A 72,089-nucleotide genomic window follows, 5' to 3' on the forward strand; every position below is an offset into this window, starting at 1 on the left:
AATGTATAATGAGGAAATGTTATGCCTGTGTTATCGGTTCCCTTGTTTGTTCAGATGAAAAACTTAACTTGTCTTTGTGTTTGTGACGGCTGGTAGGGGTAGCCTAGGGCAGGGTATTATCACGATTTGAGAATACAGTAATTCATAAACGGATGTTTATGATCTAGTTGAAATCCTGAGAAAAAGATTCATGAAACTATTGTGAGATGCCAAAATTGCCAGTTTATTGAAAGGGGCTAAATAATTTCTATAGATGTCTCTAAAGAATGTCCAGGAAATACAAATATACAGAGTTTGTGTTGGTCAAGGGTTGTTCCGAATCACTAATTGTCCTCTATTTTGGAATTAAGTAAAAGACCAATTCTATTATCCCGTTATATAAAACAGTATCTTGATCCCAGCAGAATGATCAGTGAAACATGACACAATAGCGTTACCCCGGTTGTCTCGAATTCCGTTATCCCGTTATATAAAACAGTATCTTGATCCCAGCAGAATGATCAGTGAAACATGACACAATAGCGTTACCCCGGTTGTCTCGAATTCCGTTATCCCGTTATATAAAACAGTATCTTGATCACAGCAGAATGATCAGTGAAACATGACACAATAGCGTTACCCCGGTTGTCTCGAATTCTGTTATCCCGTTATATAAAACAGTACCTTGATCCCAGCAGAATGATCAGTGAAACATGACACAATAGCGTTACCCCGGTTGTCTCGAATTCCGTTATCCCGTTATATAAAACAGTATCTTGATCACAGCAGAATGATCAGTGAAACATGACACAATAGCGTTACCCCGGTTGTCTCGAATTCTGTTATCTCGATATATATTGAAAACGATGTCGTGTTCCGGTAGAATGTTTTGTGAAACAGTGGCACACTGTCGACAGAGTTGGGTTTCACTGTTCTTTTCACTGAAGAGTGCCCTATGAGTGAGTGAGTTGAGTTTTACCCCGCTTTTAAAGGTACCTTATGTGCTATAAACCGAATAATAACAGACAGGTAGGTCTTCTGAAAATAGAAATCTAAGAACCTTACATAATATTCATGAATACACATTTATGCATCATATTTTGTTAACACATTAATATTCAACAGTGCGATCATTAATAGTTAATAATCAATATGTTTAAATATTCAGTACATTTCATAAATGATTCCAACACTGAATGTCAATTTTTAATGTTTATCAAAATGGATTTGGAGGAATACACGACTGGTAGCTTGTGATATTAAAAATTGACTGTCAGTGTTGGAATCATTTCTAAGATGTACTGAATGTATAATTCTATACATATTCAGAGTTGAACTAGACATTGCCCCTCTGAAACCACAGGTGCGAATGCCGGTGAACAATCAAACAACCGTCCATCACTAGAGAGACTACATGTCAGATGCTGACAATAGAGTACTTGTTCATGCTGCAACCAAGTACACAATGTACACAAGCGACCGAGAAACGTGCTTTCACTGCCCATAATCACCACACATATGCGAGCAATAGAAATGCAGATCATTCAGACATCGATCACGGCAACACACAAACAGCCAGATGAAATCGACATGAAATGAACACTTGATTGACGTGTTCGCCGGTGAATATAGAAAGGGCGTTTTTTCGTAACGTTTATTATCACGATGTTAAATTTAGAGTGAATTCGGAGCAAATGTTGATAGTCCCCACCCCTACCCTCAGATTTACACAATTCTAATGTAATGGTTATTTAATCATCGGTTGAAACCGTACTCGGAGGTATGCATTTTTGATAGACTTGCGCAACCAAACATGCTTGAGATTTCATTCAGACGTTGAATGCTGACATGTGTTTGTTTGCAATTGATCCAGGTCGTCCTAAAATGGAGCTCGTCTCTAAATTGCCTTGACCTTTGACCCGTCATTGAATCAGTTGTATGGGGGATTTCGACGATTTCAAAACGTGGACGTGTGCACAAATATCAAATAACACAGCTCGTAGGAAGTTAAGAATTACGTGGGGCGGTGGGGTGGCATTGAGGTTAAAGGGTTCGCATCCCGAAGGCATTACGGGTACACCGCCTCCGTGGTGTAGTGGTTAGAGCGTCCGCCCGGAGAGCGGAAGGTCACGGGTTCGATCCCCGACCGCGTCATACCAAAACACGTTAAAATATGGTACTTGTTGGTCCCTGCCTGTTGCTCGGCATTAATGGGTACAACAAGGACTGGTCGGCTCGGAGTCAGCATAATGTGTCTGAATGGGGTATTCATGCTTCACTGCGGCATGGTATCTCAGTGGGCTAGCACTATAAGTCTGGGCTAGTACAAGCAGGCGCACATACACATACACACGCATGCACGTCGTCATATGAGCGAAATATTCTCAAGCACAACGTTAAACCCAATTTCACCTCACTTCACCTCACATGGGTACAATGTGTGAAGCCCATTTCTGGTATTCCCCGCCGTGATATTGCTGGAATATTGCTAAAAGCGGCGTAACATCATACTCACTCACTCACCCACTATGAATTACGTGAGAGCAACGAACATTGGTTTAGTGCTGACAGACCACGGATCATATTTGAATAAAACAAACTAAGGGGCGCAACTCTGGAATGCCCTGAAATCAAATTAATGAGTATTCGATGTCCGGGAATGTTTTCAGAACAGACGGCGAAAATCTGAAATCACATGCTGTTAATCGATATTGTCAAACACCAACGTTGTCGGCCATTTTCTGAATCTGTCACGACGTGGGATGATAAAGATGAATTTTCATGGGGAATTCAGGGGTTGCAGTGCTAAGAGAGCTTCGAAAATCTAGGCCCTGTCTTATAAGGTAACAAACAATGTCGAATAATATATTTGTATTTAGATTCGGTTGGATTTTAAAGTTTTTATTTTTATTTATATTATTTTGTTTTATTTTCTTGAAGAACGTTCCCAAGAGCAAGTACAAGTTCCCAAGAGCCAGTTGTTCTACAAACGCTATTCGTACAATACTGAAATAACGTTATAATAGCGATGTTGATAATACAGCTACGGAAATAGGCCTGGGTGGGTGCCGTTGTACAAAGCAATCTTAGCGCTAAGGTAACTCCCATACCTTAACATAGACTTAAGGTAGTCTTAGCGCTAAGGTAACTCCCATACCTTAACATAGACTTAATGTAGTCTTAGCGCTAAGGTTGTTTTGAACAACGGCACCCCGGTGTTTTAACACGATCTTTTCATTACTATCACTGTGATGCATATTTTCTATGACATTATCCAACAGTTAATGACTTGTGGTTATTGATTTGGATACTCGTATGCCAGGTAATCCAAGAACATATATTAGTAAAAAATATCGACAGACATCAATGGGAACTGAAATCAAGGAAACGGTGGAGATTTACACCACCAGGTGGCGCCTTATCATATGACGTAGAAAGCTTTTACATTAGCGCGTGACCACAAGCGATCAGACGTCTCGTGACACGTGCTGTTTATCTGAAGTGACCATAGTCCATTATGTGACGTAATATTGTCCATCCTCAGCTCCCGTCTTTATGGTGGAGAATCTGGGGCAATGGAAGCCATTAATGACGATAACAGGTGCGACGTACCATAAGAGTATTGACACGTGTATATGTATGAATATGTATGAATATGTATGAATATGCATGACTATTATGCATATGTATGATTGTGAGTGCGTCCTTTGTGAATATTGTGAGTGTTTTACGTGAGTGAGTGAATAGGTGAGTTTTATTGGTTCTGTGTAATATTAATGTTGGAGGAATAGGAGGGGTGTGGGCTGACGGGGATGGGGGTGGGGTGATGGGAGTTGGGGTGAGGAGTCAACAGCAGAGTCTGGGCCAGACAGTCAGTGCTTGGCTTAACAATCTTGAGCATTGATCTATAACTACAACGCATTGAAGTTTGTTTTCAGGTTTTGAGTGAGTGAGTTTTATTTTTTCGCCGTTTTTAGCAATACTCCAGCAATATGACGGCGGGGAACACCAGAAACGGACTTCACACATTGTACCCATGGGGGAATCGAACCCGGGTCTTCGAACCCTTTAACCACAAGGCTACCCCGCCGCCCCTTTAAGGATTTTGAAAAAAATCTCCATGTACACGATACTATTGCGATAACGAATATATGGTGTACTTCTTTATAATATTTCTACATCCGTCAAATTACAGGTGTGGGGGGAAGACAGGGTAGCTCAATGGTCAAAGCGTTCTTTTGTCTCAACGTAAGTCCGAGTTCGATTCCCATTGGAAACATTGTGTGAAAGTTAATTCTTCGTGATGTTGTTGGTACAGAACGTCAAACACACTCACTCACTCATTGAGGAAGTTAAGAATCATTTATATATTTTCAGTGTTATGAATTTGATTGTCTACATCGGTATCGATATTACTGGCTGATATTTCACCTTGCCGCCAATACATCGATCGTACGATCAATCGGCCCTGTGTGATGAGCACGGGTGATGTTAAATGTAGACATCAGTACGAGTCGATAACAATAATACAATCCCAAATTCGATATAGAAAAAAGCCCTTGGTGAGGATGTTTTTAATGATTTGTTACCGACAACAGCTGAAATATGTGATATTAAATATACCAGGAAGCGATCATATGTTTTACTCAATGTCATTTTAAATCATTAAGTCAGTTTTATCCACGGAACTACATTGTAACTTATATCAACTGTGGTGTGGTACACTATGTATCTACCATAACATACAGGTTTATCGACCTAATGCAGGCTAAAAGGCGAATACAGCCAATACATTTTAAAACTGATCATATATATTAGTATGCTGCCTACTGTGAATACCTCCTTCCGAAACCAGTTTTTAATAATACAAAAAAAATATAAAAAAATAAACTAGCCATGTTTTACACGAACAGCTTCAATCACACCGTTTATACTGAACAATTCAAACATAGATGATCACAGAAACAGGATGACAATCGAGGGAACATTTTACTATCGTCATGTACTGGACTAGTTCAAAACACTATTGGATACTATTGTACATTTAAAATAGGCGCGATAGTGCATTATTATTGCACTACTTTGTCCTTTACGCTAACATGTGTCTGACAAAGCCTTAGAAAGTACCTGATTCAGCAATTTGCTGGGAAGCTTATAAAAAGTATTGGTTAACTGTTTAATATATATAATTGATATACATATTTTATTTTGTATACACATGTTTAAATTGATTTCACGTGCGTCATGCAAGAGAGATAGTTCATAAAAAAAAAATTCAAGTTATTGTGGCCTTCGAAACATCTAGGGTGTAGCTGAAATTGATCGTAATTATTTATATCAACTCGACACCTTCCGCCAACACCTGGGGTCGCCACAACAATAAAGACAGTCTTAATAATACTCGTTGAACAGTGACCAAGCTTCCAAAATAGGCCTAAGCTGAGTATCCAAGGTGAAAAGTGATCTACACACAACTGCTGGTTCGCCATGTAGCTGGAATATTGCTGAGTGCGGCGATCAACAACAAAACAAAACAACTGCTGGTCTCCTTGTAACGTGATATGTAATGTGAGTTTGACGTAGACAAGAGCACGACCCTTTTAAACTAATGTTTAGTCTCTGAATATACATAATTTTGATTGAAACAAATAATCACATTTAAGTTAAAAAGAAGCCCCAGTGAGATGGGAGATTCTGAACCTAAACCTGAGGGAATCTAGACTTGCTTCATTTAGGGCTTTAGCATTTTAGAGAGGGCAAGGCAGTAGGGTAAATAACGTCGTTCAAGGAATTTATTATTTGATTATATTACGGTCTTTGGTGAGACAGACTAAACCCTTTTGAATAAAAAAAGTTTCTTGACCTTTCTCTAACTTTCATGGGGGGTGGGGTAGTCTAGTGGTTAAAGCGTTGGCTCGTCACGGCGAAGACCCGGGTTCGATTCCCCACATGGGTACAGTATGTGAAGCCCATGTTCTGGTGTCCCCCGCCGTGATATTGCTGGAATATTGCTAAAAGCGACGTAATACCAAACTCAGTCAGTCTCTAACTTACTGTGTAGGACAACACTGGAATGTTCCGGAAGGCCTAAAGATGTGCATACGAATCTTGTCTCCCGGTCCAACTAGAGTAACCGTCACACCTGAACCTACTGAATCTTAACAGAAACAATGAAATACAAAAACAACACTGATGTACAATGTCTACAAACACTGCCGACTAGCAATTTACATATACTGATGTACGCAGCCAAAAAACAACATATTTCGAAACCTATAAATTTTCCATAATCATATTCCGTTCATATAACGCATGAAGATTTTGCCTGTTAAAAATAGTGCGTTCACACGCATCTCCTCCTCAACCTTTCTCCGGAAAGTGGTGCCATCTTCACCGTGTATGCTCCGGAGTACGCTCATATGCTTTTTTGTCAGACAGCTGGTGGCATTATGCGGGACAAAGAATCCCGCTGGCTTCCCAGGAACATCGGGAGACATTCATCATATCCCACGCATGTGTTTTCTTCAGCATCAACTCTTACACCGCCGCCGTGTATTAGCATAAGAAACAGCGAATACAGCATATTCAAATCTTTCTGGTTACCCCAAAAGCCCACCATGACTTGTCAGGGCCCAGACGAAGCGAGAGTTTAAAAAATGTCCGTTTTGGGGAGTTAGACTATTTAATGTTCATCCTTTTGCGTGTGGGAATATGGTTGTATGTGTGTCACGGTCAAAGATATGACAGAATACACGCGCCAAGACATATTTGGCGCCGCGCCGGTGATGACATAACTCCCCCAGTATTGGCATATATTGCCGCCTCCCGCGCATGTCGCTGACGCGAATGTGAAACACAATCTCTGCGTAGGCGAAATCAACAAGAGCGGTTCCTTGGCCGAAAATCAAGGTATTGCCAATAATTCATAATGCCAAAGTGATAGAGATGCTACGACTGCGCAATAAAATGTCTGTTTAGTATTTCTCGTGATCGCCACAGGTCGGGGCAGTCATGTCGGTCGTTTTTACACTGTTTACCTATCCTTGTCAGTGTGAATCTATCTATTTACGTATCCATCCATTTATCCGTTAATTCCCCCATCCGCAATCGACCCATCATCTGTCCATCCATCCATTCAGCCATCCATCAATCCATCGATCCATTTATCTATGTATCAACGTCCAGCAAGCGGTGGGTTAGGCAAGTTGCTAAAGCGTTTGTTCGTCAGACCGAAGACCGGTGTTCGATTCTCCAACCGGGCGCAATCCGTTCATGCTGTCTCCCATCTGCATGCGGCTGTGGTACTGCTGAAGGCGGTTTAAATCCGGACTCACTCTCTCGGAACGTCACCGACGGAACATACCACACTCCGTCTTCGTTGTCGACGTCGACCGACGTATTTGACGTAGTGTCCTTGACGTTGCAAGGCATGTAGTATTTCCAGGGCAGTTGTGTTTAGTTGTCATAATCTTCACTAAATATGGGTACTGCTGGACTCGCTCCCGACTTTGTGTCATCATTGTGTTTACTTATCTGTGAATAATTGGTTTCTAAATGTCTGAATCAGACAATCCAGTGATCAGCAAGATGAACTTCGATGAAATACACAATGCCATTTTAGAAAGTGGTCAAATGTAACATATGTTATATTTGGGATTACACTTTCTTAGTAAAGTACAGATTCTAATACTGTTTGGGTTGAGTCCCATACGGGATTCGAACCCACACCCTCAGAGTCAGGCAACTAATCGCCAGCACACAAAGTCAGACGCCTAGACCGCTCAGCCACCGCGGCTTCGACCTACGCAACTGAGATGGTTGGTTTGTTGTTTAACGCCGCTCTCAGTCATATTTCAGCTATATGGCGGCGGTCTGTAAATAATCAAGTCTGGACCAGACAATCCAGTGATCAACAACATGAGCATCTATCTACGTATTTGAGATACGATGACATGTTACAACCAAGTCAGCGAGCCTGACCACCCGGTCCCGTTAGTCGCCTATTACGACGAGCATGGGTTACTGAAGAGCAATTCTAAAAGGGATTATGAGGGATTATGTAGACTGATATACAAGTGATGGCAGGGCAGTATTGACAACAGTGTGTGCTGCAGTCTAACTGGTGAAAAACGTTGAATGCGATTGTATGCAGAACATCTTCCGGACCTTTTGCTGCTTATATCTTGATAGGTATCCTTTTTCTGAATCCGACATTTGGAAAATACCCTGTAGCATTGGCGAAATTGATATCACACGAACTACATAAAAATAATATGCATTTCGTGTTTGTTGACATTCTGCCAGCTTCCACACAAATATATGACGTCATCAATTGTACCTTTGTAAAACAATCCCCGCGTGATACTAAAGGAATTTCCGGGCAACAGATACATACTAACACCCACAAACCTGTGCTACAACGTTCAATATATGTGTAGACAATTCTCGATCCTTCCATTCATTTCCAGAAGCTAACTTAAAAACAAAATACAAAAACTGCACCTTCCGTTTCGTTCACCCAGACAGACCTAGAGTCGTTACTTCTGAATATATCAGAGAATGTTTCCGAAATCAGCTCCAAACTCCTGCGCAGCTTTCTTCATGGAAACTCCCCCTGACAATGCACGTTTGTTAGTTGCAATAGTTTCTATCCACTGATATTTGATATAAAAGAACACTGTGAATTAAATATCTACAAACTACAGAAAAATATAACAAGACCGAGCCTGTAACATTGCGTACCGAAATAACCCCATTGAACTGCAACCAATGTTTTCTGCCACGCTTTATCGGAACCGTTTTTCATATTACACGAGAGTATTTTTTTGTTCAGCCTTTCCAAATGAAGGAGTAGTGATTTACTTTTAATGTTGATGTCTATTACGGCGGTATCGTTGATGGGTCTTCGTCCGTGGGCGTTGTTACGTAAACACTCCACATTCACCGCTTGCCTATCTTGTTTAATTCATATTGTTGAAACAGACATTCAATAAGCTGCCCATGACCATAATACTATTGCCCCATGAAAAATTACATGTTATCATTGCAGGCCGGTTTGGTGATGTGGTTATAATTTGGAATAAAATCTGTTTCACACAACAGCTGAACGTTTTGATAATACGATGTATAGTTTGAAAAGAAATATATTTCCAACTTTAATTGCCAGTAGTTACATTTATATGTGTTCGGTACTGGTGGTGAAATGTGTTTGGACTTGAGAGAGTTAAGATATTAGCGGATGTGACATATTGTATGATTTACCTTAAACAATTGCTTCCTTACCAAAAACGACGTCTCAAACGTCCTGAAAATAATACAAGCCAATTACCTTTCAGAATGTTAGACCTACATTGTATGAAGGATACACAGGAACAATAAACAAGTAAACAAGAATTTCAAACATTGCAGGATAATAGAGCAATTTGCGTCACAAAGTGGAGGCTTGGAATCAGTTTGTTTATCTTCCGCTTTTGTAACTGGTAAAGAAATTAGGCGAAGTCATCATTTATAAGTCTTTGACAAGTGGCATGCGTTGGGTAATGAACGTTTGTCCGAGTAAGTACCAGTTCCTGGCATGTGTTGCCATGTCTCTTCATAAAGTCGAAACGGTTTAATGAGTTGTAAATATGAAGATGATTTATATTGATTTTGTTTGAAGACTGTTTGCCGATTCCCCTCCGAAAACCACTTTGTGTCATGTGACGGGTATTGGTGAGTGATGTATTGCCTTAAGTACGTACTTATAGAAATTATTTCTAAAGAGTCTTAATGTTTGAAAGCTTTTTTCTTATGGCGTCACATCTGTGGAGTTACCTGTTAAAAGCGTTCATTGTAAATTTTGGAAACAAAAATTTATTTCGCTCAGCAGAGTTGCGTCCCTTCCATGAACCAGAAACCGATGATTGAAGGTTTTATCCCTAGATTCTGTGTTTTGTCTGCAACATTTGTAATAACTTGTATCATTTTAGGTCTTCCTCCCACATCAAGCTGTTACGCCGTGACGTAAACGAAATACTAAGAAAATTGGACCTTAACCCGAATCACTCACTCACTATTCGCCAGTGGGTAACCGTCATAGGCGACCATTGGTACCATCACTGTTTAACCGTGGTTCACAAACAGATGATTATGACTTAGTCAGTATCGTGCAAGCATTTTGCCTTAAAGAGAGATTTGTTGATAATTATGGTAAATTGATGTTTTCGGTCGCTTTTATTCGCTTCTTAAAATCGACGCATGCAGAGTTCCTTCCCGTATCTGTTAGGATCCGCTGTTCGTGTGAACAGCGATCCGATCCAAATATGAACCTCAGATCATTAGAACTTTACCAGTGGCATATATATTGCCGTTGGTGGCACACTTGAGACACTGTCTGTTTTCTTCCAGCATACAGTATGGCTCCATCACGTGTCTACGTCATATCTTAAGACGTGAAAAGATTATGCTCTGTGTAACCCTGCCTTAGAAGGCCAGAACAAAAACAGACTTGTACAAGCACACACACACGCATGCGCGCACGCACGCACGCACGCACACACACACACGCACACGTACACACATCCTCCCCGTAAAAGCCCATTGCTGGTGTCCCTGCCGTGATATTGCTAGAATATTGCTAAAGCGGCGTAAAACCATACTCACTCACTCTTTTAAAGTAATCAGTGATGCAGCTAGTCTCTGAAATTGAATTTTACAGAAACAAAGTTCCTAGTAAAAATAAATATAATGAAAAGGCGTCCTGGGACTTTCTTCATTTTCCTGAAGCTGTGGAAATCTAGACTTGCCACATTTTCTAGACTTGCGTGGGCTTTCTGGGATATATTTGCTTCAGGGTCTGTATGACAGACTACACTGTAGATAGAGATGCAGGTAGTGTAACTATTGATGTGTCGCAATTGTCAAAGGCACGCTGACATTACACACAGATAACAAGTGAGAATATCAATCATATGCATCGCGATCAATAGGTTCTATTGTATTCAAATGTACGACATACTGGTATAGTGGCAGTATACCACCATTCATGTTCAGTCAAGCAAGTCCTGTTCATAAATTCATTCACATTAAAGCAGAATGGCCTCAGATGACAACTCAGCAATATACATTTAAATGTCAGACCGCCATCGCGTTGCAGCAAGTCAAGAAAACCCTTTTGGAGGTGTTTGTTACAATTCGATAGGGGCGGTGGGGTAGCCTAGTGGTTTAGGCGTTCGCTCGTCGAGCCGAAGACCCGGGTTCGATTCCCCACATGGGCACAATGTGTGAATCCTATTTATGGTGTCCTCGCCGTGATATTTCTGGAATATTTCACTGTTGTTACCCATACAGTCCTACTTCCCACCAACTGGCAGACAAAGCAATGTCTGAAATGTCAGATAAGAGTTTACAAGATCGATAATCGCCCACAAGAACCTCTAACTGGTCTTTCGGCTGTTCAATGTGATTTTCCCAAAACAAACCCGCTGGTACTCTGAGTGGTAGTTCCTGAGCAGGACACTCGATGTCATGTATGTTTTGAAGATTTGATTTCTCTCATCATCATCGTCGTCGTCGTCGTCATCTCCATCAGGATTGTGTTGCCTTAAATCCTCATCATAGTCATCATCATCATCGTCGTCGTCGTCGCCATCTCCATCAGGATTATGTTGCCTTAAATCCTCATCATAGTCATCATCATCATCGTCGTCGTCATCGTCATCTCCATCAGGATTATGTTGCCTTAAATCCTCATCATAGTCATCATCATCATCGTCGTCGTCGTCATCTCCATCAGGATTATGTTGCCTTAAATCCTCATCATAGTCATCATCATCATCGTCGTCGTCGTCGTCATCTCCATCAGGATTATGTTGCCTTAAATCCTCATCATAGTCATCATCATCATCATCGTCGTCGTCGTCGTCGTCATCTCCATCAGGATTATGTTGCCTTAAATCCTCATCATAGTCATCATAGTCATCATCATCATCGTCGTCGTCATCTCCATCAGGATTATGTTGCCTTAAATCCTCATCATAGTCATCATCATCATCGTCGTCGTCATCTCCATCAGGATTATGTTGCCTTAAATCCTCATCATAGTCATCATCATCATCGTCGTCGTCGTCATCATGTCCATCAAGATTATATTGCATTAAATCCTCATCATAGTCGTCGTCATCATCATCATCATCGTCATCATCATCGTCTTCGTCATCTCCATCAAGTTTACATTACATTGAATCCTCATCATAGTCGTCGTCGTCATCATCATCATCATCATCAGGGACGTTATCATGATATTCTCTACTTGGGGAATCGAACCCAAAAACAACTAGGCTACCCCGCCGCCCGTGTGATATTTGGATATGTGCATAGTGATAGTAATTCCCATATGATTATTACTATTATCGTCGAATATCATCTTTATTATCATTACAGTTTGTGCTACGAGTGAGTGAGTGGGTGAGTGAATGAATGAGTGATCCAGTGTGGTCTTACGCCGCTTTTAGCAATATCCCAGCCGGGTCTTCGGTGTGACGAGCGAACGCTTTAACCACTAGGCCACCCCACCCATCGCCCCTGTGTGGTACGAAGTGAAAGCAGGCTGTACTATGTTCAACTTCCCTGACGTGAATTGTCGTGGTCTTAGTGTTTCAAGAAGCATAACAAACCATTTGATTGTTTCTTCATTGCCATTGTATTGTTTGTAACTGTGTGAGGTCGGGGTTCGGGCGTAGATACTATCAATACAAACATCAACGACATGCAGGGACGGTTGATTTACATCTGCGAAAATATGTGCCACTGTCATTGACTACTCCCACGTAGAGGCTACAGACAGAAGGATTGACACAGAAGGATTTACACAGGATACACGTTTATTTACACAAGCCAACACATCGACCCAACCATCGCCTTCTTGTATCATTTCTCTCTCCTGAATCTATAGCAGTTCTGTCAATGGACGATCCTGATGGTTGTATTCCAAACAAAGCCCCTCCTTACCAGAGTCCGCGTGTTATATATTTCTGGATATCCTACTTTGAACCCCGGCGTTGGTAAAGTTCAGCAAACTGTGTTGTGAATACACCCTTAAACACCCCTTTGCTCGTCTTGTAAATAAATGATCGTCTTCATCGCAGAGTGACTTGTAGCAAATGTTCCCATCAAAATGCCTCGTGCATATCTTGAGATCATACGATAGCTAATCAGTCTTCTCAACGTGCTTCTGGTCTCATCAAAATCTCCTTATAGATAATAACTGAGGGTAGTGCATACGGTGACCACCAGGGGGCGGTGGCGATGACAAATCAGCGTAAGACTGGGGTTATCTCGTCTGACACAAATGGCTATGTTCGCAACGTGGCGCACTGTGGCCATTGCAGGAAATTAGTCGGTTTTCGGGATGTCGTTAAAACTAATTTATGGCATTAGATTTATCGTCTGATTGAAAGCAAATTAGAACGTTTTCACTCTTTAGCATCACCGATACTGTAGTTTATCGGACCAATTATGTCGTTGTTTCTGATGCCTAACGTCCGATCATGGAGATTAAGACATACACCTTGGCAGGAGCCTAGATTTGCATATTGAGGACATGAAGTTAAACGGAACTCGATAAACTGATATCGTCCGTAATATTTCAAGTTCCAAGGATTTAGTAAATGGTCAAACCCTGTGATGAAAGCAAAGATCCAGATTCGATTCGACACATGGGTACCATATATGAACTCAATATTTGATATTCCTTGCTGTGTAATACATTTAAGTACCTTTATAAGGAACATGCTTATATCGCACTGAGGACCATAACCATTTGATTGGTCCCGACTGTATATGTTAGTCCGAAATGGGTATAACGACCTTCGGTTATATCGAACTAAAATGAGTAGTCCCGCTGAGTTCGTTATAACCGTAGATTATTGTATTGACGAAAACGTCATTGAACACCATTTCCCATGACCTGTAATGTATGAACCACACTCCACATTTTATAGACAATCAGAAAATATGGAGGCAATGCCCATAACACCTCCATAACCCGTGAAGATCCGGGTTAGAATTGGTCTTCAGCAACCCATGCTTGTCATAAGAGGCGATCTCGACTAATAGGATCGGGTGGTCAGGCTTGCTGACTTGGCTGACACATGTCATCGTATCCCAATTGCGTAGATCGATGCTCATGCTGTTGATTGTCTGGTCCACACTCGATTATTTACAGACCGCCACCATACAGCTGGAATATTGCTGAGTGCGGTGTAAAACTAAACTCACTCACGTATCCACTCTGGTTTGTGTACAGCTTTAGGTTTCTTAATTTGGCTCACAAGTAACGATGTTTTCCTTCCTTCCACGCACATTTAAATAACGGTGAACCATAGCTAGCGGTGCGTCTTTCGTGCAGTGACCTAGCTGTGAATGCCGAGTTGAACTGAGCTGCAAAAACGTCCTTCCCCCTTCTCATTATCTATTCTTCTTAAATATGAATATCATCCGAGTCATCATTTCGTCACTGGTACTACTTTTCTTGGCGGAACGAAACGTTGTGATCTAACATCGGCGAAGATGTTGAATATCGTTTTCACGCCCATCAAAACATTCGCAGAGAACTTTCGTTGTTTTTAGTTATAAATAGAATCCATTTTCAATCTGGTCAGCATTTTGTAAATCTGCCAAATCTTCAATGCCAAAGCCTAAAATGCCTAGTGTTATTTCTACATCACCTTGGCATATGGAATCCAAATACATATGAGAAGAATATCCTATCACAAACACCCACCACAAGATGAAACCCGCATGTAAAACATCCTATGTCTGTCGTTTTTGTTCAAGTTCCCTTCTTTAAGGAAAGAATTTTTCAAACCAGCATCAAGGTAAAGCAGATCTTGTATTCTTTACTTCCAGGAGTGAGATGAATGTTGGTACTCCAAACATTATTTCTGCTATCGTTTACTTTGAACAGGAACGTCAAACACTGTTGGATGATGAGAGGGTGGTGAAGTCGGTGGGGTGGGGTTCCTGAGACGGTGTCGGGTGGATGATTTGTTTGTCGTTCAACGCCGTACTCAGCAATATTCCAGCTTATATGACGGCGGTCTGTAACTAAGTCTGGACCTGACAATCCAGTGATTGACAGCATGGGCACCGATTTTTGCAATACGATGACATGTGTCGACCAAGTCAGCGAGCCTGACCGCCCGATCCCGTTAGTCGCCTATTACGACAAGCATGGGTCGCTGAAGATCATTTCTAACCCGGATGTTCACGGGTTGAGGGATTATGCTGACTAATATGCATGTGATATTAGGTGTGAGTGAGTTTAGTTTTACGCCGCTTTAGCAATATTCCAGGAATATCATGGTGGGCGACACCAGAAATGGCCTTTACACATTGTACCCACTTGGGGAATCGAACCCTCAAACACCTAGGCTACCCCACCACCCGTGTGATATTTGGATATGTGTATATTTCTTGTGACATACCTACAGCATCTATGGTGTAGAAGGTGTACATCAATCGTCAGTAAATTGTCGAAACGGGTTCTCAAGCCGAATATGCTAAAGATATAAATGAACGTTTGTTTTCTGGTTTCCATTGATCACAACCCGACGTACTACTGTTTGAATCACTATGAAAGAACGGTGATGCCAATTGTGCCTGAAAAGATGAGCGTATCTTTCCAACGGTGTCACACATCACAAACACTTGCCAAGGCAAATCAATTGTTTACTTCAAAATCACAGGAACATATATGGTACAAGTCAAAACTGGAATTGCGCCATTCACTCGTACATCACACAAGTCCAGAAATGGCTTAACAGTGGAACCTCTGTTATTCGAGTACAATTAATATAATAACAGTTGAAATGGCTCCGCTCCTAGTTCTTCACGTCAAGAGATTGTTGAGAGCATAATGGTAGACAAACACATATCTTAAGATGTTTGGGAAAGGAGTTCCTAACCGAAGTATGAAGGAAATGAAAGAATAAAACATGACCAGAGGGTACCCGTCAGTTTGTGGAAGAATTTGACCTGACCAGAGGGTACCCGTCAGTTTGTGGAAGAATTTGACCTGACCAGAGGATACCCGTCAGTCTGTGGAAGAATTTGACCTGACAAGAGGATACCCGTCAGTTTGTGAAAAGCATTTAACATAAGCAGATGATACCCGTCAGTTTGTTGAATAATCTGACCTGATCAGAGGGTACCCGTCAGTTTGTGGAAGTATTTGACCTGACCAGACGATAGCAGTCAGTTTCCGAAAATCATTTAACATGACCAGAGGGTACTCGTCAGTTTGTGGAAGCATATGACACGAATAGAGGGTACCCGTCAGTTTGTGGAAGCATATAACATGAATAGAGGATACCCGTCAGTTTGTGGACGCATATAACGTGACCGAAAGGTACCCGTCAGTTTGTGGAAGTTTTTGATATGACCAGAGGGTACTCGTCAGTTTGTGAAAAGCTCTTAACATGGCCAGAGGGTACCCGTCAGTTTGTGGAAGCATATGACATGAATAGAGGATACCCGTCAGTTTGTTGAAATATTTGACATGAAAGGAGGCTACCCGTCAGTTTGTGGAAGAACATAACATGAAAGGAGGCTACCCGTCAGTTTGTGGAAGAACATAACATGAAAGGAGGATACCCGTCAGTTTGTGGAAGAACATAACATGAAAGGAGGATACCCGTCAGTTTGTGGAAGAACATAACATGAAAGGAGGATACCCGCCAGTTTGTGGAAGAACATAACATGAAAGGAGGATACCCGCCAGTTTGTGGAAGAACATAACATGAAAGGAGGATACCCGTCAGTTTGTGGAAGAACATAACATGAAAGGAGGATACCCGCAAGTTGGAGGAAGCATATAACGTGACCGAAAGGTACCTGTCAGTTTGCATGATAAATTGACCTGGCTAGAGGGTACCCGTCAGTTTGTGGAAGCATTTGACATGATCAGGGGTTACCCGTCAGTTTGTTTTATTTGACATCACTGCGATGACTATCCGATCAGCTGGAAAGGTTATGGCCCGCAATGCCGTGGAAGTTATCATGAGAAAAGACCAGACCACAAAAGGAGGATTTTATTCTGCACTTCTGAGGTAATTGCAGGGTGAATTTGACACAGGAAGCTGACAAAAAGAGTGCTCTTCCATCAGGACAGAGCCTCAGTGCTCAAATCAGTCACTGCCATGGGTATAATCCACGAGTGAGTCTTTGAACTCATTCAGCATCCAACTTATTCTCCTAATCCGTCTTAGTCAAACGTCAGTCTATTTTGAACAACCAAGAAAAGAACTTCTAATTTGAAAACAAATTCTTCAACCACGTTAAGGATAACGTGGATTAAGAAGGTCTCCAAAACAATTACTGGGACTGCCACTTGATCGAACCAAGAGCCCCTTTCGGAATATATTACTCTCTGTGTCCAGAGACACTGCTTATTGTCATCATAATATGTCGACATTCTGGTTGTGTCGAACTATTGAAAAATCGGTGTTTTTCACATCTATTTGAAGACACAAAATGTCTGCGAAACTGAGGTACATTTGTACGGTTTAATAATGCTCTTACGTACGTGTTTTTGTCTTTTTAAGACATACGTATACCCGATTAACAACCCCTCATAACCCAGCCGTTCACTGTTTACATGCATCTTGATAAAAAACACCAACTACCCCAACCACGGAGTACGCATGGAGTCTGTGTTCAGTTTGGAATTGTAATCAAACACATGAGGTTTAAGAGATTTTTTCGTTTAAGAAACCATTTTTTCAGCTCAAAGTCAAAACCAATAACCCGTCACAATGCTATTTTTTCCCTCGAATTCCTTGAATACAGGCATTAAACGGATTATCACCTTCCCAGAAACTCTGGTAGATAGTGAAATTCTTCTCAGTGCCAGTGAGGCACTCGCCGCGATATTGTTTTCTGGGCGCCTTTTGAAATATGGTGTTTGTTTTGGAAAACCGCATCCTAATGGAAAACAATGTGACGGTGACCGGGAACAAAGCTTTAATTTTCGTTTTCGCTTTTTAGTTTGTTGTGCTTCACATAAGTTGCACGTGTAGGAAGAGAAAGCATTTGCCTTTGTTTGTGAATCCGGCAGGGAAAGGTATGCTGGTTTAATGAGTCTCTTGTGAAAACGGACCTCGCGTGTACAACGTACAGTTCTACCAAGCCATGAAGGAAGGTAGGACAGTGCAGCGGGTTTCTCATCTCAACTTCGCACATTCCCAGTCCGATTTCGCGCTCCGAATCTTACAACCAGCGTACCGTGAGAAAAAACGCATATATTTTATTGGAGCCGATAACCATGTCTACCATTGATGTTTTCGCCAGAAATGCTACACTAACATTTCTTTGAAATGATTTGTTTTGTTAAATCATATTGATATGTAAATGAGCCAGTTCAAAAATATTACCATTCAGTACCCATTAACTACTGGCATCTTTCTTTAAGTGACCACCTTTGTCATCTTATAACTGTTTTGTTTCACATGTACTTATATAGCTGTCTGGGGCGTTGGGGTAGCCTTGTGGTTACATCGTCCGCTCGTCAGGCTGAAGACCCGGGTTCGATTACACACATGTGTACAATGTGTGAGGCCAATTTCTGGTGTCCCCCCGCCGTGATATTGCTGGAATATTGCTAAAAGCGGCTTAAAACTAAACTCAGTCAGTATATAGCTATCTAATTTCTAGTTTTCTTCACCTGATGAATGAGTAAGAATATATTCCGAAACGTCGTGTTCACCATATGACAGAACGTGACATCCATACATTGGCAACCTTTACATGCTCATGGTATGGTCGGAATTGTAGAATGGATTCTGCTTTCATGATTATGGATTTTTAGAACCTTTGTTGCAAAACGGTCCCGGGTTCGAGTCTACCTAGTCTCTGTAACATGTCCTGGATCGTATATCGTCATCCGCTTCTCAACTCCACCAAACATCCCATTCGCAGCTTTAGCTGGTTGGTTGGTTTAACGCCGCACTCAGTTCTATTCCAGCTATAAGGAAGCAGTCTGTAAATAATCGAGTCTGGACCAGACAATCTAGTGATTGACAGCATGAGCATCGACCTACGCAATTGGGATACGATGACATGTGTCAGCGAGCCTGACCACCCGATCCCGTTAGTCGCCTCTTACGACAAGCATGGGTTACTGAAGCCCAGTTCTAAACCGGATCTTCACGGGCTGGCAACTTTACAGTACCATTCCAAACTAGGTTCCAGTCCTTGGCTATTAGAGGCTTATTAGTACTGAGTATTTTAAAAGTATTATTTCAACAAAGTTTATATCTTCATGCCGGTGTGCTGTTTCTATATGGTGGCTTTACCTTCCTGCACTGGAAATGTACGGAACACTGTACGGACCAGTCTACATTCGTTTAGGGTTTAGAATCTAGTTATGGTGGCTGTAACTATTTGCGCTCATTAGACAGATACTAAACCTCGCGGGGTACTAATTACTGCGTCTAGACCAAGACTTGAGGAGGCTCCTGACCGCGGAACAACCCTCTGTCTAAAACTTCTACTAAAACTAACAAGTTGATTCTGATGGAAACTGGAACGTATATTTATACTCAAGTTACTGTTTATTTGTGACAAATATTTGTAATCGATATTTTCTGCATTATTATGATCTTTATTCATTCACTTATATCGCATTCCCCTTTGATATGTTAGAGCAGATGATTGTTTTCCTTGACTAAATAAATAAATAGACCATGTAATTGTAGTAAAACGTACATGTTGAAATGTACATGTTGAAATGTACATGTTGAAACGTACATGTTGAAATATACATGTTGAAACGTACATGTTGAAAAGTACATGTTGAAACGTACATGTTGAAACGTACATGTTGAAAAGTACATGTTGAAATATACATGTTGAAAAGTACATGTTGAAACTTACATGTTGAAACATACATGTTGAAACTTACATGTTGAAATATACATGTTGAAACGTACATGTTGAAACGTAAATGTTGAAACGTACATGTTGAAATATACATTTTGAAACGTACATGTTGAAACGTACATGCTGTTATTTTAGAAGTACGCAATAAGTATGAAACATCGGTTGTTTTGAATAATTTGGAATTGACGATGGGACCCAAAATACCTTATTCGATAATTGATTCTCATGATTGATCGTAAATAAGTGGGGTTTTGAAACCCGTGCGTCACGTGTGTTAATTCTATCACCCCTATTTGTCTTCGCCGGTATAACAGCAAATATCCCCTAAGCGCATACAAATAATCTTTTACTTGAATACACGGATAACGCGTTTTCTATACATTTTCAAGAACCTAACACATAAAAGGGTCAAAAGTTTCTATCGTGCATACGTCTTCTTTTGTTGTTGGAAAACCAGCATGTCTTCAATGTCATTTACACGTGTAGGTAAATCCTAGTATATGCTTATACTGATGGATAACTTGCATTGTTTTAACAGGGAACCCAAACACATCAATTCAAGCTCAGTACATTAACACTCGCGGGTTCTAATTTATAGAACATTTTTTTGCGCAAACTTTGCTCAACATAAGTACTATCATGACCGATGGCAGCAGGCTTGCAGTCGAATAGCTATGAAATCATCAGCCCTTGTTGTTCTTTGTTTGATTTTCCATTACAATATCGCATTGCATGCAAATTGTTTGTACATTAACTATGCCAAGAATAAACAGTAAACACGCCTCGCTGGATCCGTCGTCAAAATGGCTATTTCATACAGCTAATAAAATACGATTTGGTCTAGTGTGATTTTTTACGCCTTTGGAACAGTTTGAAGAACCCTGTCAGCTGTTAGGCATATGGAGAAAGAAAAGCATTTAGTTGAAATACACAACAACCGTCTATGTCATACTTGCAAACATTGTCAATATCTCTCGGATGCAAAAAACAGAAGTATAATACGCGCACGTGTCCGTACGTATGTTTGGGCTAAGATCATAAGGAGTAGGTTAACGTGATGAAAAAAGATTATCTCAAAGACCACATATTTGAAAACGAGGCTAACGGGGTTCGTACTATCAGCATGACGTTGTCAGTGACGATCCGTTATGTGTGAAGTAATCACATTTACATGTTAATGTGACTTTATATGTGTTGAAAAACAGTGACCAGAACTATTAGGGCTCAGGAAATTAATTGTCGTGGAATGGTAGACCTTTCTTTTCTCCTTAGCTGCAATGTAGGTTATTCATAAGCGAGGCAGATAATGAACTTTGCACGTACGATGTCCAAGTGTATTGCTTAACCAGGGTCATCAACATGACGAAAGAGCTAATACTTTGCGCAGATTGATAATTGTATGATCTAATTTTTTTTTCTATCCGAGTCAGCTGTTAGATGTTAGTGGTGTGCCAATCAGAATACCGTGGTCCTGGAATTGTGTAGTGACTAACATGACAAAGACATCATCATTACCAGAAACAGTGGGTGGACATTGATGACTGCTATCAGTCATTTTCATTACGAGATATAGATTTGATATACACGTGATTCTGACTCTTAACGGTATTTCATACGACATATGATATTGGGTCGTTAGGGATGGCTTTTACATAGATTTGGCGTTTACACAAGATGTTGGTTACTTGTTGATTGCCAAAGGATTCGATCTGAGTTGCAGGGAACGTTAGGATTGGTTCAGAATGTCAAGCATTTCAGAACAGATAATGCAGAGGACATCTTGGCGTTGTATGCTACTCTATGGAGCATATGTTCCATGTTGGTATTCTGCAACAAGGACACAAGTTTGTTTATGATGAACTAATCTGAACAATAGTGTGTGAGCCAGTATGTATATTGTGGTTTGAAGTAGGACAGTTCAATGCTTGAGTGGCGGTTAAATAACAAGATGCTAAACGGAAGCTTCTTCAACATGGAGGTGTATGCAGGTTTACATATATCGTAGGCACTTTGACGGGGTATGGGTTTTATCAGGGAATATACACATGTTTGTATATTCTCTGATAAACCCCATTCCCCGTCAAAGTACCTACGATATACGCCCTTTCTGTGAAAAAAGGCAAAAATTGGAATCGGGTGCTTGCGAGGTGTAACCTTTTTAACTTTGTTTCTTCCAATACTGATTTGAACTGAATCCTTCTATCAAACGACGTGGAACTCGATTAGTTACCAATAGCCATTAGAATCTCAGATTCGCCTTTCTTTGCTTCTTGTCTGCCCCATGCCTAAAACAGGAACCGTCTACGACATTCCGACATCAAGCTCGCCGATATATGTTTGACAGCAGTACTGTTCAAAGTGGAGTTAAAACACAACTCCCTCACCCACATACCGCCTTGTGTGAAGCCCATTTCTGGTGTCCCTGTCGTGATATTGCTGGAATATTGCTAAAAGCGGCGTAAAACCATACTCACTCACTCACTCACACACCGCCGTGTTTCTGCTGAGAGCGGCTTTAACATCACACTCTGCCTCACTTATATCTGGGTGACCAGCCGGTGCTGGTTTCTGTTCCTTATAGGGGCAGTGGGGTAGCCTCGTGGTTAAAACGGTCACTCGTCACGCCAAAGATCCCGGTTCGATTCCACACATGGGTACAATGTGTGAAGCCAATTTTTGGTGTCCCCCCGCCGTGATACTGCTGGAATATTGCTAAAAGCGGCGTAAAGCCATACTCATTCACTCATACTGTTTCTTATAAACGCCATAATTTACTGGGGCAGTGAGGTAGCCAGGTGGTTAAAGCGATCGCACGTCACGCTGAGGTCACAGGATCGATTCCCCATTGGGGTACAATATGTTAAGCCCTTTTGTGTTTTTTGCCCAACCGTTGTATTGCTGGAATGTGCTGAAAGTAGGAAAGCCCATACTTACTCGCTCACTCACTTACCGAGACATAATTCATGATCAAGAACTTAGTTAAGAGTTCGTTAACAAAGAGTAAGACAAGAGTTCATTTCATGATCGACAACTAAGACAAGAGTTTATGACCATCAACTTCGACAGCGTTCATGATTACCTTAATTCAAAGATGATGGAACCAGCTCCAGGAATCGCAGATAATATGAATCATGTTACGTTAGCGTCATACCCGTGTCACATCCATATGGATACAATGAGTCGAGCATATATCCTGTTCCCCGACGTGATGCAGCAGTAAAATTGCTAAAAGCAGAGTAAAAGCCAAATCACTCACTCGCTAAGAGCAAACGCGTCTCAGTTCCTAAGCACCGACGTGAAAAGTCAGTAATAACAAAAAGGTTATTTATTCAACTGTAACAGCACTGATTTATATGTTCAATGTCTATTGTTTTCTCGAGGAATATGAGAACTATATGTTACACATAACCAACGAGATACATCAATGGAACGCATTGCTTAATGAAGAGCAGCGCCAGTTGTCGAAATACACCTAGTCGCATTTCTATGTGTTTATATTTGCCAACGCTAACATTTTAAGAACATCATACCATAAATCGCTACCTTTAAGACAGAAAGTTTTGCTTTTTCTGCAATTGTGCCTTGACAGTTTTTTAAGCTCCCACGGCGAACGACCGTAGGCTCTGTTCTTACGTTCAATTCACGCTCCTAGGCCTGTACGTAGTGTCAGTGTTAGCTGAACAGTGGCTGTGCACTGTTGTACATGGCGCTTGTACGTGTGTACATTTCAACACCGTCGACAAACAAAGCATAGATGGTCTTTATATGCTGAAACTCCATAAACACCCTCGCAGAAGAAAGTAAAACTTGTTTTGGAAAGTAATCGTTTCGAGATTTAGATAACTTTCAAGGAGGTATGGAACCCGAAAATACAATCTGACCTTGATTCAGACAACTGTTTACACAGATAGGAAACCAGCTACGATATATTCTTGCCAAATATCTCGGGTAAAGTCACGTGAGCACAATAGTACACAAATTTGCGAGGGGAGTTGTCAATATCACTGTATGCTGTGTGCATTTCACAATGGGTTTTTACAGGTACAACGTGTTAGTATGCACGTTACAAAGTATAGATTTCGCGGAGGTCTTACCTCGATATATCTTTTCTGAAAACTGCGCTTCGATGTAGCCATGTAATTGCACAGATAATACTATCTATGATACTTCTGAATTTCCACCATCATATCCCTAGAAAAAATGTTTTTTTGGTGTTACATTCAATTTGATGTCACACGTCCTCTCAGCAAGTTCATGTTGTAGTGATCGTGTTTTGAAAGTTTTAATATTTCATTTTCATTTTTTCAAATACCGTATATGTGTTTGTGAGTGAGTTGGTGGGTGAGTGAGTGAGTTGGTGTGAGGGAGGAATGAAGGTTGTTTAACACAACTGACCAAATATAACTGCAGTAATAAACAATCGGAACTGAAAAAAACTCCTTTTTACATCTGAATTTGAAAGCGAGACAACGTTTCAGCAGCAGTTTCTAAATTTAATTCAATGCAGCTATTAAAACGTAATCAACATAAAATGTCCCTGCACCCGAGTTGCACGTTTTGTGTGCACACAAAATGCTCTTACTTTACAAAAAACCTTCACTAATAGTACGCCGACTGAAGCTAATCATATTGCCAGTTGCTGCAAATGTATTAACATTCTGCCTAGAAGGAAATAAAACCTGTCTGAAACAAATGAAGTTCTTTAAGAGATCCTTATCTTTGAATTAAAATTCTGAGAGGACGTACAAGTGTATGTATTTCTCCTCCATATGCACATGTACATATCAAGATCACGCCCCTTTCGTATTGGATGAAATGGCATCGATTTCATGTCAATTTCAGACGCTCGCTTCTCGCTTACACGACCTTCATGCGCATTGCAGTGGCGGGCATGTTAATTTCACTAGCTCACCACTCATCGCTCTTCTTGGAAATAATCATCATGCGCATTGCGGCCGTTAGCATGTTGATCGCACGTGCGTCCATATGGTCGCCATCTTGGATTCTCATTGAGGGTTAAATGTCATGTCTGTATGTCATCGGTGAGTGTATGTTACACGACAGCTATAAACATGGGCGTGTGTACTGAAGAAGAAACGCGTTCATGCCAGTGAAATTGACACCACATTTTCTATGTTTACTAACAACAAACACACTTTCACAAACTAAGCTTGTATGTTGAATTCATTACTACCAAGCCAAATTATCTGCGTTCATGCGTACACAGTATTTGGATAAAAATATATTTTTGCTTTATTTTTCTTGCATCATTCTATCGTTTTGGGATCAGTAAGACCGCCAAAAGTGTCTGTCGTGACATAAAAACGAATAAGTACGTGAAACAGTTAATCTGTTATTTACAAGAAAATTGCATCGTATAAACAGAGAGGAGATGAAAGGACGAATTCAGATTGATAGTGTAGTTACATGTTCTGAATGAGTTAAATATGAGAATCTGGGTTTCTTTCTATTTACATTGTAAAACATAAACAAGTGAAGCTATGTATTTGTAGGTCATAAAACATAAAAATTGGAATTCCTAAAAAGACATTAAAACACGATTAAAAAGAAATCTCGATTCGCTTTAATGACAGATGTGTATACATGTATTTACGTTTTTACATCTACTATCTTTTCACATCATGTCTTTTTATTTATCGAGAAACGTTTGACCTGACAGCTCAACCTCTCATCGTCTTGCTTGTAATTAACATTAAATAGTGACAGATTTTGAGTAAATCAACGAAAGTCTGTTAAAATTTAGATTCAGCACATATTTTGTAAATAAACGCTCGAAGCCAAGCAACAAGATTACTTCCGGAATTTCAACTTTCTGAAGGCCTCCAAATTAACTCTAGAACCGGAAGTGGGTCGAGATACGAACTCCCGGCTCACCTTTCAGACGTTTTTTTAACGAGAGTACCTAATTACCCAGCATACCACAGTGAGATGAAGACGTTGTTTACGTGTTGTTCGTCAGCAGGCTAAAACATGTTGGACACCTTTGGTCAGAGATTACATTTGTTGAAATCGTTCTTCTACTGGGAACAGGTTTGGCGCTGTATCGCGACTACTTGGGTGATTGAGAGTGAGTTGGGTTTTTACGCCGCTTTTAGCAATATTCCAGCAATATCACGGCGGGGGACACCAGAAATAGGCTCCCAACGTTGTACCCATGTGGGGAATCAAACCTGGGTCTTAGGCGTGACGAGCGAGCGCATTACCCACTAGGCCACCCCAGCGCGACTTCTTGAGCCTTTGGGCGCATATTCTTTAGCGAATACCTGGTGTCATCACTGTTATCATTGATCCATTCATATCATTTTCATCCGTGTTTTCCCTGAAAATAGATCGAGTCTGAACCAGACAATCCAGTGATCAACAGCATGAGCATCGATCTACGCACCTGGGATACGATGGCATGTTTCAATAAAGTCAGCGAGCCTGACCACCCGATCCTGCTTACGACAAGCATGTTTTACTGAAGATCGTTTCTAACCCGGATCTTCACGGGTGAACCTCCCGAGCTGTTACACAGCTGGGACATTATTAAAGCGGCGTAAAACCATACTCACCTACTCCATTAGCTGTTGTAGCTATGGTTTGATAAGCGTAAACTGTCAAGAGAGGAATGGCCTGGAATAGCAAACCTTCACTTAATTGTTTATGAATGCTTGTCAGTTATCACCCTGTAATTAAAAAATAACTACACATCCCTCAGCTGCCTACCCTCGTTATATAGATTTTCTAAATTCCTTTATTGTCTCTAAATAGTTTGAGCATGTTTTGTGTGAAAACATTATTTCCGAGAAGCGTTTCGTTTAAGTGATCCATCGTCCAGGTGAAATGAAAACCTCCTGTCAATCAGCAGTCAAAAACAAAATCAATTTCATTCGGGGTGTGATTTCAAGATGGCGGACATGCCACGTAGCCATAATGTTTAATTGATTCTGAGAAATTCACGATTTTTTTCAGATGAACAGCCCTCGTCAGACACAAAATACTACACATTTTATCACCGTGGACATGTTTCTGTATACCACCAAGAAAATGACTTGTTATAACGGGGTTTGTCCGGAATTTAATCTATTCACCACGTGGTTTTGAAGGTGCGGTGTTGAAATGTATTTCACTCGTCAACATTCAGCTTTATTTAAGACATGCCACATCATCGAGAACAAAAGAACTGCCTAATCCGTCTTACACTTTTCGCCACGGCGGAGCCAAATAGCGAAGCACACTTTTGCGTTTTTGCATGTGAGCGATCTCATAAGCTGTGTTTATTGTCGAAAATTCATAAATATTTTTTATTGTATATAGTAACTTACTTTTCCGCACCTGAATTAGCGGAACTCTTATCAGCCTAGTATGTCACAGTCGCTTTAATAAGAACTATGGTATAATTATAGACAAATGTGCCTTGGTCGTTCCCCTTCCAGTAGACTAACGCTCACTCTCTGAATATATATAATTTTGCTTCATTTAGGGATTTAACATTGCAGGGAGGGCTAGGTTGCAGTGAAAATAATGTGGTTCGGGGACTGTGAGACAGACTAGTGTGTAGGGGTCGTTCCCCTTCATGCAACAACTGAAACTGTCGAATATGCTGAATTTGTTGATTAGAGCATGGGTGTGCCCTGCAATTGGACGCTTGAGTAAAGGTGGTTATGTTGGATTTGAAATCATGTCAGCTAATTGCTTGGTATGACTACTGTTCTTGATAATCACCACATCCCAAATGTTATTTAGCTGTACAGTATGGCGAAGTGAACATCATATCAATTTTATGATGGGTCTTATCATCACGCAATGTCGATGGAGGGTTTTTACCCTGCAATATGCTTATCTGATTGGTTCATCGGTCATAAAAATATTGATGACGTCATCATTGTATCATGACGTCATGACATTCAAGAAGGACGTGATGTGTGTCTCCCAGCTGTTTCAGTGTACGACGCCGTCGATAAACATCTCGTGTTTACGGATTTGTCGGAGTATTTGAGGGGTGGGGAACCTAACTGTGAGACATCCGACTAATACCCACCGTTGTAAATGATGAAGATGTGTCCATACCGCTGTCATGTCATACGTTATTGAACATGATGTATACATCTACACTTAGATAACCAGAGCTCTTGCTTAATTCCTCGTGAATCTGCTGAGTAGACTGATGTTCCTTAATTAGTTTAATAAGGTTACAATGATGCTCGAAATTATGTTTGCTGATGAAGATATAAATGAACATCTTGTAGAAGATTACGTATGACTGCACAGTAAGGAGAACAGCTGGTACAGCCGGTTGCATTCATCGTCTCTCTTTCGGCATACACATGGTATATTTATGTATATCATGTACTACACAGAGATTCCTGCGCTTGAACATTCAAGAGGGGCTTCACACCCGGTTGCCAATTTGTAATTAGTACTCTGCGTGAAATGTCTCGATGTAATTATTGTAATCATTACCTTAGTAAGAAAGTGGGTTGATTCCATGACTTGCACGGGGTGTTCGACCGTCTGAGAAATGTGTTATAGTGACTGGACATTCGACTAATATGTTCCTATTGTCAATGTGCCTCAATGTTCCGTGACAGATGCATGCTGGATGTTGTTGCACTACACGAATGCCAATAGAGCTAACTGTTGTTTCGCTTAAGGAAGTCAATACATGTACATGTTAAATGTTGTTGCACGAGGTGTAGAAAGACATATAGTCGTCCTTGTTCTACTGCTCCGCGATTTTGTTGCCAGACTTTGAGACAGACATATGCTTGATGTATGCTTGATGTGTTTGCACAAAGCTCGAAAAAACTAATTGTTGTTGAGCTACACAAAGATATACTAAATGTTATTACACGACACCATTACAGACATATGTTTGATGTTGTTGCACAATCCTAAGACAGATAGGTGGAAGATGTTGCACTACTCTCAGATATACTAAATGTTGCTGCACGATACCATTACAGACATATTTTTAATGTTGTTGCACAACCCTAGCAGAAGAGACTTGATATCGTTGCACAACAGTAAGATAGATAGATAGATAGATAGATAGATAGATAGATAGATAGATAGAAGTTTTAGCATCTAATGGAGGATGTTACCGGTGCAATGAAGCAATCTGATAAACTTGGTATCCAAATTTGATAACTATGCAAATTACGTCAATCCACGAACTACTTTCACAAAACTCCATACACGCCATGCGAATCCTAAAACGTTTTAACATTTCATTGATGACGTCGTCGCAAGTTTACATTGCATGGACGAGTTTGTAAACAAATATTCTCAAAATTGTTGATTCTGTAAGAATTGATGACAGAAGTTCTGGAGTCGTTACTGCAGTAGTTGACTTTGGAAAACATGAAACGGAGTACTTCGTTCAAATTGAAGGTACGGATTATGAGGCACGACTGAAAGGCAATCGTATAAGAAAGTACCAACCAAGGATTTCGATCTATCGATCACAATACAGACGACGAATCGATTCCGTCAGGTATCAGAAGCTGATATTGATGAGGTGATTACCCGCGATGAAAATAGAAACACTGCCAAGAAGACCCTGTCCGATTTTGTTGTTCTTTTTAGGCAGAAATATCTTATTTTAAGCATAAGTGATGTTTGCACTATAATAACGACTAAAAAATATGTATTAGGAATAAAAAATATGTATTATGCTCGCCAAAGGCCCGAATAATACAATTGTTATTCCTAATATATGATATTAATGATACGGAAACACACGAGGTTAATAATCTCTATGTATGCTGTTACTTTACACAAAGAGCAATGGATGCTAAATGTTGTCATACTACACCATGCGAAGTGACGTCCAGTTACACAACACTACACGTACACACGCGGCTGCTGGATAATATTGCACTACACTGAAAGCGAAAGATGCTCGATGTTGTTTTACTACACCAAGAGCGGGTGATATTTCAACCTTTATGGTGACGACGAAGCTGAATAGATGCCACATAATGAAACTTATTGATGTCATATTCTTAATAACGATATAGATATAAATTCGTGATGATGTTGAGCTACACGAAGCTGTATATTCAAGGTGATCTGAGCTACACCAAAATAGATATGTATTCAAGGTGATCTGAGCTACAAAAAATACATGTGTATTCAAGGTGATGCGAGCTACAGGAAACTAGATAAATATATTCAAAGTTCAATGTGAGCTACACCAAAATAGATGTATGTGTTGCACTACCAACATATAGTTAGGGAGAAAACCTACGAATGAAACATATCGAGATATATAGAGCAACATGCAAGGCGATGTTGCATTGTACTAAGATTCACGTTAGCGTTGTGTTGACGTGAAGGAATTCATAGACGATCGACATCCAATTGGCACCGTATTGTGTCACAACTCGAGAGTCACAATACCATCAGTATAGAAGCCATCTCAGAGGCATCATAGAACGTAATGATATTTAAATTTAAATTATAGATCAATTACCATTGTATTCTTCAAATAATTTATTTACACGTTTCGGCAGTAACGCATTTGATATTGGTGATCACAGACGCGGTGGTGGTGTTCGGTTGTGTCACATGCAGGCATCACGTCCTAGTATCTGTGACAGAAATACAAAGGAGAAGTGTAACCCATTCAGATTACTCACAATGCCCCTTATTTGCAGCCACTAAAGTACACGGGGACTCATTATCTATTATTTACATATGCAAATTACTCAATTCCATGTAGCGGATCTTTTTTACTGCCATACAAATTGGAATTATTGCAAATCAATGTAATATAAAAATGTAAAATTGATTCAAGTATTTTAATCCTTATGATCTCACGGCTCGGTCTAGGGGCAGATAACTGCATGTTTTTATGCCGCTCGGCGTTGTGTGGGTCTACGTGATTGTGCGGCTCCCAGGGGAGTCCTTATGATAATATTTGAAATGTCAGACAGCTGGGGTAGCAAAGAACACTGGTCACGGCCGCTCACACGACACGTAACGAGTCACAAGTATAACGTGAATACATGCATGAACAGGCTCGTGTTTCACAGTGTGGGGCGGACTCGGATAGCCCACGATGTGCTCTCAGTAGTGTGGGGTTTTCTCTAGGAACGTAAGCCTTTTTATATATAAATGTTCAGGAGTGTAGGAGTGTAAAGTTGTACATACGTAAAGAAATCCACAAAATAATGACAAAACACGAAATTCCCTCTAACGCGTTTCAACGTTATCTTCAGAGAAGTATCCCTCGTGTTGTGTCATTATTTTGTGGATTTCTGTACACGCGCACGCACGCACGCACACGCACAGAGCAATATATACCTCTATGACAGGCAGCCATGGGTTTGGAGTATGTCTCAAGTCTCGGTAGTTGTCGACAAGCCGTGTGTAGTTATTAGACAATGGTATCTGTATGCATTTTGTAGACACCATGCCATAATATCGAGGGGCGTTGGGGTAGTCTTGTGGTGAAAGCGTTCGCTCGTCACGCCGAAGACCCAGGTTCGATTCCCCACATGGGTAAAATGTGTGAAGCCCATTTCTGGTGTCCCTCATTGTGATATTGTTGGCATATTGCTAAAAGTGTCGTAAACTAAGCTCACTCACTTAAAAGGTGTAAATAGCGATTGAGGGTTCGGTGTTATTGGTGTGCACGGTTTGTAAATCTATGTTGACATGACCAGTGACTTCGTTTGTTGTGTAACGCATTATTCCAGCAATATGAAGTCTGGACCAAAACAATCCGGTGATTGACATCATGAGCATCTGTCATACGATGCGATAAAAACCGGGTCAGCAAGCCTGGCTACCCGATCTCGTTAGTAGCCTCTTACGACAGGCATTGGTGTGTATACTTGTAGATGTGGAGTATTAGGCACCTGTGCGGGTGCGCGCGTGCTTGTGGGTGTATAAGTGTGAGTCTCTGCGCAAGCATCTCTGTGTGTGTATGTGTGTGTGCGTGCGTGCGTGCGTGCGTGCGTGTGTATCTCTGTGTAAAATTAACTGGTGATAAAACCAAAACACAAAATGTAATTAACGTAGAGACCCGAGTCTGTAAGTTTGGCATTCTAAAACTCTCCTGACCTTCGGTATGTGATACTTCAATACCTCTCCGACAACAAAACCGAAGATCGTGTTTAAGGCTGCGTTGCTCGCGTTGTTTGTCCTCTCTGCACTACAATACACATTTATTCCAAGTTTTCACGCCTACCGGCTATTATAGCGTATAGCAGGTTCGAAATATGACCCTTTGATTGCCGTTTGATGATTGTTTATACATATTACTGTACGATTTGAGCAGTAAACTCGCTAATAGCAAGCACATGTCGCGGCATATGGTATCACGTCACTTTAACACGCGGTTGTATTAAATATAAAACGTTGAAAAAAACGGAATAGGCTTCAGGAGCAGGAGACGTCTTGGCTGTGCCGTGTGTCAAGTAATTACAAGCCCTAAATGACGGCAACCGGTAGGTGGATTTAAGTACCATGTAGTGGGGTTATACAAACGAAATAGTCTCCATCTTGTGGAAATATGTTGTAAATCTTACATTTTTACCTGATTGCTGTCTCAACTGGTTAACCAAGATGATTAATCACACATTACAACTTAAAACCCTCCCGCCACATCTTTGGTAGCATCTGTTCCTATACTCAGGTCGTTTTATTAACCGTAGTTTGTTTCACAGTTTCTGAAACATACTTTTGAATCTCCGAGCTCATGGGGGCTCTTTTTCAGTTTAAATGAAATTATTAGTTTCCAAAATTAAATATTTTCAGAGACCAAGTGTTTTAGTTTTATTAACCGTTGCTGTAAACTATTATTGGAAAATATATATAGGTAATAATTCTATATATCTTTTCAATAAATATACTTGCGTCTTCTGTAATATGATTGGCGACACTCTAGCTGTAAAATATTGTTACGTGCACATTAGTTCGTACCGCGATCATGTGCCAGTTGCTATTAATATGATTGTCTATATTATTGACGTGAGTGTTGAAATGAGTGAGTGGATATGCCAGTTCACTATTGTCTGCAATTTGTCGAGCGGTAGGGTAGTCATATGGTGGAAATGTTCTCTCGTCACGTTGAACGCCCGGGTTCGATTCCCCACATGCGTCTGCATTTGAAAATAAAATAAACTTGCCTTCCCAGCACAATATATTATATTTCAAACTTGATAAAAGATCACGTTGTTGCAAATTCATTTCTTACCCCAGTTTTCATGGTACCAAAGAAAGTCCATACAAAACCACTCAGCCATAGATAACTATTTAGAAACTGATGCAGTAATCAGTGGTGGTAAAATAGACATAATCAATAATATTTCAGATTTTCAGTCACATAAAAAATGAAACTTTCGTTTGATGGGATTTTTGGACAATACGATATGCTTAAAACACACTTTCATTTGCTTCTCGGTTTAAAAACTGAATTGAACTTGAAGTCTATTTTTCTCCTATCGTTTCTATATACGTTTGAGACGGGCAGTTATATACGCTTGAGACGGGCAGTTATATAGTACTGAAGTGTATTTACAGTTACATCGATGATTTTGAATCGATCTCTCGATATATCGTTGAAGACTATAAAACATTCTGGTCCCTGGGGATTTTTGTCTATATATTGTCAGCCTAGTGGTTAAAGACGTCACGCTGAATCCCTGTTTTCAGTTCCTGGTGTCTCCATACCTATATTCTTTTATTTCGTGAGTGCGACGTTTCGGTACAGATTATAGCACCGTCTTGTAAAAGAAGGTATTATCCATAACGTTTGCTCAATATTGTTCTCCCGAACTTCGAAAATGACACTCAAAGAAGAATGGTGTATTGTATATACAGTTATCGCCCAAGTTGAGAGGCGGTGGGGTAGCCTTGTAGTCAAATACTTCGCTTGTCACACCAACGAACAGTCCGAGTTCCATTCACCGTTTCAGTACAATGTATAAAGCCCAATTCTGGCGTCCACCTGGCACCTATTACTGGAGCATTGCAGGAAGCGACTATAACAAACGTCACTAACTAATACCAACATTCTTGTCTGGATTAAGTCATTTGATATCTACATCTGATATATCAGATATATACATTTGCTTCTATATAACTCAAGGATCTGTGACGTGTTCTGGGACTCCCTGCTATAGGTTGTTGGTTTCTGGTAGGGATTCATGCACGAAATTTGTAGCGTAACACGCTCTTCATTAACGTGATAATACACCCTGTACGTCGCCATAGCATGCGGTAGTCAGTACCGACCGATAAAAACAGTACTCTTAATGATTAATCGTTTACGGTAGACCTGGACTGCCCCTCGCAAGCGTTAGAGCGTTGGGTATCTTATCTTCACTGACACCAAAACTAACAAGCCCCTGTATTATAGATAATGGCGGTACAAGATGATATGCTGGCTTATTGAGTTGAGAACTGTCAATAAATCAGGGTAAATAGTTATTTCAGCAGCAAATAAATTAGAATTCCGGGCTGAGATTCCTTCGCCAGAAGTCGGAATCGCGGCTCGCCACACGGTCAGCGGCCCTTGTCAAAGCAAAGTTGCGGGGGCGGAGTTTAGGGGGTGAGGATATGTAGTTGAAGACTCGAGGTGTGAATAAATGTATGCACATTCTTATCCTTCTTGTACTTTATAACAGTGGATTAATAAGACTCATTAGGAATAAGGAAAGTGAACATTGATAGGGGTCTGAATGAGATGAGGATAACGATAGGGAAAGGGGTAGTGATTGAGTAAGTTTAGTTTTACGCCGCGCTAAGCGATATACCAGCTGTATGGGTGTGAAACGGGTAGAATGGTGTAGGGCGTGGAGTAAGGGTTAGGGAGTTGTGTACGGTAGGGTTAGAGATATGGTAGAGTAGGGTAGGGGCAAGGTAGAGGGTAGGGTGATAGGGGTACTAGAGGGAAGAGTAGAATAACGTCGATAGGGGCATGGCTAGGGGAAGAGTAGGATAGGGGCAGGTTAGAGAGTTGTAGGGTATAACGTCGCAGGGGCATGGCTAGAGGGAAGAGTAGGATATAACGTCGATAGGGGCATGGTTAGGGGAATTTTTGTAGTGGTAGGGATAGAGGGGTAGAACGTCGATAGGGGCATGGCTAGAGGGAAGAGTAGATTATAACGTCGATAGGGCAGGGTTAGGGGAGTTGTGTAGTGGTATAACGGATAGGGGGCTAGAGTAGGGTATAACGTCGATAGGGGCATGGCTAGGGAGGGTAGAGTAGGGTATAGCGTTGGTAGGGGCATAGGAGCACGGCTAGAACGTTGGATAAAAGGGTAAGGTAGGCACAGAGGCAGAGGATAGGAAGATGAACGTATTTGATACAGGGATGGCAGGGGCAAGGAAAATGGCGGTTGAAACGGTTATAATGAGATGGTTGTCGGTGAGGATTTTATAAGGACAGGCATTTAGATTTAGTAGTAGTAGTAGTAGTAGTAGTAGTAGTAGTAGTAGTAGTAGTAGTAGTAGTAAACTATTTTGTGCTAGTGGTAGTGGTAGAGAATAGGAAGGGGAATCGTAGTGTAGGGTAGATTATGATAATTGCGTTAGGAAGTAAGGGATGAACTATGTGTACAGTTAATATGGAGGCTGGGTTTACAGAAAGATATACACCAGACATATCTACAGTAAACGGGCAACAACTGGGTTTGAAAAAGATAGACCATTTTGATAATTACGAGCAAAAAACATGCTGACAGAGCACAGCAAAGTTTTGATACCCATGTTTCAGACTGTTCACCGTTCGGGGCTTGATGTCCCGCCTGGTACCCGTTTACAGTGGATACACAGTCGACATCGTCGATTGACAGCCTGGTTATTTGTACACTGAAATTACTCTAATAAATCTTCCTACTTGAAAATTCAGAGATCAAGCGCATGCACCATATCTAACGAGGTACAGACACGTTCAGCTAGCATATGGTCGTGGTGTGTGCAGGGCCCATGTGCCGTTCAATAGATAGCTAACTTGAAATGTATCGTGGGATTATCGAGGGATATAACACATCATTTCATGCAATTAATTACACAGGGTTAGGCGTTAGGTGCTAGGTTTTAGCCCTGGCATGACGTATATTGATCAGGTTTTTTGCCAATACTGTTCGTATATATTGGCGTGGATATTTTATGTGTATTGCATGTGTCAAGCAGCTGTAGATACAGTACATGGTAATTTAAATTGTCTCTTGTCGGAATAAATATTTTTAGTCTTTCAAATAAGTTATGCACAAGGTACACGGACCTATGGTAATCTTCGGTATTCTAACTGTTTTTCATTTAGCTGAAACAGTTGGTGTCCTGACTGATTTCGAAGAACAACTGGGGTTATCATTGTTTTTCAGTTATCCACTCATATAATTTCCACCACTTTTCAGCCGTTTACCCTCACTAGAATCTGTTTCAGCGGATAATCGAGTCTGGTTATTCTCTGACTTTAACATTCTACATAAACGTTGAAAAATGGTTTAATGCCTTTATGGAGAGTTAAGCGTGTTAGTTTGATATGGTATGGGTATGGTGCTTGCAAACCTAGAAACCAAGACACATAATCAGTGGGAATTTCAAGGTTTGTCTCAGACCTTGGGGCCGCAACTCAGCGAATTGTCGGTGCGTAAGACGACTTGGTAGCTTCGTGTTATAGTTTAAATATTAACCTGACTATTTTGGAAGTATGTAAGGTTTTCAAGTTTTAAATTAGCAAATCAATAAATAAAAATTAAATATGTAACATTCGCAATTAATAATGATAATAATGAGTGAATTTATAAAACGCTAAAATACTCCAGGCACTAAATGTCTATCAATTCCGGATTTGATAAGAACAACGCATACTATGTGATATCACATTTCGATAAATATGGTAATTTCTTTTTCGAGATAAGCATTATTTAAAACCTAAGTATCATACCAAGGCAATAGACCTATTTCAACTGGAACACGACAAAACATGTTTGTCTTTTTTAACGAAAAAAAGAATTCATGCCCGAGGCATTGCAACAGGATGAAGAAGAATCAGATATTCCTCAAAGGACACAATTATTAGATTGTAGACCAGCTGCTCCTTTATTTAAAACTAAAAACATAAGCAAAGAATAATATCCTGCTGTTAGAGTCAAGCACACACTTGCCATATCTTCTTTGTATTATCTCTACAGTTAAACTAGGCCCCGTCTTATTGTAAGGGTTGACGTGACGGCCTTCTTTCTTCTTTCTGGTCCAGTGATTTCACATTGGGCAGTATCGCCATCAGATAAAAATTCCAGACCACACGTCCAGACTGCTTCGTGTTGTGAGCGATCCTAATGTATGCATATGTAACATGATATTGAATTATTACAGTAGGTATGTGTTCACGGAACACATTAGTGGAGATGGGAAACATTGTAACGGTATTCGCCACGGTATAGCACATACATTCACATACACACAACCGTTACTATCTGACTGGATGAGGGTCAAGTTGCATGATGTGTCCAGACCCATTCCTTGTTTTGTCTACGTGGGTTTATCTATGTATGTAGATCTATATATTGTAGCCAGTTAATGGAATCGGAGACAATCTAAAGCTACATCTGGAGGCTCGTCGGGTTGCAACAATGAGGGGTATAATAGGGGGATATTGCTTACCACAGGCGAGGTATATTCCGTGAGAATAAATGACAAAGGTGTGATTTTTCAAGAAAAACATATTTCAATCATATCATATATTAAATATTGTTTTTTCGTATTTACTTAAAATGAAATCTTGTGAGTCCATATTAAGGTTTTGAAATTGGAAGATTTTGGTTTAACGGAGTACTAAGTAGTACTAGTATTTTCACGTCTGAATGGTTCAAGAGACGACATATTTAAAAGAGGGGTCTGGAATGAAAGGTGAGTGAGTGAGTGAGTGAGTGAGTGCTGACTTATCGCCATATTTAGCAATATTCATACAAGGGGTGCCACAAGAAATTACCTTCACACATTATACCCAGGTCTTCGAGACGACAAGTCAACGGTTTAGCCACAAGGCTACCCCACCGCCCTGTTGGTGACATAGCCCCTTTAACCAAGAGCAACAAGCTTTAAAATGTATCTACGTAGCAAATAAAATACGACGTCAATGTCGTGATCGGCGAATGTTAAACTACTAAACTACTCAACCAAGTTCCTGAACAGTTTGTTCTGAAAGTCAAACTATATACCAAACTTCGATGTCATTCAACATATTGTTAAAAATATGTCTTAACAGAACACCCCAGACTTCTCCTCCTCAAAATAAACTGCAGAACACATGGAATCTAGTGACCAGGTGATTGAGCATGTTATGTTGTTTACGCTAAAATCTTTGTTAAAATCGTCAGAAATAGTTACCTCTCTTCTTCGTCACGGCCACTTAACATCAGGTGGTACCAGTTACCGCTGACGTCCAGGTGGTTGTGATCTGTCTGTCTTCAAGGAGATGATGATGTTACCACCGCCGAAGTTCATGGCTCTTTTCGTGTTCTCTAAATGTTATTTAACTAAAACACCAAAATGTAAGTATGTATTAAGAACCATAGGATATGTATTAAACTAAGTATACATTATACTTTACGATGAAAACATACTACCATGGTCCATTTCACGGCCATGGCGCGGTGAGTTTCTCGTGAAAATACCGGAGACGTCTGTAGGTCTCGCTACATCATCGTTTGTGAACGAATTTTCAATGTTTCTCACCAACTGATTTCATATTCTCATACTTTTGTGATGGAAAAAAAGTGGGGATTTGTTCCGCTGAACATATTTTCACAATTAAGGAGTACCTTAAAGTAGGTAAAATATCCCCCTGATTGGGAAGGGAGACGTTAAGATAAACAGAGTACTAATTTGGCTAAAGAGGGGGAGCAGGGGTACTGACTCTGGTAGCCGTAGCAGTAGTAGAATTAGTAGTAGTAGCCGATGTAGTAGTAGTATTAACAGTAGTGGTGGTAGAAGTAGTTGTAGTAGTAGTTGTAGTAGTAGTAACAAAAGTGATGGTAGCGGTAGTAGGGGTAGTAGTAGCCGATGTAGTTGTAATATTAACAGTAGTGGTGGTAGCAGTAGTACAAGTAGTAGTAGTAGTAGCCGATGCAGTAGTAGTATAAACAGTAGTGATGGTAGCAGTAGTAGAAGTAGTAGTAGTACCAGTAGCTGTAGTATTACTGTTAGTTTTAGGAGCAATAGTAGCAGTAGGAATAGTTAGTCGTAGCAGTAGTAGCAGTAGCAATAGTAGTAGTAGCAGCAGCAATAGTAGTAGTAGTAGCAATAGTAGTGGTAGTAGTAGCAGCAATAGTAGTAGTAGTAGTAGCAGCAATAGTAGTAGTAACAATAGTAGTAGTAGTAGTAGTAGTAGTAGCAATAGTAGTAGTATAGTAGTAGTAGCAATAGTAGTAGTAGTAGTAGTAGTAGTAGTAGTAGTAGTAGTAGTAGTAGTAGTAGTAGTAATAGTAGTAGTAGTAGCAGCAGCAGCAGTAGTAGTGGTGGTGGCAAAACTAAAATATATATTCAGGCCCACAAAGTACAATACTTTTATGTAACAAGATTGGTGCCTTCGGTTTTGAAACAGGTATAATGAATTCGAAAATGTTACAATGAATATGATAAATGTACTAGATTGCCATAATCATTATACCCTTTGCACGCATGTTACATTTTGATTAATGCATTTTATGATTAGATCAATAATATTTGTGATCTGGCCGGTGTGGGGTAGCACACACAGTATATAATCCTTGGTTTAACACGCGTCAATCACGGAACAACAGAACTTGGCACTACAAACAGAATCAACCATGTTCATCAAAAATAAATTACCAATTCTAGGCTTATACAATATCAATGAAATTATATCCCGTTAAAACACAACAGATTTTAAAACTTATCCAAAATAATCATCAGATTAACATGTCACCCCGAGACCTCGTGAGCGGCACGGCGGATGAGGGGTTAAATAAAACATGATAAATAGTTTGATTACGGTATTAAATAAAACAGTTCAGAGAGTACAAAAAGTGTCTGTTGAGTCGCAGCTCGCCGCATGCTGAGGTATTGTCGCCTGGCTCATTTAGTACTTCACGAAGTAGTCGGGTGATACAAAATGGGATTAAATTGCAAACTCGTTAGGGTATGTAAAGACTTTGTTAATTGCTTATCACGACGTGAGGCACGGTTGTGCTGTCCAGAACAATGGTGTGCTTATCGTGCCCGTCATCAAACGGGAGCTGTGGAAGAGTTCAGTGTCGCACGAGATGTAACTAAATGCCGCCTGATAGCTTTGAGAACACCTTAACAAACCAGGTGAAAAAGTGGAGTGGAAGGACGTCAATACTTTACTTGAATAAAAGTTTGGGTGATTCGCTGTTTTCTATGCTTGCTATGACCACATGACGCATTGTTTTGGTCAAAGTAAACAATCGTTTGTATTATATTACGAATTCGATGTAACCAACGTTCGTTTATTGTATTGCGATGTGTGTTTTTTGGCTTTGTATGTCAACTATGAATCTTTCGTTCTATATGATTGGTTTTGTAAATCTTTACCTACATACGTGAAGGGGGCGTGTCTTTCAAAATTCTAATGCAATGCCTAACACGTTCTGCATCTCGCTAAATATTGCAATGAATCAACGCGGATATTTTTGCTCTAACGAATCCACGTGGATATTTGACGCTTACCTGGATCTTCTACTATTTCACAAACAGTACTGAATCACTGAATGTTTTACTGCATTGTATGTTCTACTTGATCTACCCGAATATTTTACTGCATCGCTGAATATTGTACTGTGTCTATCTTTTCTACTTGATTTACTGAATGTTCCACTGCTCCACTGAATGTTCTACTTGAAATACCTGAATATACTACTAATTGGATGTTCCACAGCATCACTGAATATTCTACTTGATCAATCTGAATATTCTACTAACTGAATGTTCTACTGCATCACTGCATGTTCTACTTGATCTACCCGAATATTTTACTGCATCGCTGAATATTGTACTGTGTCTATCCTTTATACTTGATTTACTGAATGTTCCACTGCTCCACTGAATGTTCTACTTGAAATACCTGAATATTCTACTGACTGAATGTTTAACTGCATCACTGCATGTTCTACTTGATCTACCCAAATATTCTACTGACTGAATGTTCTACTGCATCACTGCATGTTCTACCCGAATATTTTGCTGCATCGCTGAGTATTGTACTGTGTCTATCCTTTATACTTGATTTACTGAATGTTCCACTGCTCCACTGAATGTTCTACTTGAAATACCTGAATATTCTACTGACTGAATGTTTAACTGCATCACTGCATGTTCTACTTGATCTACCCAAATATTCTACTGACTGAATGTTCTACTGCATCACTGCATGTTCTACCCGAATATTTTGCTGCATCGCTGAGTATTCTACTGTGTCTATCCTTTATATCTCTTGATTTCTACTGACTGAATGTTCCACTGCACCACTGAATGTTCTACTTGAAATACCTGAATATTCTACTGACTGAATGTTTAACTGCATCACTGCATGTTCTACTTGATCTACCCAAATATTCTACTGACTGAATGTTCAACTGCATCACTACATGTTCTACTTTATCTACCCGAATATTCTACTGACTGAATGTTTAACAGCATCACTACATGTTCTACTTGCTCTACCCGAATATTCTAATGACTGAATGTTCAACTGCATCACTGCATGTTCTACTTTATCTACCCGAATATTCTACTGACTGAATGTTTAACTGCACCACTGCATGTTCTACTTGATCTACCCGAATATTCTACTGACTGAATGTTTAACTGCATCACTGCATGTTCTACTTGATCTACCCGAATATTCTACTGACTGAATGTTTATCTGCATCACTTCATGTTCTACTTGATCTACCCGAATATTCTACTGACTGAATGTTTAACTGCACCACTGCATGTTCTACTTGATCTACCCGAATATTCTACTGACTGAATGTTTAACAGCATCACTGCATCACTGCTATGTTACTGACTAAATGTTACACTGCTCACCCATGTTCTACTTGATCTACCCGAATATTCTACTGACTGAATGTTACACTGCATCACTGCATGTTCTACTTGATCTACCCGAATATTCTACTGACTGAATGTTTAACTGCATCACTACATGTTCTACTTGATCTACCCGAATATTCTACTGACTAACTGACTGAATGTTCAACTGCATCACTAAATGTTCTGCTGCACTAGACTTGCACAAGTCTCTTAGTTAATTATTATTAGTTTTGTTGAATCAGATAACTGCTAGATCAAATATATAAGGAGAATAAGCTATACTATATTTTCTTCATCAACCCAAATGTTCTACTGAATCATTTAATATTTCACTGTATTGCACTAATTCTTTGCCAACAACTCAGACATCATGCTCATGGTAGTCATCGTGTTTTCCAGAATCAACAGTGTCCAGCCTGTAGGGGGATCAGCCACTCTCATGAGCGAAGATATTGTGAAGAGCTCCCGACAAATGTACGGTGTAATATGTTAGTGTTCACCAGGTTTTCACCTACAACTATCTCTGCTGGCGTGTTACTGTTCCCCTTGTGTATGCTAGTGTAGACCGCGACTGTGTCCCCGGGTGTGTGGCAGTTACTCTGGGGTGCATGTGGTCACCGAAAACTGTCTTCTCGCTGTGTGACAGACTGTTCCCCTTATGTGGTTATACAAATCAATATACACCCAACAGCCTTGTTTCTTCGTCATGGGTACATTTCATAAGAACAGATACTACAACCCCAGCTCATAGTGTCCCTTCTCAACTCTAGCACCCTCTGCTTTCCCCATCTTAGCTATAGAGTTCCTTTAGGTTTCATAAAAATACATGTTTGTCGGTCACGCGTTTCTCAAATTTAGGAACACTTTATACTTTCTCTCTCCGTCGTTTCATACAACTAGACACACGTTGAACTCGGCTCTGCGGGTTGGGGCCCGGGGATAGGGATATCGCTGAGAGAGGGTGCATGGTGTGGAAATGAGTGAATGAGTGGTTAAGGGAATAGGTGCTGACTCCAATATCTATTTGTATATTTGTGTTTCTATATACAGTCGAGCACCGTTGTGTCGAACTCTGTATGTCAGTGTATATATAAACCTATATTTAGGTAGATCTATATGACTTCATATAAGCATGCAAACAGATTAAATGTAATGTAGGATATGTTGTATATTATATTCATTGTTTGTGTTGTCCTGAATGGTGCATAGCGATTATGCATCGTTTAGATCACGATATGCATGTACCTCGTTATAATATATCCTAAAATATATTGTTTTTTTGGTATAATCAACGTAGTCTCAAAAGTGTTAACATTTACCAGGTGCTAATATTGTTTTTAAATTATGATAAAAATACTGATTTACATCTATGTATAGACTTGCACAAGTATATAAGGTAATAATTTATAGTTTAAATGATAGTTTTCTAAACAAATATAAATAACAGACTTATCTAGCTTATCTAGACTTTCCTCTTTGTAGGATAGACTTACTATACATCCATGAGTTTAGCATTCAGTACAGCTTTTGGAGTAAGGCTAATCTACGTAAAACGTAATACTATAATAATCTATTCTACTGTTATCTTATCACAATGTCCTTTGTTTAGCATGGATAACAGCTCCAAGAAGTTAGGAATATTTGGTCGATTGGAAAAACCCGTTACTGAACACACTGATGCACGAGAAGCATTGGCTTTATAGCTCTATTTCGTTAAACCTTACACATTACGATATTTCGTCAAGTCTAATCAATCCATTGGGTATCGCCGAACACCACTCAATACTTGTATACTGACACTGAGACAATTGCAAGGTCAGCACTTTGTAACCCCGAGTAGGCAGGGGACGTTGTAACTTTCACTTGACCTGTTCAAGTCGTGGATTGTGGTCGGTATCGCACGTAAATCTCTTTGTACAGATTTGTGTAATCTCAGTGGTGTAAATCTGCTTATTCCAACCAGGATTATATAATTTCAGGTTCTTTTCGGTGAATGATAGGAACCGGAACGTATGTCATCTACCGTTACGAAACACGTAAGTAATAGGATGATAAACGCAAGACACGGTCGGATAAAACCCGTGTTTTTTACATTACAAACACCAAATTATTAATTTACAGCATTATGTTTAAAAAACATTAACTGTGCTCCATGTCAAAATTACAACATGATGCTCAGTTGGTGGCAAGAAATACAGCAGTTATACACATTTAAAACATTTTTCACTCCAGAATATTATTGCACGATGGTTCGTATGAATGACAAGGCCTGATAATATTGATATATCAAGAGGTAAATAACTAGTCTAACAGAAGTACAAAGTCATTATACCATGGTTGTTGATAACCTAACGGTGTTGTTTTCATGGAAAATGAGAAACAGTACACCATAACACTGAAATACGCAGCGGAGCACATCTTGCACTCTAGTTATTGACACGATTGTACATTTCAGGTATATATACACGGATGCATGGAAGAAATACAAGCTCCTTCAGAAATCCAGGCCGATAACAGCAGCACGTGTAATCTGAGACTTTACATAAACTTTCTTCTTTGTTTTCGGCCACTCAACACGGAAACGACAACTTCCACTAGAATTTTCCTCTTTGAAGGTAAAAAAGCAAAGTCAAAAATTATCAAGCGTTTTATCGGTTTAAGTAAATATTGTCTATCTAGTTCACGCGATATACCACCCGCCCGTGTATTTACAAACTGATAGTATGTAGAGCGCTGCTGCACACTAAGAGAAGACAAGTTTATTATTGTACGATATACGTGGACTGTTCCTCAACAGATGGGCAGGAAAACAGGGGCAGTGTGTCGTAGGGTGCGGGGGAGGCATGGTAGGGGTGGGGTCAGCCGTCTCCCTCTCCAGAGTTCATGAAATCATATATTTGACCCGATTAGTATTTGTACCGTCTTGTACGATTCCTGAAAGTTATGTGTAAATATACATGTGTTTGTTTCCATAGAAGCACGCCAGTTTCCGTAGAATGTTATGATTCTGTAGACTCACATGTTAGTTTTCTCAGAATGACACGTTATTTTCCGAGGATCATAGGTTAAATTCCTTGGAATCACTGATTAAATTCCAAAGAATCGTTTGAATTTCTATACAGGTATGCATAAGTTTATTCTTTTCCCCAGACCCTTAAGAATACATGGAGTCTTTCTGAGGTCTAGAATGATTTGGCAAGCCTAAATTGGTAGGGATTAAGAGACGAGTGAGTGAGTTTATCGTTACGCCGCACTCGGCAATATTCCAGCTATATGGCGGCAGTCGGTAAATAATCGAGTCTGGACCAGACAACCCAGTGATCAACACAGTGCATGAGCATCGATCTGCGCAATTGGGAACCGATGACATGTGTCAACCAAGTCAGCGAACATGACCATCCGATCCCGTTAGTCGGGTTACTGAAGATCAATTCTAACCTGGACCTTCACGGGTCTCTAGGAATTAAGGATTCTTCTCGGCTTCAATGAGATTTGTTTTGTAGATACATATTTTATTACTTTATTTCTGGGACTTTATGTCAATCTGGCGCACTTTCGCTGTTTTAACTTCATTAGTTCAATCGCGTACCGAGTGCGAAAAAGGTTCTCCGGAGGCGCTCGTTAAATCCCCAATGTCATCATCCTCATCAACAAATCATGTGCTTGCCTCTTTGTATCAGCACGCTAGTTTTCCATACACCCATCCAAATTCCATATGGACTTGCGTTTCTACAAAACATGTTTCAAATGTTAGATTCCTCAAACGATTTGATCATTTCTACGTAACCTGGTTTTACACAACCAAGTCCAAATACATGACTGAGTTAACCTCCACATACATTATCCCCACAGTGAGGTATCTTTGAAGTCCAACTAACTGACGTGTTTCCTTTCAAACTGGGGAGACTATTTCTTGTGATTACCCTGAAGGGTTTGGGATCAACTTTGCAGCGATAACTGATTTGTCCCAGACAACCCTGAGGCCATGTCAATTCATTGTACAAGTGATTGACTTCAGCTAGGACCATTGTGTTTATCTGACAGTGCGTGTTTGTTTATAGGCGTAGAGTTGCAGCATTCTTGTTAACTCGTTTTTAAACATTCATCATCACCAGAAGAAAGAAGCTTGGAATCTCAACGACCTGAAACGTAAACGTTTATTTATACATTCTTGAAGACTGCAACTTTCCAAACGCACAATTTACCTTCAGTCTTCCTTGTTTAATTTTACTTTCCTCAAAGTCTCAAATTTGCCAATTCCTTCAAAACAAATAGAGAAATTTCGACTTTCTGTCTAAAACGGTCGTTTGGAATTTCCACGAGTTTTTAATGGGTCACTTTTTTCCAAACTTACGATCTCGATTTCCTTAGAGAACAGTTTGAAAAAATATCTATCGGTAAATTATGCTGAGGTTCGACGTTTGAATGTAAAGTTAATGGTGGGTCTGTCTTAGAAGACGCAGAAAATAAAGAGTTTGCCCGCTCATGCAACAAGCCCCTGTCAATTCTAACAACGGATTCTTGTATATTATATTTCCAAAGACGTCAGCGGTATGACGTTCACTCGCGGTCCTGTTCGACTCCTTAGTTGGTTGCCCTTTATGCCAAGCACCATTCTTCTCTAGAATTTGGGGGTCTACAATTTAAACCTTTTAGGGAAAATCGAGAATGCTCTCTTTCAGAAAATTTGAAAGAGCGTCATACGACTCTTGCTTCCAATGTTTGATCAATGTTTCCACTTCGGCGACGTCAGTAAAAGGTCAACAACGTCTCATGGTTGATATATGAAGGCAAATTCCAATTCTGACGCGAGAGTGACAAAGGTGATGTTCAATATATTTCCCTATTTTACTTGTACTATATTGTTTTGTCTGTCTCACAGTCCTTGAACCACATTATGTTCCTTACTGCTTGCAATGCTAAAGCCCTAAATGAAGCAAGTCTAGCTTTTCTCAGGTTTAGGATCTCCCATTTCACTGGGCTCCTTTTCAATTTAAATGGGTTAATTTGTTACTGTCAAAATTATATATATTCAGAGACTAAGGGTTAGTCTATACATTGTTGAACAACTGCATGAGGGGCAGGATATGCTCAACTTTTCGCCAACACCTGGTAACACCACTGTTTGATTGCCATCCATACACACATACTTACTGATTTGGTCAGAGTCGTACAGAGGAGATTTCTGATTAAATAAATGGTTTTGCCGCTTATATATCACATCATATCAAGCAGAAATAGTAATTCTAATTATGATACTATTTTCTCAGTTTTGTTGAATTTCCAACTTGAAATAGTCGGAATGTAGCACTTTAAACTTTCCCGTGCAAGTTTCCATTCATTCAGACGCGCTGAGTTATAGCGCCACGCTGTGACACGTTGACGTAGGTGATTGACAGCTATCGACAAGCTAGAACTCTTAGCCGTCCTACAGCTGAAATCTGCACTAAATTATACTAGCTGTGCACATGAGTTTATTTCCTTTCAAAAACAGAGGGTAAAGAAAACACGTTAGTGTTGCCTGTATACAGTTCACTGAGGTCGGCATCCGTGGCAGCAAAACCATCTGTCGGATACACCGTCGGTAATTCGTCGAGCCGGTTGTTCATTTCATCGGGATGATAAGCTAAATTGACTAATAGGTGTTGCGTGATTGACAGGGGGATGCTGATAGCCTTTCCTCCTTTATCAAGCGTTACTGGCCACACGGGATATTAGCAGTCAGAGATAAAGGTTCTGAAAAATAGCAAGTCACTGAATGATAAATTACATTTGCCTTCGAAGTCGATACTGTCAACAAAAGATAAACTTCTTAATCCAATAGCAATACCATGTTGCATAACAAGGGATTAGCGCTTGTAGGTTTTAGAATTTATTTTTGTTTCGTTAAGATCACGATATTTATAATAGAACAATATTCTTTCGACTGGACATGAAACATTACTTCCGACCATAGGCGCTGAAACAATGTAGGTGTGGTTCCATACAATCTCTTCATCTGAATTGACAGTACCTTCAGGTACTTCAGGTACATATACTCATGCCAATAATGGTTGTCACCCCCTCCCCACCCCAACCCCCACACACCCACACCCCGCACCCCATCTCCAATTAAAAAATTGAAGGGGGTGACAACCATTATTGGCATAAGTATATTACAAGCCTCTGGACAGACTTTTTTTTATAAATTACACACCTTCAGTAAATCTGTATTTATGATAAGACGATACCTTTTGCTTTACATGAACGATTAGGCCACCAGGTGCAAGTGTTTCCATGCATACTGGATGTCTAGTGATTTCCATATTGTAAAGTATATGTACACGGGTGAGTGACCCGTTTGTCTGAGGCGCCGTAATTCGCTCTGTAGAACGTCTCTTGTGGGATACCTATGTTCCTGGGTTCGAATCCCTTGGGAATAAGGGACTTACTCTTACTTTCATATGAAAAGTGTGTGAGTAAAGGGGACAGAACACGCTCATCCTTTGTAGAACACCCGGTGTCGTCACTGGCTTTCGGCGGTATTTGTGTATGATTTTCAGCACTGTTTTACACACTCGCGCGCCGTGTGGTGTGTGTTTTGGCGGTTGGTCTGGAACCGATTGTCCTTGATGTGTTTGATGTGATATATTATCTGTTCTTGCTCATATTCAAATACAAAAACAGAATCGATTATTCATTGACATGACATTCAATGACATTTATCTAAATTAGATTGCTGTCATGCGTAAATGGTTCCAAAAGTTACATGTATACTCTGGATATTTGAGAATAAAGAAGCCTGACTTGGGGCGTGGGGTAGCCTAGTGGTTGAAGCGTTCGCTCGTCACGCCAAAGACCCAGGTTCGATTCCCCACATGGGTACAATGTGTGAAGCCCATTTCTGGTGTCCCCCGCCGTGATATTAATGGCTGGAATATTGCTGAAATCGGCGTAAAACTAAACTCACTGACTCACTATTTTCCCTTGTGTATTTAAACACACTTGAGTTTTAGAACACATTCAGATAATGCACCTGAAGTTTTTGTGTACTTTATGTACGTTCACACAATACGTTACATCACGTCAACACGATCTGTTTGACGGTGACAGTGCTAACCACACAGCGTTGTCTATTGTCGTTGATATTGACATGCTCCACGTGCTGGCAACCCCATGGGGTCCAGCTTACTGAGTCGAAACACCATCAATAATAAATAAGAATGTTTTGGACGTCTAAGCACTATTGATGAAACTCGTTCTTTTATATGCTTATTTTGTTCTATTCATGAGCCATCTAACGCCTTACACAAGTGATACAAAATCGTTAAAAGAAATTCAATACTAATTTGACGCAATAGCATATAGTTTCAAGGCCGATCAATAAAGATAGGTATGTGTGATTACCTTCTCACATATGTGTCTAAAGAATCGATCGAGGCGATCCTCAACGTATATTATAAGGAATTCTGTTAATGGCATATTAGCATCAATGTGTTGTTATCTGCCAAATATCAAATGGTCTTTTAATTCTTTCCATGTATTCTTTTTCATGTTTTCTGTCTATATTTATGTTTTATCCGTTTATTCGTCGATCGACTATATGTGCGCACAGTTAAGCATTAACAGACCGGCTTTAACGTGTTTTGTAGGTCTTTCTGTTGATGATGTGTGGGAGGTAATGCTATTGTTGCATGGAATGTCTCCCCGTAGAGCAAATATTAGTACATACATAATTTATGTGTATATATGCACATTAGTCTTACACGACCTATTCTGATGACACGCCTGACGTGTTGGTTGGGAACAGAGCCTCAGAATACTATATTTATGGTGGCCGAGAAGGGACATCTCTTTCTCGCCTTCAGTTACGGCCTCGTGTTATCATCGCCCTCTCGTCTCGTGTTATCGCTTTCTCGTCTCGTGTTATCGCTTTTTCTCATTTCCTCGGTCAAAATTCAAAGTACATGTACTAAATCGATGGCACTTCTCAATCACCATGCATACTTGCTGTAAGAGCCCACTTCTAACCATCTTGGAGGTTACAGCATATGACTTCGCTTAATGTGTTTTATATACTCCGACGACATCGTCTCTCATGCTATCAACCACTAGCCCTTGTTGTCCTGTCCACGTTGTCTGCAGACCACCACCATACAGTTCGAGTATCGATGAAACAAAACATTCATTATATTTGCTATGATTTGTTGAGATTTTAGAAAATATGATCATAGAATTTCATCCTCTTGATCAAAATGAACCCTTTTTTATCAGTTTTACATGAACAAAACACCGCGAAGAAGAATTCCTGATATGTAGAATTACTTTGTTAATATGTGCATATATGTCTTTGTGGAATTACTTCAAATAGATACACAGAATTCCTTCTTTCACAGTTAGATATTTCTTCGATCATAATTAGACTTCCTTTGATCATAGGTAATTATTTCTGTAATTATATTTAGAGCTCCTTTGTTCCTATGTTGATATTACCCATATGTCGAATTCCTTATTGTACAATTATGTTTCGCTCATAAGTAGATTTCTCTCGACCATATGTTGATATTCCAACAATCCTATGTAGAATTCCATTGTTCATGTATATATATTCCTTTGTTTGTATGGGAATTCCTTTGTTTCTAAGTGAAATCCTTTCCATCATGTATAGAATCCCTCCATCATATGTAGAATTGCTTCGTTCATTTGTGATAATTCCTTGTTCACATGTAGATATTTCTTCGTTACTTTGTAGATATTATTTGTTCATATGTAGACTCTGAGGTATGTACGTTCAAATGTAGAATTCCTTTGTCCGGGAAAAGTCAAGATCCGGGTTAGAATTTGTCATCAGCATCCCATGCTTGTCGTAAAAGGTGACTTACGGGATCGGGTGGTCATACTCGCTGACTTGTCATCGTATTCCAATTGCGTAGATCGATACTCATGCTGTCGATGACTGAATTGTCTGGTCCACCCTCAGTTATTTACAGACCGCCCCTATATAGCTGAAATATTGCTGAGTGCGGCGTGAAACTACAAACCAACCAACCTTTGTCCGTATGTAGAGCTTCGTATGTAGATATTTCTCAAAGTGATCTTCCGGAAAGCAAGGGTTTCTGACTAAGCTTTTCCGGATTAACGGGGGTTCACTGTGATTTATTTTCAATTTTAAAGTAACGACTTAAATTTCCACACACCCATGGTTCTTTCAAGACCATGTTATTTCTTTACACAGACAATTACCTATTGTTCGATTCGTCTTTGATGTAAAAAGATCGATACATATAATCGTTACTTTTGCAAGAAATCCAGATTGTCGTAAAACAGATGAACGCTATCGTGATCAATAGCAGCTGTCGCCTATAACGCATGTATATTTCAAAGGTAAGACAAATCATCATTTTGGTCTGGTGAGTTCTAGAAATGTTTGCCATTTGTGTAAAAGCCGTACGCTATTTAGTGATTTTCTACACAATAGTTTCCTAGAGTTCTAGCCACGGTGTAAATAATACACGAATGCGACGAATACATGTGGCAAAGAATGTAAATAGCATGTATATTTCATTGCCTCAGTTGTGTGTTCACTTGAGTGACGGTGGGAATAACGATCTTCAAAGGAAATGTCTAACCATTGAGACAGCTATTATGAATCAGGCTATGGCTGCGTCTCCGAGGATGGGTGTGATGAGACAAGAGGCGGTCATTTTGTCAGTCACAATTTAATAATTTAAACCTATGTGAACAATGCTTGTTGTATGTGACACTTGATCGATTCCATCCACGTCCGCATTACCGTCGTGATGTTGCTGTTGTCATGTTCAAACGGAGTAAAATTCAGTTCACCCACTCATCAGTACAATCACCATCATCGCCAAGTAGAATTTCGTCATCAATGTCGTCTCCACCTCTACGTCGTCATCCTTTTCATCCTTCTTATTCTTCATCTTATCCTTATGATTATCTTCACTAGCACAGTGATCATCATCATGATCACCATCATCAACACATTGGTCGTTGATATTTCCACCATAGGCGGATCCAGGAATTTTCAACAGGGTGTGGGTGTGGATGTGGTGGTTTCAAACCGCCTGAACACACACACACACACACGCACGCACGCACGCACACACGCACATATATCAATGCAAGACATCAACTTCATTGTGGTCTTTAGTCATTTTCAAACCGCCTAAACCCCGCCCGCACACACACACACACACACACACACACACACACACAACCCCCCTCTCTCACCCCGCTAATGGCCACTGTCAGTTCTTGAGCGACGTTCTAGGCATTGCTGGTGTATTGAAGTGAACATTGTAGGTAGCAATTTGTTCTGCCAGAGGGAGGGTTTTCTTATTGTTGATACCCGTGAAGGTACGGGTTAGAATGCGCCTTCAGTAACCCATGCTTGTCTTTAGAGGCGACTAACGGGATCAGGTGGTCAGGCTCGCTGGCTTGGTTGACACATGTCATCGGTTCCTAATTGCGCAGATCGATGCTCATGCTGTTGATAAATGGATTGTCTGGTCCAGACTCGATTATTTACAGACCGCCGCCATATAGCTGGAATATTGCTGAGTGCGGCGTAAAACTAAACTCACTCACTCACTCTTATTGTTGATTTAAAAAAATATTTGATATTGTTGACGAATAACTGTATAGGTTGCAAACATTTTTTAAGAGACATGAAATATATTGTGCTCACAAATTGTAGAAGTATTTTGTTTGAAACAGGCAAGCTGAAAGATTTTGCTTGAAACACATATTTCATTGCCAACAGCGAGAAGCCACGTGGAAATTTGCCTCCATTACACTGAATACCTTTGAAGTACGACGTAACTGTTACCCAGACAAAATCTCAGCGGTGCTTTACTGTACCAGGATAATCACCAGTAATCCTCTTAACGGGAACCAAAAAGGGATTAGGCTTATTACTTACATGATCGTGTATTATTAATCCACGTTAGTTGTACGGGATTAAGATGAGACAGATTTAAACGATATGTATTTCACAGTTGACGAAGTTGTAGAATTCTACCCTCCCTTACCCCTCAAGGGATCACGCCTTTGACGGGGGTTTAACGCTAATTCAAACTGGGATTAGTCCCGTGTCATATAGCGGGATCTATTGTCAACCTGGAACCTGAAACATAATGTTCTGTAGGAGTTCTTGATCAAAGGAGACGGGGTGGTAGCCATCTGGGTGGGGTGGGGATGGGAGATTAGGGCTTGGAGATTGGGGCTAGGAGAGGGCATGGTAGAGGAGTCCCCAGTGGTGTGGGTGTTTCTGTGATGGGGGCTATTCAAAGGTTTGGAGGTTTCTCAGAGTCGGGGGTCAGTAGGAGGAGAGCATCAGGGGTAGTGGTGTTGTCCAGAGAGAGTTGACGTGTATGGGATCGGGTGCTGTCATAACGGGATTGGTGTCAGTAGGGTGGGGATGTTGTCAGGAGAGGAGAGAGGATGGGGACAATGGGGTGGGGATGTTGTCAGGAGAGCTGGGGACAATGGGGTGGGGATGTTGTCATGAGAGGAGAGAGGATGGGATGGGGTGGGGATGTTGTCAGGAGAGGCTGGGGACAATGGGGTGGGGATGTTGTTATGAGAGGAGAGAGGATGGGATGGGGTGGGGATGTTGTCAGGAGAGGCTGAGGACAATGGGGTGGGGATGTTGTTATGAGAGGAGAGAGATGGGATGGGGTGGGGATGTTGTCAGGAGAGGCTGGGGACAATGGGGTGGGGATGTTGTTATGAGAAGAGGAGAGAGGATGGGGACAATGGGGTGGGGATGTTGTCAGGAGGCTGGGGACAATGGGGTGGGGATGTTGTTATGAGAGGAGAGAGGATGGGATGGGGTGGGGATGTTGTCAGGAGAGGCTGGGGACAATGGGGTGGGGATGTTGTTATGAGAGGAGAGAGGATGGGATGGGGTGGGGATGTTGTCAGGAGAGGATTGGGACAATGGGGTGGGGATGTTGTTATGAGAGGAGAGAGGATGGGATGGGGTGGGGATGTTGTCCAGGAGAGGATGGGGACAATGGGGTGGGGATGTTGTTATGAGAGGAGAGAGGATGGATGGGATGGGGTGGGGATGTTGTCAGGAGAGGCTGGGGACAATGGGGTGGGGATGTTGTCATGAGAGGAGAGAGGGATGGGGTGTGGATGTTGTCATGGGGTGGGGATGTTGTCAGGAGAGGCTAGGACAATGGGGTGGGGATGTTGTCATGAGAGGAGAGAGACGACGGATAGGGATGTTGTCAGGAGAAGTGGGGACAATGTGGTGGGGATGTTGTCAGGAGAAGAGGGGGACGATGTGGTAGGGATGTTGCTATGAGAGGTGGGGTGGGTGGTGGGTGGACGTTGTCAGGAGAGGAGAGGGGCGAAGGGATGGGGATGTCAGGAGAAGGGGGGGGGTGATAAGCTTGGGATGTTGTTAGGTGAGGAGAGGGACGCTTGGGAGAGGATGTTGTCAGGACAGGAGGGAAAGGATGGGGTCAGAGTTCTGGAAATATGTGAAGGGCGTCGGTAGGCTTGGGACGGGGGTGATTTGCAGGCAGAAAGTACGAAAAGAAGCAGTTTGACACAGTTCTTCATGTACGTAAGCTGTAGATTATCTTTGTTGGTGGTTCGGGTATCAGAATTAAGTACCAAATCGCTGATGTGCCCTCTTGGGTATTTCTCCACATTCTTCACAGGCTGTTAAACGGCACAATGGTTATTTGAAGTTTATGCCCCTTGTGAACTAGCAATCCCGCTCGCCTCACTGGGCGAGACTTCACAACAATCTCAAAGTAAACCACTTGAGCGTAATTTACACATCTATAATTTAATAGTACAGCGCCCCCCAACAGATTACTATAAAAATATACTAAAGCTAGGCGTAATATATGGCCGATACCGATACGTCTATACGTAGGTGCACAGTGCCAATTATGCTATCTGGTTTCTACAGCTAGGACGCCATTACGTGTTTACTGTCTACAGATGCACCGTGTCATCATTTCAGTGTATGGCACCACCAGCGGTGTTACGCAGTGCTCGGATCACGGCCCCGTTCACAAAGCTATCGTAGCTCTACGACTGTCGTACCTCCTGTACTGGGCCTAGATTTTCGAAGCTCTCTTAGCGCTGAGATAGTCGTATGTTAATGTTAGTGTATGGCAGTTACGACTATCTTAGCGCTAAGAGAGCTTCGAAAATCTAGGCCCAGTAACATAGACTTACGACTGTCGTAGCGCTGCGATAGCGTTGTGAAACGGGGCCATGGGCAGAGTTATTGAAACTGTCAATATAATCAAAACTGAACTTCTTATTGGGTCGTTACCGAATTTAGCCCTATATACTCGACCGTAGTGCATGTAGGAATGTACATTGTACACTGTCTTATTGAATGTATCGATATATATGAGGAGTGACTGCATTTATTTATGATTTGTAGGTCGACTTACTGAATGTTTCAACATATTCTAGAATGACGTATTGCTCGTATTAATGATTTGTTGGTCGACTTACTGAATGTATCATTATACATGTATCATGACTTGTCATTGACTTACCTATTGAATGTAGTAATATATCCCACACCGTTTCAATGGATGTAGCAATATGTCATTGACCTATCGAATGTAGCAATATATCCCACACCGTTTCACTGTATGTAGCAATATGTCATTGACCTATTGAATGTAGTAATATGTCCCAGACGGGTTCACAGAATGTAGCATGAATGTAGTAATATATCCCACACCGTTTCAATGGATGTAACAATATGTCATTGACCTATCGAATGTAGTAATATATCCCACACCGTTTTACTGTATGTAGCAATATGTCATTGACCTATCGAATGTAGCAATATATCCCACACCGTTTCACTGTATGTAGCAATATGTCATTGACCTATTGAATGTAGTAATATGTCCCAGACGGGTTCACAGAATGTAGCATGAATGTAGTAATATATCCCACACCGTTTCAATGGATGTAGCAATATGTCATGTCAGTGACATAATGAATGTAGCAATATATCCCACACCGGTTTCACTGTAGCATGTAGCAATATGTCATTGGACCTATTGAGATGTAGTAAATATGTCACTGACCTATTGAATGTAGCAATATATCCCACACCGTTTTACTGTATGTAGCAATATGTCATTGACCTATTGAATGTAGCAATATATCCCCAGCACAGGAGAACAGAATGGAGAGGATGGACAACGGATGAGGACAACGTGGACCGGATGGAGACAATGGATGGATGGACACACCGGAGGCTGGGACAACGGACGGATGGACAGGGATGTTGCTATGAGAGGTGGGGTGGGTGGTGGGTGGACGTTGTCAGGAGAGGAGAGAGAGGGGCGAAGGGATGGGGATGTCAGGAGAAGGGGGGAGTGGGTGGTGATAAGCTTGGGATGTTGTTAGGTGAGGAGAGGGACGCTTGGGAGAGGATGTTGTCAGGACAGGAGGAAAAGGATGGGGTCAGAGTTCTGGAAATATGTGAAGGGCGTCGGTAGGCTTGGGACAGGGGTGATTTGCAGGCAGAAAGTACGAAAAGAAGCAGTTTGACACAGTTCTTCATGTACGTAAGCTGTAGATTATCTTTGTTGGTGGTTCGGGTATCAGAATTAAGTACCAAATCGCTGATGTGCCCTCTTGGGTATTTCTCCACATTCTTCACAGGCTGTTAAACGGCACAATGGTTATTTGAAGTTTATGCCCCTTGTGAACTAGCAATCCCGCTCGCCTCACTGGGCGAGACTTCACAACAATCTCAAAGTAAACCACTTGAGCGTAATTTACACATCTATAATTTAATAGTACAGCGCCCCCAACAGATTACTATAAAATATACTAAAGCTAGGCGTAATATATGGCCGATACCGATACGTCTATACGTAGGTGCACAGTGCCAATTATGCTATCTGGTTTCTACAGCTAGGACGCCATTACGTGTTTACTGTCTACAGATGCACCGTGTCATCATTTCAGTGTATGGCACCACCAGCGGTGTTACGCAGTGCTCGGATCAGGGCCCCGTTTACAAAGCTATCGTAGCTCTACGACTGTCGTCCCTCCTATACTGGGCCTAGATTTTCGAAGCTCTCTTAGCGCTGAGATAGTCGTAAGTTAATGTTAGTGTATGGCAGTTACGACTATCTTAGCGCTAAGAGAGCTTCGAAAATCTAGGCCCAGTAACATAGACTTACGACTGTCGTAGCGCTGCGATAGCGTTGTGAAACGGGGCCATGGGCAGAGTTATTGAAACTGTCAATATAATCAAAACCGAACTACTTATTGGGTCGTTACCGAATTTAGCACTATATTCTCGACCGTAGTGCATTTAGGAATGTACATTGTACATTGTCTTATTGAATGTATCGATATATATGAGGAGTGACTGCATTTATTTATGATTTGTAGGTCGACTTACTGAATGTATCAACATATTCTAGAATGACGTATTGCTCGTGTTAATGATTTGTTGGTCGACTTACTGAATGTATCATTATACATGTATCATAACTTGTCATTGACTTACCTATTGAATGTAGTAATATATCCCACACCGTTTCAATGGATGTAGCAATATGTCATTGACCTATCGAATGTAGCAATATATCCCACACCGTTTCACTGTATGTAGCAATATGTCATTGACCTATTGAATGTAGTAATATGTCCCAGACGGGTTCACAGAATGTAGCATGAATGTAGTAATATATCCCACACCGTTTCAATGGATGTAACAATATGTCAGTGACATATGAATGTAGCAATATATCCCACACCGTTTCACTGTATGTAGCAATATGTCATTGACCTATTGAATGTAGTAATACGTCCCAGACGGGTTAACAGAATGTAGCATGAATGTAGTAATATATCCCACACCGTTTCAATGGATGTAACAATATGTCACTGACCTATTGAATGTAGCAATATATCCCACACCGTTTTACTGTATGTAGCGATATGTCACTGACCTATTGAATGTAGCAATATATCCCACACCGTTTTACTGTATGTAGCAATATGTCACTGACCTATTGAATGTAGCAATATATCCCACACCGTTTCACTGTATGTAGCAATATGTCACTGACCTATTGAATGTAGCAATATATCCCACACCGTTTCACTGTATGTAGCAATATGTCATTGACCTATTGAATGTAGCAATATATCCCACACCGTTTTACTGTATGTAGCAATATGTCACTGACCTATTGAATGTAGCAATATATCCCACACCGTTTTACTGTATGTAGCAATATGTCATTCACGTATTGAATGTAGCAATATATCCCACACTGTTTCATTGTATGTAGCAATATGTCACTGACCTATTGAGTGTAGCAATATATCCCACACCGTTTTACTGTATGTAGCAATATGTCATTGACCTATTGAATGTAGCAATATATCCCACACCGTTTCACTGTATGTAGCAATATGTCACTGACCTATTGAATGTTGTAATATATCCGACACCGTTTTACTGTATGTAGCAATATGTCACTGACCTATTGAATGTAGCAATATATCCCACACCGTTTTACTGTATGTAGCAATATGTCACTGACCTATTGAATGTAGCAATATATCCCACACCGTTTTACTGTATGTAGCAATATTTCACTGACCTATTGAATGTAGCAATATATCCCACACCGTTGTGCTGTATGTAGCAATATGTCACTGACCTATTGAATGTAGCAATATATCCCACACCGTTTTACTGTATGTAGCAATATGTCACTGACCTATTGAATGTAGCAATATATCCCACACCGTTTTACTGTATGTAGCAATATGTCACTGACCTATTGAATGTAGCAATATATCTCACACCGTTTTACTGTATGTAGCGATATGTCACTGACCTATTGAATGTAGCAATATATCCCACACCGTTTTACTGTATGTAGCAATATGTCACTGACCTATTGAATGTAGCAATATATCCCACACCATTTTACTGTATGTAGCAATATGTCACTGACCTATTGAATGTAGCAATATATCCCACACCGTTTTACTGTATGTAGCGATATGTCATTGACCTATTGAATGTAGCAATATATCTCACACCGTTTTACTGTATGTAGCGATATGTCACTGACCTATTGAATGTAGCAATATATCCCACACCGTTTTACTTTATGTAGCAATATGTCACTGACCTATTGAATGTAGCAATATATCCCACACCATTTTACTGTATGTAGCAATATGTCACTGACCTATTGAATGTAGCAATATATCCCACACCGTTTTACTGTATGTAGCGATATGTCATTGACCTATTGAATGTAGCAATATATCCCATGCCGTTTCACTGTATGTAGCAATATGTCACTGATCTATCTAATGTAGCAATATATCCTGGTGTGTGACCTTCTCGCTGACTCCCGATCTCAGTGTGGACCGCTTCACGTTATAATCCAAGGTAATGTCTAACAATGGCTGAACGCCGTCTAAATCTGCCTGACATCGTTTTCAATGTCCTAATATCAAATATGAAACAACAACGATAGTTGGTGGATAGATCCCCGACTCCGACAGCGGAGGGAACTACGCTCACTGAAAAGCTGAAAACACATGTCCGAACTGGCATAGGTTGCATATACAAAGGGAGGCAACTCTATCCATGCACGCGGGATTGATTTCCCAATGTCTTGCATTGAAATGCATTTCTGGGACAGCATATTTAGACAAAGTTTCGACCGGATTTAATCACGAAATACTACTTTGTGGCCATAGCTCTGTTTTGTCTATTTTCATCGCTTAGATTCCAAAATGTAAACGTAATGAAATGTCAATTCAAAACGAGAAGCATGTTGTTTATAATAATATTCCGAGATATTATTTGAATGCACACGAATGATATAAACACAAGTTTTAAGAATGGCGTCTGTGAGATATTGCCAGGGATCAAGCGTTGCGGCACTGTGATATGTTTACATGAGAAACATGGCAGTGTTTATTGTTCATAATGAGCATATGTAGTGTTTCCAAGTATCTTTCTGAAGACACAATGGTGGTGTGTGTAAACAGTAGACACTTGCCAACACATACACAGAAAGCTACGCGCAAGTTGTAAAGGGCTCTGTGAAAACTGGCCATTTTTCTAACGGTTTCGTTTTCTCACCATCTCCAGGCCTCTGAGGCTTGTCTCACCTGCACATCGATAGGCTTGTCTCACCTGCACATCGATAGGCTTGAAGCGCAATTAGGCATGGAGACAGACAACCTTTAATGGGCGGACAGAGACAAGTGGTATATCCAAGGAGAAGGCATCTAATTCCAGAGTGTTCCAGACACACAAGCATGAAACAGACACATAGAGATGAAACACAGATGACGTTTGACACACTCTTGACGTATATACATGGAGCATGCAGGGGAATGACACGGACACACAGACATGAAGTAGTTACATAGACATGAAACAGACCCAATGATAGAAGCACTTGGAAAAGTGCGGGCACGCACGCATGCACGCACACACACATCAATATTAAACAGACACACAAACATGAAGTAGATACATAGACATAAAACAGACCCATAGATAAAAACACACACACACACACACACACACACTCGTGAAACTGGTACACATACACAAAACAGACACATACAATGTAACTGCCACGTGAACACGGAACACACACACACACGAAACAAACACATATGCATAGAGCTGCCACAAAGACATCGGAACAGACACATTGACAGAAACTGTCATATGAACATGAAATACAACATAGATGACACTACAACATAGACGTGGAAACAGACGTACAGACATGACACACACATATTGACATGAAGGGCACATGGACATGAAACAGACACATGAAAACGGCGCGTTCAGCAATATTCCAGCTATATGGCGGCGGTGACATGTCAACCACGTCAGCAAGCCTAACAACCTGAATCTGTTAGTCGACCAAGTCTATCCTGGAGAACACGAACATGAAAGAGACACATGGACATAAAACTACCACAAAAACATCGACATAAAACTACCACAAAAACATCGGAACAGACACGCTGACATGAAACTGCTACGTGGGCATATATGAAACACACGTAGATGAAACTGCCACACAGACGTGGGAACTGGCACACAGACATGGACCAGACACACAGACAAGACACAGACACATTGACATGGACCAGACACACAGACAAGACACAGACACATTGACATGGACCAGACACACAGACAAGACACAGACACATTGACATGGACCAGACACACAGACAAGACACAGACACATTGACATGGACCAGACACATTGACATGGACCAGACACACAGACACGACACAGACACATTGACATGGACCAGACACACAGACACATTGACATGGACCAGGCACACAGACAAGACACAGACACATTGACATGTACCAGACACACAGACAAGACACAGACACATGGTCATGAATCTGACATAGCGACATGAAACTTCCATTTGAATATGAAACAAACATAGATGAAACTGTCACATGGACGTAGATACAGTCACAGTGACATGAAACAGACGCACAAAAAGACACAGACAGCAAACATGAAACAGACACATAGACAAGAAAATCCCATCGGGACATCGGAATAGGTACGTTGATATGAAACTGCCATAGGGACATGAAACAGAAAATGCACCGCGGATATACACGTGAAACTGACACATGAACGTGATACACAAACATAAAACAAACAGTCACACAGACATGAAACTATTATATCGCCACACACATAAGCATATACATTAAGCTGACAGAACATGAAACAAACACGTTGACATGAAAGGGACTAATTTGGACATGCATTCATGAAACGCGCATTGAAACACAATCATATATTAAAACAGACACGAAGACATAAAACAGATACGTTAACACACATGTATATGAGGTCTCCACGCGAATATTGAAGCAGTCACACATTGGTTGAAACAGACACGTTCTCACGAAACGGACACGTGGACACAGACTAGGAAACAAACCCACGTGCCCAGGTACTAACCAACAACACAGGAACAAACTCACAAATACGGAAACAGACACAGAGATACGCCTAGTCTGGGCCCATATAAAATGGCTGGATCATTGACGTTTAACAAGAGTGTATGAACTCGTCGTACGCAACTTGCACGCCGTGACTGTCCCAGACAAAGCAATCAAGCAGATAGACGACTAATAGAGATCTCATAAACTCTTAATTACGTCACATTCACTTCATTACCGTAAGTACAACACATGTATCGTTACATGGAAGAGGAATGAACATATTTCCTCAAGGTTACATATTAAATGGCGCAAATTTGATTAATTCATCATTACATAATTCCTTATTACTTAAAACAACATGCACCAGATTCCTTGGCATTTACCAAAACCTGGGTGCCTATTATTGCCGTTCTTCATCGCAAACAACATTTTTCATCCGCATCTATCATTTGGAGTTTTTGTCCCGAAACGACATAGTTTGACGAGGCGTCATCGGTTGCAAATAATTCCATCATCTTATGCCCAGTGTGAGTACTCTCAAGAGGAGCCTGAGTTTTTAGTGTTAATACATTCTGTGGTGCATAGTTTACCGCTAATTTGCTTTATTTACAAGCATAAAAGAAACACAATCCTGTGTTTTGGACACGTGTAAACACTTATTATACATACCCACGACTCGGTATCCAAACATAGGAAATACTACCCTCACTTGAAAGAAATAGCTGCTAATGGTACAGTCAAGGAGCGCTTGTGAGATGTATTGATTTACCATACCTCTGTAATTAAAATGAACACTAGATGTAATAAGCCGGGAAGAACCCTTACTGTTCGTTACGGTGTAAAGCTGCACTTACCTTCTGTAACATGACCCCAGGACGGTGGAGGTCACGTGAACATTGGATGCCCAGCCTGTCTTGAAGGTTATTTCTTAATCTTGAGTATGACATCTGTGGAGTTCAGTTAACCTGGTCATACAGTGTCAGTCTGGCCGCAAGTCTGTATGACATTAGTAGTTTTATCTCTTAATCTAATTGTTGATAAATTCACAGTATGCATTTCTCATGTCAAGTCAGTTTAGATTTTATAGATACAAACCCACTGTCCATCTACACGAACACGTGTTTCATGGTTTTGCAGTCTTGCAGGATGGCCGTGGATGTCACAAAAATGACTAAAGTCTCTTTTAGAATCATATACATTATTTGACAATGTGTACATTTTGGAAACATTAATTTGTTAAAACAAATGTGGCCAAAGGACTAAAATTAAAATCTGTTTCACCGTTTCTGGTCCAATGTATAAGCATTTTCACATATCCATACAAAGAAATATACATGTAACTGCTTTTCTATCGACTATTGTCGATTACACGATAATAAAATTTGTCAAAGTCATAATTTGATAGTAAATGACGCTTTCTTTGTAGTTTATGATATCACATATGTAGATACAGTACCATCAAATTAGATAAAAGTATCATCAAAGTAGATGAACTAATAATCAAATTAGACGATACCTTTTTCTAAAAAGTGGCACTAATACGTTTCCATAGTATACGCCATATACATCTGTGGGATGATAGCGCAACATTTGATACGGGTATCATTCGTTTGTGTTTTGGGGTTTGGGCTTGCAGTGTAATGATTAAATTATTGGCACTACATGTTGTTTAACACCTCAGACAGAAATATTCCAACTATACAGCCGGAAAAGAAAGTATACTATGGAAGCATATGAGTGCCATATTCTGAAAACCTATCTACGAAGATAATACTTTCATTTACGTAGGAGATACTTTCTTCGTCTTCGTGAATGACAGGGTTATCAGACAATAAAGGAAGATACTTTCATCTTGGTGATATTATGCTATAATCGTGTGTATCGTTTTTCAGACAGTGATACTGTCTCGTGAAGTTTTCTCCTTTGGTGGATATCGGTTATACAAGCATTTACATTTTACATAAGGTTTTATTCTTAATTACTTTAACTCTGCTTATTTCAATGTTTGGAGACAGCTTTGTCTTTTATTTTCCTTTGGCCTTTACCGATATTTGATATATTACCGAGATTCTTTAAAATGATCAACTACCAGTGCCAACGGAGGACAGAAAAACTGCAGAACTTTATCTTCAGTGCCCCATATGACGATGGCGACAATCTTTAACATATAGGTTTCATAGGTGATCTTATCCTGTTCGTATGTCCGTTTTACCTCTTGAAGCTAATTTCCATAATGAGGAAATCATAATGAGGAATGGAGAGGTCAGACTGTACTACAGCCTTGTTATGGTTGACGTAAGGCTCTGCTTCAGTTCGACGTACTGACGTATGTTTGCGTCAGTTTTATCCGAGGGATGACTTCAACTATCATCAAGTCTACTTCCCCTTTATGTCCAACAACATTCTAACAGCTACAACCTCTTGGTATTTACATTTCCTCTGAGAAACATGCCCTTGTTATCAAGATTTCAAAGGGCGTCTTATGACTTGCTCAGAAGTTGTTCGATCACGGTTACAGCATTCAAACATCAATGAAGCTTTCAAGATATTTCACGCTAAACATGTGGAGGACATTTTCAAATCTGACGGATCAGTGAAAAATGATATGTCCGATACAATTCTCTATTCCCTATTTAATACTGGTGTGTTTTTTCTAGTTGGGCAATTGACCTGCCTTTGCGTTTGTTTATGGTTCCAAGGTGGGGAAGATATATATCCTCACCTTTTCACGGACACCTGGTATCATCATTATTTGACGGTGATATAATTCATAACATGGTCGGAATAGACAATCGACTCTGCTTCAGTAGAGATTTCTAATGGATGTGGAAAGGGTTTTATCTCATACATGTATACGTTTTTATCAGTCAGAAAATTACGGACTGCAACAACAATAGCATGACTCATCATATTGGTTTAATTTCTATTTGAATGAATTTTGAAGAACCTGTATACAAAATATATATATTTTTTTTAAAGAACGAATTGTACCCTACTCTCTTCACTATGGTTCTAAGATATTACGGTTGTGAAATATTTTGGTTAGTATCTTATTGACATAGACATGTCAAGAGTGAAAGTCAATGAAACAAATCGGATATTTTGAATTGAGACAGAGGATATTTATAACTGAGTCTACATAGATGATACTATCTTTAGAAAGCGGCCCCACACGTCTCCATAGTATACAGCAAATACACCTATGTTTGATGATGGCGAGAACTTTGATACGGGTTTCATGTTTTGTGGTTTGGACCTTACGTTTACAGTGTTCAGTTTTCAGCTGGTATCGTGTTGATAAGATTTCTAATGGTTTAGTCAAATCCAGTTATCAAATGCATTCTTCATTTTCCCGACAGTTTATTTATATACCGACGGCATGTCCACAACAAAACTGGGGCCATGCGTATATGCAAGCCCGAAAACACACACATGGCAAAGCCACGCCAAGCCTAACTCCCTCATCTTCTCACCTTTTAATGGAATAACTGGGTAGGTAATGCCATTCCTTTTGAAAACATAATTTGATATATTATCACAAGTACATGAAACAGTGTATGATGTTTAAAAAAATACGAATTTCGTTATAAGAACTTTTGTACACTTTGAATCTGAAACGAAATGTGCATGAAACGTTATAAAAGGAGTCGGTGTTGGAGCATATTAATTATTTTTCTTCATGTTTTATGTGTAAAAGGTTCTGTGTTTTTAATATATAGTTTGTTTGAAAAAAAAAAAACGGCTCAGAAAAGCCACTTGCATTCACGGCACCGTCAGTGTGCAGTTTACAATCCACCTCTCCAGCCTCTAACTCGTTACCCTGGCTCGACATGGCAAAGATAGAACACAGTGACAAAAACTGTTTGCTGCACCTATTTAAAACCTATTAACAGATAACCAATTTTTTGCTTGATCCTACTTTTTCACATACCAATGTTGTTTATGTCGAATATCGAGTCTCGTGTTGTGACGGAAAGGTGTGAAATGGGACGCCATGGGACGCAGAGGATACTTTAACACGAATTATGCTGCAAAAAAACATATACGACTGTAACAAAAAATAGTTTTTACATGCAATCTTTTTGGTTGGGTAAGGCAATATTCCACAACGAGAAATAAACAATGTGGCATGTTTGTGTTAATCGACAGTTCTTAAGTAACTTAAGACACAAAGAATTAAAGTTTATTGTTTTCTTGTTAAGTTTTTATACAACTCAAGAAGAGCAAGAGAAATAGTCAGGCCTATTTATCGTCCAGGCTTCCAACACGAGGCTGAAAGTGGGACATAATGCTCCTCTGGATTGTTCCTCAAAACAAATATCTATCTAAACTGAATTGTAAAACAAACCCAACTACCTCACAAAGTGGATAAACGTATCGCTTATAATTAATATCGTGCCTGGCCGCCGAGATGTACCTTCCTAACATTCTCAAATAGATGACTTCTTGCAAACCCCGTGCTGCACGTGGTATATGCACGCGCGGCACGCGCAGCAGCTAGCCTTACATGCCCGGAACATGTATAAAGAAGAATTCCTTGATTATAAAAAGTTAGAAGTAATGAGCCGCCAATATGGCCTAGATTAGAGGACGCGTGGAATCTACCGGCATCTGTTCTCATGAAATCTTTGATAAGTTGGAGTATGGCAACAGAGTCAATAAATATAGTGAAAGCTGTATACAAATGTAGGGCATTGTTTACACACACGCACATGTCTGATTCCCTTTTTACCCCGTTGTAAAGCTATCGTTGCCCCGACTCACGTGACAAAGCACAATCTCGTGCATCTTGTGTTTCCCGTGGAAAATGTTGACAGGAAAGTTTGGATCAGGGCTGATCGACATTTCGACGATGCCATAGATAGAATGACTTCTCCCGACAGTGTCAAAAACTTTCTAAATATTTCATGGAAACCTTATACATTTCTTAACAAATAGGATTCTTACCATTACAAAGTTTGTCAATGGTATAAACTTCACAGCGGCGATTCCGCGACAGAATGACTGATATGTGTGATCCGACAGAATATATGCATGAAACGTTACTTATTCCATGAACTACTGTACCCGGTGCCGTTGTACAAAGCGATCATAGGGCTAAGGTGATCTAACTCCCATACCTTAACTGTCGTAATGCTAAGGTTACTTTGTACAACGGAACCCTGGTTCGTATGGTCAACATACGGGTATTTTGGGATCAACCATTTGATAGAGAAGGGGAGGGGGTTGTTTCTAAAAAAAAATAATCAAGGTTTCAAGAATTTGTTATAACCCAGAGGTGTAAGCGTTGGCTCATTACGCCGACACCCCGGTTCGATCCGGACACTGTCAGAATGTGTAACGCCAATTCCTGGTACCACCTTTCCTCCCAGGCGCCATTTGGTTGGAATATTACTAAAAGCGGCTTAATCTTTACTTCTTAGTTAACAAATTCGCCCCAATCAGGCAGTGGCCACAACAATCTATTCCATTTTCGGAAAGTCTATCTCCACGTTACAGTCAACACCCTGATATCCGACATAACACCCTCCTCGTGGAATCTTCGTCTGACAAAGGGTGTAAACGAATCTCAGTAATTCAATTACAAATTACCTGTCAGTCAACAGAAAGGTTACGAAAGGTTTAAGGTATCAAATCTGCACATTGAGTTCAACAAATGAGACATGGTTTCAAGGCTATTGTCTGGCAACCTCCAGGACCTACGTCACGTGACACCTGTGGGTTATAAAACCAGGGTAAGTGGCCATAAAAGTGAGTGTATCTAATCAATACAATTTTCTCTATTTCACGCTATTCCTTTGCTTTAAATGAGTTTCTTTGAGAATACATTAGGACCGCTATGGCCCGTCTACCACTGAAATAGCCAAGGTTATCAGACATGATGGTCAAAGGTATGACACTGATCCAGGGCGGAGGTCAAGGGTCAGAGGTTCGGGTTCGAGTCCCGGTCATGTCGCAACTGACGCTGTTTCAGACGTAATTTCATCATTACGCGAAAAATAACATTAAGTCGACAATATATATAAGCCGGGACTATTTTGTATGATTGTATTTATAAGGATTGCTGGTTTGGTATGGTATAAAGGTGAAAAGTCAATAATCCGAACTCAGTTTACTGTGTACAGTGAGAATCTACCCGTGAAGGTCCGGGTTAGAATATTGATCTTCAGTAACCCATGCTTGTCGTAAGAGGCGACTAACGGGATCGGGTGGTCAGGATCGCTGACTTGGTTGACATATGTCATCGGTTCACAATTACGCAGATCGATGCTCATGCTGTTGATCACTGGATTGTCTGGTCCAGACTCGATTATTTACAGACCGCCGCCATATAGCTGGAATATTGCTGAGTGCGGCGTAAAACTCAACTCACTCACTCACAGTGAGAATCTCACTTTCGATTTTTTCATTTCGACTCTACAACGCGACTCAACAAAATGTTTAAAAGTTTTGATACATTTGATATCAAGGCGAGATTTCCATAAATCACCCGAAATCGTTGGTCCAACTTTTTTCAATTTGTCAATTGCAGCAACAATTGATTAAGGTGTAAAAAAGAGTTACCCATTACGTGAACGCAGAGAGATAACTGATGCCATTTGATTGTGACGTCATGGTATTTTATGGCGTAACAATTGCATCGAATTGTTTATTGTGGCGGTATCTCACCTGGCTGGCTATTCCCGAAACGATCGTAGCCCTGCGAACTTCATAAGCCCATTCTTAACACATTGGCTACATCAAAAGGGCTACGAACGTTTCGAGAATAAGGGCCCTGAGCGATATATCAAGTTTGAGCTTGTTATGTGTCATAAATCGTTTCTTTTAGTTGAGGTTTTAATAAAATCGATAATTTTAATCACTCATATCGATTACAAAATGGGATTTACGGATGTTTTTGCAGGTTTCTTTTGTCTAGTTTCCAGTAAAGTCAGCACTTTCCAACCTCCGGTATGTTTTCTTTCGACGTAGTATTTTGTTCCCACAAAAGCTATGTACCCAAGTGCATTGTATTATTTCGAATTCATTCAGCACATGGTTAAGTGAATTTGTGTGAGTATAGTTGCAGAAACGCATTTTTAACTTAAAGGGCTATAAATGACACACTTAAATGTTTCTCCATCCTCAACTGTTATCTATGACAGAAGGCCTTGTAAGAAAATATTTTAGTAAAAGATCCAAAATAACCTTAAAATTATATTTGCAGATTTTAATGATATTACTGCGAGAAAAGAGATAAAAGAAGCTATATTTTTGCAAGAACGCACAGACGGAGCCAGTAAAATTCTAATTGAGCAGAAAGACGAACCACTGACGTCACGTTTTGCACTGATAATCCTTTCTGGTTTAAGTGCCGCTTGCATGTTTGACTGAAGACTTGGAGGGATCGTGGCACACATTTCCACGTGCAGTCCGAGTCTCGCGTGACAGCTCGTGCAGTTCGTGTTTTCCACGACAACTGTCACAACCTGTCAGCAACACTATCGAACATCCTACCACCGTCGTAAATACTTACTTGAGTGTATCCTTATACGCCTTGATGTGAAAGCGAGAAGGTACAAGTTGGTATAATATAGAGAACACAAGCTGTAAATAACAATAAAATATAGCGTCTGTCCTTCGGTAATTTCTGATGTTCCGTAGTGCAACGGTTTGAATAGATCGAAAAAACATCTCATGGTTTTGACGCAAAAAACATGAAAAAGCACGTGGTAACGATAATTTTGTCTTCATCTGTGAAGCATTGGAATTTTCTTTTAAGTTTTGACGAACGTTTTTTAGAGTTATTTCAAATGCGTTTGTGGATTGTTTAGGTCAGGGTTTGTATGCTGTATAGTTGAAGGTTTAAGACGTTCTTATGTTAGTTGAGAAAGGTTTTAACATGAGTATTGCTCTTTTATCTACCGTACTACGGTTTTGTACGTGTTACTTTTACATGAACACTGATTATATAACACCCCAATAAGATAGTTGATTATCAACAGTTTGCCTTGACGTTGAGTTTCACAGCCTACGAACGCTCTTCGTCACACTGTTTTCTGCATTATAAAACACTTCACAAAAACGATAATCGAATGATTAGCCATAAAATGCGAGTCGATCCCAATTTTGCTGTGTTTTTGGCGATTCCCACAGACAACACCCTTCCTCATATGTTTTAGTTTGTTAGTTGACGCCGGATACGTCGGCCTTCTGAATAATCGAAGTTGGACCAGGCTGGTCGGTGATCGTGTTCTGAGCCGGGACCCACCACAGGGTATGACCATACCATCAACGGTCATTGAGAGGGACCATCCGTTCGAGAGTGAGTGAGTGAGGAAAAAACCTAGGATGAATCCGGGGTAATCCTAGTCAATATTGGTCTGAAGGACAGTTTTCAAATTATGTTCTTTTTGCTAATGATTTCTGATACAGTAATTTATCTTTATAGAGATAAAGGACGTTGTTATAACTTTTGCTAAATCGTCATTCTTAAAAAAAACACCCGGATTTTTACTGACCAAATCACACAAAATACTAGTATGACGTTTTAGTCTAAATGCTGCCTCAAAAACACAATATAAAGAATAGCTGTTCATCCAGTGCACAAAAAGTTATTTCAAGTCTTTTAAGTAGTTGTAGACAATAGCTGTGAGCTTAATTGGTGCCTAGTGCCTGTTGCCTGTTGCAGGGTTTCTAAGGTACATCTTAATTGGTAAAACACACATTACATACACTGGTGTGTCATTGAAAACTGGATTATACAGTTCAGGCTATTTCATGAGCATGTGTTTATGAATGTATATCAAACAGTAATGATAGATAGTGATGATAGTTGTTCGTGAAACGGTGAGCGTATCCTGCATCACTGGGTGCGCTCATCATAAACACATGCATAGGCTAGTCAATTTCTCAAACGAAATTTTCACGAGAACGAGTACAAGTAAAAAAATAAGGAACTGCACCGAACATAGTTTTTGTCAACCACGGGTCGAATTTGTAGATATCCTCTACATGAGTACCACTTTTAAAGCAACACTGAGTAATTGTATGTTGATAGTGGGGTTAGATAGTGGTTTGCTCGTAACGCCAAAGACCCGGGTTCGATTCCCCACATGGGTACAATATGTGAAGCCAATTTCTGGTGTCCCCCGTCGTGATATTGCTGGAATACTGCTAAAAGCAGCATGAAACCATACTCACTCACTCGCTTAATTCAACAGTTCACGGTACCTTCAGTCAAAATTGAAACAAACATTTGAGTGAACAAACACAATGAACCGATTTCATGAACTGTCAGATGTCATTCATCCTCACGTCAGCTTCCCGTTGTTCATATCTGCTGACATGCATAATGATGCATGATGGCATGTTTTAATCTCCGTTTCACATGCATGTAGTGTGACAATGTGCACGTGCACGAAGATGCATGCACCGCTATTTAGTTACGTTCCGAGTTGAATAGTAAAATGCAGTGTTTATATTTCTCGGAATGGATAGCTCCAAACTGATGTTATCCGCGTATTCCCGTGGATGCTCACCAGTCACGCGTTGAATTGCGAGATTTTATCGCATTTCAAACAAGGCCGCCGGAAGCATGTGCCCATGTTCTTTATAAACTACAGCATGTGTCTGGCTGTACTCGTTAAAACACAACAAATTAAATTTCACAAACAGGAAGAGATTTTCGATAGTATTCATTATATTTTCAATTTGAGAATATCAATATTATTGTATCTGTTGTAAATTAAATGTAAGTGGCGGCAAATCAGGTCTCAGATTTCATAATAAATTACTCCAGTGTTTTAGGGGAATAAACATTTAATGCAAGCATCAAAATGAAAGTGGGAAATGTTTTCAACTTTACACAAACAAAGGTGCCTTTGATATCATCTCAAACAGAACTGACAGGTAGTAGCAACAAGAGGTCAACCGTTTTATGCCATCCCTGCTCTTGGTTTTTGTTTGTTGTTTGTTGCAATATTCCAGCTATATGGCGGCAGTTTGTAAATAATCGAGTCTGGACCAGACAATCCAGTGATCAACAGCATGAGCATACATATATACAAACTAGATACTATGACGTGTCAACTGAGTCAGCGAGCCTGACCACCCGATCCCGTTAACCGCCTTTTACGACAAGCATGGGTTGCTG

At 40.4% G+C, this 72,089-nt stretch overlaps 1 protein-coding gene across 1 annotated transcript; it reads right to left on the minus strand.

Moving 5' to 3' along the window:
• Positions 1 to 11,393: 11,393 nt before the first annotated feature.
• On the minus strand, positions 11,394 to 51,866 carry LOC124269975 (sarcoplasmic reticulum histidine-rich calcium-binding protein-like). Its single transcript, XM_046704974.1, has 2 exons — positions 51,770 to 51,866; positions 11,394 to 12,175 (listed from the first exon to the last, which is right to left on the minus strand). Exons 1-2 carry the CDS (start codon positions 51,864 to 51,866, stop codon positions 11,394 to 11,396), a joined length of 879 nt encoding a protein of 292 aa, XP_046560930.1.
• Between the last annotated feature and the right edge of the window lie 20,223 nt (positions 51,867 to 72,089).

Source organism: Haliotis rubra, unplaced genomic scaffold (genome assembly GCF_003918875.1).
Source record: "Haliotis rubra isolate DU_JTF1 unplaced genomic scaffold, ASM391887v1 Scf149, whole genome shotgun sequence".
Lineage (NCBI taxonomy): Eukaryota > Metazoa > Mollusca > Gastropoda > Lepetellida > Haliotidae > Haliotis > Haliotis rubra.

Bases quoted from the DNA above. Each gene is read 5' to 3' on its own strand.
- LOC124269975 (XM_046704974.1), bottom strand. From the start codon at position 51,866: ATGAAGAATAAGAAGGATGAAAAGGATGACGACGTAGAGGTGGAGACG. The intron at 12,176-51,769 runs GTGGGTGAACTG...AACTTGATGGAG, and splicing joins GATGGTGATTGTACTGATGA to ATGACGAAGACGATGATGAT.